General features: G+C 43.2%; 3 protein-coding genes and 1 pseudogene across 4 annotated transcripts; 3 read left to right on the top strand and 1 right to left on the bottom strand.

Annotated features, from left to right (window-relative positions):
* Nucleotides 1-1,111: 1,111 nt before the first annotated feature.
* LOC139373338 (CUB domain containing protein 1b) lies at nt 1,112-23,874 on the bottom strand. Of its 2 annotated transcripts, none has more exons than XM_071113744.1 (12): nt 23,814-23,829; nt 23,621-23,695; nt 15,079-15,312; nt 13,157-13,513; nt 11,168-11,377; nt 9,914-10,270; nt 9,403-9,762; nt 8,937-9,134; nt 6,530-6,892; nt 3,668-4,024; nt 2,697-2,784; nt 1,112-2,566 (listed from the first exon to the last, which is right to left on the bottom strand). In XM_071113744.1, the coding sequence occupies exons 2-12, from the start codon at nt 23,688-23,690 to the stop codon at nt 2,035-2,037; spliced, it is 3,126 nt and encodes a 1,041-aa protein (XP_070969845.1). In that variant the 5' UTR covers nt 23,691-23,695; nt 23,814-23,829; the 3' UTR covers nt 1,112-2,034. The 2 variants fall into 2 exon arrangements, with proteins under 2 accessions (XP_070969845.1, XP_070969844.1); XM_071113743.1 differs by lacking the exon at nt 23,814-23,829 and adding an exon at nt 23,838-23,874 and having other exon boundaries at nt 1,114-2,566.
* A 5,449-nt stretch (nt 23,875-29,323) lies between these two features.
* On the top strand, nt 29,324-33,238 carry LOC139372571 (nurim). The gene is made up of 4 exons (XM_071112315.1): nt 29,324-29,648; nt 31,651-31,844; nt 31,956-32,132; nt 32,532-33,238. Exons 1-4 carry the CDS (start codon nt 29,498-29,500, stop codon nt 32,835-32,837), a joined length of 828 nt encoding a protein of 275 aa, XP_070968416.1. The 5' UTR covers nt 29,324-29,497; the 3' UTR covers nt 32,838-33,238.
* Nucleotides 33,239-41,149: 7,911 nt separating this feature from the next.
* On the top strand, nt 41,150-58,409 carry LOC139373339 (uncharacterized). Its single transcript, XM_071113745.1, has 4 exons — nt 41,150-41,237; nt 41,662-46,101; nt 50,997-51,207; nt 55,953-58,409. Exons 2-4 carry the CDS (start codon nt 41,731-41,733, stop codon nt 55,970-55,972), a joined length of 4,602 nt encoding a protein of 1,533 aa, XP_070969846.1. The 5' UTR covers nt 41,150-41,237; nt 41,662-41,730; the 3' UTR covers nt 55,973-58,409.
* Nucleotides 58,410-65,085: 6,676 nt separating this feature from the next.
* Nucleotides 65,086-72,089, top strand: part of LOC139372297 (carnitine O-acetyltransferase-like) — a 9,366-nt pseudogene continuing 2,362 nt past the window's right edge.

Raw genomic sequence — 72,089 nt, forward strand, 5'->3', positions numbered from 1 at the left:
ACGTGGCGTTGGTGGAATGACGAGACATGATGTCCCAGATGTGCTCAATTAGATTCAGGTCTGGGGAACGGGCGGGCCAGTCCATAGCATCAATGCCTTCCTCTTGCAGGAACTGCTGACACACTCCAGCCACATTAGGTCTAGCATTGTCTTGCATTAGGAGGAACCCAGGGCCAACCGCACCAGCATATGGTCTCACAAGGGGTCTGAGGATCTCATCTCGGTACCTAATGGCAGTCAGGCTACCTCTGGCGAGCACATGGAGGACTGTGCGGCCCCCCAAAGAAATGCCACCCCACACCACCCACCGCCAAACCGGTCATGCTGGAGGATGTTGCAGGCAGCAGAACTTTCTCCACGCCGTCTCCAGACTCTGTCACATGTGCTCAGTGTGAACCTGCTTTCATCTGTGAAGAGCACAGGGCGCCAGTGGCGAATTTGCCAATCTTGGTGTTCTCTGGCAAATGCCAAACGTCCTGCACGGTGTTGGGCTGTAAGCACAACACCCACCTGTGGACGTCGGGCCCTCATACCACCCTCATGGAGTCTGTTTCTGACCATTTGAGCAGACACATGCACATTTGTGGACTGCTGGAGGTCATTTTGCAGGGCTCTGGCAGTGCTCCTCCTGCTCCTTCTTGCACAAAGGCGGAGGTAGCAGTCCTGCTGCTGGGTTGTTGCCCTCCTCCACATCTCCTGATGTACTGGCTTGTCTCCTGGTAGCGCCTCCATGCTCTGGACACTACGCTGACAGACACAGCAAACCTTCTTGCCACAGCTCACATTGATGTGCCATCCTGGATGAGCTGCACTACCTGAGCCACTTGTGTGGGTTGTAGACTCCGTCTCATGCTACCACTAGAGTGAAAGCACCGCCAGCATTCAAAAGTGACCAAAACATCAGCCAGGAAGCATAGGAATCGAGAAGTGGTCTGTGGTCACCACCTGCAGAACCACTCCTTTATTGGGGGTGTCTTGCTAATTGCCTATAATTTCCACCTGTTGTCTATTCCATTTGCACAACAGCATGTGAAATTTATTGTTAATCAGTGTTGCTTCCTAAGTGGACAGTTTGATTTCACAGAAGTGTGATTGACTTGGAGTTACATTGTGTTGTTTAAGTGTTCCCTTTATTTTTTTGAGCAGTGTATATTTAAAAAAAAGTGATTATAATATTTTCGTACTGAGGACAAGATTTTAAACCAAAGTTTATTGCCACAATCTGATGACCCTTGGCTTCTGGCTAAAGGTTTGGTTGTTTCCTGTAAAAGTCCCTCAACAAATACTCAATGGTAACCCCTCCAACCTTCCAAACAATCGGTCTTCCGTGGTTCAAGGTTATAACAAGCTACAAGATGGGATTTAAAAGGTCACAGGTTTTAGCCAAAGGATTAATAATGTCACTTTTCCCCATAACAACAAGGAAGCCTTTTGTCTTTTCTTTGTAAGTTTTAGTGTTTTGGATTGATTACCTTGTCTATCCTAAAAAAAACTGTATTACTAACAATATCACACTGTACACTTTCACAGACCACTCAAAATGTCTAATTAATTAATTAAAATAATTGTCAGAGAAAAAGTTTAGTAATGTCTAAAAATACATTTACAGAGAAAAACCTTTGGCAAACAGCATCAACAATGCAAAAAAGCTAAAAGTAACTCAAGGTTACTCATTAGATGCAACCCTGCTCCTAAATCCATGGCACACCAGTGGCCCAGGGCAACATTCGTTCTATTAAGTACATACTAGCATATAAAACAAAGATAAAATACAATCAAGAAATATACACAAAAACCAAGTCCACCAGTACTGTAAAATCAGAAGAGCAGCACCATGTGCTGTAAGGAAGCGTAGACTCAGAGGCTCGAATGAAATGTAGTACCAGTGTTGTCTGATGGTCTTATGCAGTAGACAACACACCACTAATACAGACGCCCTGATTGTTATGCAAAGGCACATTTCCGCTCCATTTCTACACTGCAGTGAACTTGCAACAATGTGAAATAATTAACAGTAGTCCATTTCACAGTACGCTAAATGGATTCCTCCCCATCCGAGCCGATGAAGATCTCCGGTTCTAGGATTTGGTCTGCACCCGACAGTCGAATCGTATTTATATCCCCAGTGCTCTTGAACGTGCACAGCTCATTGTCCACCATCCTGCGGTCCATGAAGCCCATGCTGTTGTGACGGTTTATGGGCGTGCGAGGTCTTGATGGCATGAAGGATTCCGACGGGTCCAGGAAAGGCCTGTGCATGTCTTTCTCAGGCACCAGTTCAGGCTCGTGGTCTGCAGCAGTCTCTGTGATCTCTGGCACTCCGTCCTGGAGCGGCATGAATGTCCGGTAGGTGTCGACCGGCTGTCCTTGGAAGTGGGCCTGGATGGTACCCACATAGCTGGGCTCGCGGAGCAGGTGGCCATACACCATGGTGTCTTCAATGGAGGCGTAGACATGAGACTCATTGTCCGACCGGGTTTTGGGGAACATGCCGTCGCCTGGGATGAAGATATTCCCTTTCCTTACAAAGATGGAAGCCTCATTGACCATCGTTCTTTTCTTCTTCCTGTAAAGCACAAAAGAGGAATACAAATGGTTTTGAGTCAGACAAACTACAGTGGGGGAAACAGCCAAGTCATGGATTGACCTTAACATCAAAGCTATACAGATTGTTTTGGTGAGGCAGGTGTTCTCACCTTATCACCAAGCAGACGACTGTCAGCACAAGGAGCATAAGGAGCAGCACTGCTCCCACAGCCCACAGAATGGAGCTCTGGAGCAGCACTATAGAGACACACACAAGAAGATAATCATGATTAGATATGGTAAGAATTAGACAAATATAGCAGCATGTACTGTAGAAATGAAATGGGGTGCTGGTTTATGAGAAGGCTGAAAGACAGTTGCATGGAAGCATTATACTGTACATCCTCCCTTGTAACAAATCTACTCCCATGTAACAATTCAAAAGACTATGGCAAGTTTCAAGTTGATTGAGCAAAGAGAAGTGAAGTTACAAGGGTTTCATTTAGGATGTAAATAATGTTTTACAAAAGGTTCCATTTTCTCATCTTTTGACGGATTGCTTAGATTTTCTCAAATCATACTAGAGACAGTAATACGCGCTAAGAGTTAAGGTTCACAACTGAATTGCATGCTGTTAATTTATACTTTATTTTTTTTATCAACACCTGCTTTGGCATACACCTTCCTACCCTCAAGAACATCAATCAGTTTCAAGTTGATAGAGCAAAGAAAAGTTGAATTTGGGTTTGAATGAGAGCGCAATTTTATTTTGTAGAAAGTTGCGGTTTTCTCTTCCATCTTTTGACATATCGCTGAGCTTTTTCATACTTAGTAGAGGGATGAACATATATTTTGAGTTGAGTCAAGCTTCACTGCCAGCACCCCTAAATACAGTGTTGATGATTATGAGACCACCATGTCTCCCTAATAAGTGCCCTACGTGTATTGATGTCATTTAAGAAATATACATTAAAATTGAAATATAAATTGTTTTCATTTTCCCTCAAATTTAAGATATCTTAAAGAGTTATTGAAATAACCAGAAAAGGTCTTGAGAGAAAAATTCTAGAATTATGCAGATATCTTATCACAACTATAATTCAGTCACAACTCCATAATAACATTACAAACAGGTCCTTACTGCTAGTATTCTGTAGGGTGACCTTGCTGAGCACACTGAAGTGTCTGTCCTCCGGCAAACAGTTGGACATGTTGAGGTAGAAGCTCTCAGGGACCATCAGCTTGTCCTCTGCCGCCTCATCCTCCCTTTGACTCAATAGCTCCTCTGGAGAGTCCAGGGTCTGCACCTTGATGCACGTGTGCCCCTGGCCACACTTGGGCTGGCTGATGTTAGTGAACAGCAGGTTGGCCTGGAGGTGGCCTGGCAGATTGACGATCCAGGACACGGTGGAGTACGGCTTCATACCGTTGGGCCAGTTTGGGGTGGCCAGGAGGGCAGGGGAACCCATTCTGGGCTGGACAGTATATATGATGCTCTCTGATAGAGAAAAAGTAAGTGATGAGGAACAATCATTTTCAATACAGTTTGAACACAGTGGTTGAGAGGGAGGGAGAATGGAATTTTCCACTGAATCCATTGTTAAAACAAATCCCCTTGCTATTGCTGTATTTCAGTGCTCTCTTGTGGATGTTACACAAGGAATCATAAAAAGGTACGTGAAGAGAGTATTAAAGTAACTGTCCAGTGTTTCCAGATTTCTATGAAATGTGACCTATAATTCATTAAAATACGAGTGAAATAATTACACTTTTTTGGAGTAGGACAAAAATAAGCTTTGTGTTAGAATGGTGTAGGCGTACCTAGGGCTGTGGTGGACAACATTTTGTCAGCCGATGATTGTCAAGCAAATAACGGTCAGTCTCACGGTAATTGACCGTTAATTAACAAAACACATGTAGCATCTCCTGGCTTCCACACACAGCCTACAAGCCACTGGTGCTGACCTTTGGAACATCTACATTTTAAATAGTCTAATAAATCCATGTAATATAGCCTACACCATCACAATAAATCCATTATTTATTTTAGACAGGTCTAAAGAAACATGATATGAAGAAAATGTGGTCTATTTCAGAAGAACAGAATAACATACTCTGAGTTGTCTTTATGTTAGGTCCTGATCTGGCTATGCCATATGGCAGTGGGCTACACTAGTTCATTAAGCAGACAAGATTTGCTTAGAATTTCGTAGCATCATTTTATATTATTTTATAGTATGAAGAATACAATTGAACAAAGCTGAATAAAACAAATAATATTTTCTCCAAACAATTTGAGGGAGTGCACATATGTGGCTGTGTTGAACAGTTAACAAAGAAATAGGTACTTCTATATGCTTCATTTAGAGTTATTCATGTAACTTCAGTTCTACCAACGTTGCTCTATATGTTTAGATTTTTTATACATTGTAAGGCTGCATGACGCGACTAATGATGATTTGAAAAAAGTCGCTTGAAATGCATGAGCTCTACTTTGTTTGTTGCGCAGGCTGTACACACTTCATCAGTCTCTCACTCACAATTTGACAAGCACTTGATAATGCCTCGATTTCCCGGCGGCATCCCCTTTGTGTGGCTGTAATGCTCCTTAAAAGAAATCCATGCCTTTTGCGGCCAGTGGCCGTTGAGCCCTTGGGCTAAATATTATAATTCTCCTCTCCCTGAGTGCTACGAAGCACCGCTCACTCAGATGGCTCTCCATCACGTGATCGGGTCTTTCTTACAGGCTACAAGTGAAGACTGACATTGGGGACGCAACTATGCGCACCCTTATCCAATTCCAAGGTGCATATTAAAGATATTGGAAGAACGGTCCACATTTACTTTTTGTCAGCCAACAAGATGAGTAGGCTAAATGAACAGCAAAAGCACTAGCCTATGTCAATCTACTATTCCTCATAGTACAAAAGTGTACATATTCTATTCTGTGTGAGAAATAAATATTCCAAACATAGTCTGGGACAGTTGTGGGATGCGATAGATCCCAAATTAATACAACCACTAGCAACAACAAAAAAACATTAACAAGTGGTAATAAGTGGTAATACATAATTCACAAGTGATAGGCTAATATTGTCACCCATCTGACTATTCTTGATTTAATGCTGTATTTACATATACTAAATAATGTGTGTGTGAAATTAGTTCTGATTTAGAACCGACCATTATCATGCACCTGTCTCAAACCAGGGGCAGGGGGAAAAATACACGTAATCTATGCACTTAAATAGCGAATGTAGGACGCTTTTCCTGTGGTTAATTTTCATGCCAGCCAGGTAGGCTATACTCCTGTTGTAAAGATAAACAATGTGCTTACTGTTAGGAAGGTTGATAAATAAATATAGTAGATCTAGCCTATAGAAAGCTGATGGGATCCTCATCTTTTTAATAAAGGCCATCACTCAGTTCTCGCACGCAATTGCATATCATATAGAACTGTTGCCCAACATGAGATCATGGGCTCTCATTAAGTGTTTGATTAGATTTTAGCTGACATTTGCATTGATGTCAGAGTGATTATATGGACAATAGAGTGCTGAGTACCAGGCAGTTAGCAAGTTTGGCAGGCAGCAGCATGAGCTTGGAGAAGCCTAATTACCATGACTAAACTGCCACGTGGAATTTGACTGCCTTCATGACTCGCGACCGCATGGTGGCAATATGGTCACTGTAACAGTTCTAGGCATACCCCAACAACAGAATGGTGAGAGTGTATACCGGTCATTAAAAATAGACTGCTGATTGGCCAGCTCCTCCTCCTCAGAAGTATGACATCATGCTCTATGAAGAAATAGTAAATATTTTTTAAACGGTCTGTTTGAGATACAAGTTTTTTGAAGTGAATTTATGCTTTGGCCACAAATGGGGATATAGGATGAGTCAATTTGGGTATGAGTTAAAATGAGATTTTCACTGGACAGTTACTTTAAAAGATTTTAAAAAACGTGAAAAAAAAGACTGCAAATCCGGTTAGTTAGCATACCTGAGATTTCATCACTGAAGGACACATTGAGGAAAGGCCCTTGATTCAGGCTAAGGTCCTTGGCTGTGGCAGTGACAGAGACGTTGGAGTGCACTTGGACTTTGCGAATGATGCCTTCGGAGCAGAAGTAGCCAATGGAGGACCCATCACCCTCAGCTATGTGAAGGGAGACACTCCCATTGCATTCCTGTCCTGGCAGGGACTGCCTGAGGTTTCCTGTGGGGGACAGTAGATCCACAGTGCCATATACTGGGATGTTGAGGTGCCAGGTGAAGCTTTGTAGTAGCGTAGGGAGGCACATCGGAATTTTGGGGACCGTGAGAAGAGTCCCGCTCACAGAGCATGAGTCCAAACTCTGGCATCCTGGAATAGATCCACAGAGGCTTGAGAGATTATAATGGTTTACACACAGTGCTTTCAGAGTATTCACACCCCTCTACTTTTTCCACATCTTGTCGTGTTACAAAGGGGGAATAAAATGGATTCTGCATTTTTTGTCAATGATCTACACAAAATACTCCAATGTCAAAGTGGGAAAAAAATTCTAACATGTCAAAACAATCAAGAAAAATAAAACACTAATATATGCAACCCCCGGAGTCAATACATGTTAGAATCACCTTCGGCAGCGATTACAGCTGTGAGTCTTTCTGGGTAAGTCTCTAAGAGCTTTCCACACCTGGACTGTGCAACATTTGCCCATTATTCTTTAAAAAATGTCAAGCTCTGTCAAATTCATTGTTGATCATTGCTAGAGAACCATTTTTCAGGTCGCCATTGATTTTCAAGCAGATTTAAGTCAAAACTCTCGACATTCACAGTGTTCTTGGTAAGCAACTCCAATGTAGATTTGGCTTTGTGTTTTAGGTTATCGTCCTGCTGAAAGGTGAATTAATCTCCCAGGGTCTGGTGGAAAGCAGACTGAACCAGGTTTTCCTCTAGGATTTTGCCAGTGATTAGCTCCATTCCATTTCTTTTTTATCCTGAAAAACTGCCCTTAACAATTACAAGAATGCCCATAACATGATACAGCCATCACTGTGTTTGAAAATATAGCGAGTGGTACTTGGTAATGTGTTGTATTTGCCCCAAACATAACAGGCTATTCAGGCCAAATTTTGTACAGTATTACTTTTGTGCCCTGTTGCAAACATGATGCAATTTAAAAAAATATTTTATGCTTCCTTCTTTTCACTCTGGCAATTAGGTTAGTAAAAGTCTAAAATGATTTGGTTTTAAATATACTTCAGTATGAAAAGAAAACATAATTGCTAAAATATACATGAGTATCAAAAGTAAAAGTATGAATAATTTCAAATTCCTTATATTAAGCAAACCAGACAGCAAAATGTTCTTATCTTTTTCATTTACGGAAAGCCAGGGGCACGCTTCAACACTCAGACATCATTTACAAATGAAGCATGTGTTTAGTGAGTTTGTCAGATCAGAGGCAGTAGCATTGACCAGGGATGTTCTCTTGATAAGTGTGTGAATTACACAATTTTCCTGTCCTGCTAAGTATTCAAAATGTTATTTTGGGTGTCAGGGACAGTGTATGGAGTAAAAAGTACATTTTTTTTTTGGAATGTAGTGAATTAAAAGTCAAACATATAAATGGTCAAGTAAAGTAGACACCCCCCCCAAAAAAAAATACTTTAGTACTTTCAAGTATTTTTTTAGTACTTTCAAGTAAGGACTTTACACCACTGGAAATTAATAACTTCACCATGCTCAAAGGGATATTCAGCTACATCTAACAACAGATGCCCTTCTTTTCATTGGAAAACCTCCTTTGTTGTTGAATCTGTGTTTGAAATTCACTGCTTGACTGAGGGACCTTACAATTATCTGCAAGTGTTGGGTACAGAGATGAGGCAATCATTCAAAAATCATGTTAAACACCATTGTTGCACACAGAGTGAGTTCATGGAACTTATTATGTGACCTGTTAAGCAAATCTTTACTCCTGAATTTATTTAGGCTTGCCATAACAAATGGGTTGAATACTTATTGTCTCATGACATTTCAACTAATTAAAAATTCACACATTTTTTTTAAATAATAATCATTCCACTTTGACATTATGGGTTATTGTGTGTAGGCCAGTGAAAATAAAATCTCAATTGAATCCATTTTAAATTCAGGCTGTAACAACATGTGAAAAAGTCTAGGGATGTGAATCATTTCAGGCACTGTACATGAATATTATTGGTGCACATCCTTAGATTGCACATCCTTAGATTTGAATAATACAAAGACCATCTGTTCTACCTTTGTCACGAAGATACTCTAACAAGCTTAAATGAGAATGGTATAGATACTGTTCATAGTACTATAGTTCCTATGTTCAAGTGTAGTTATTTTGGAGGCAATACATGCAATCCTACTGTATGTATTGTTACAGTACCTATGGTTTTCGTGGCTGTCAGACGTAGGTCTTCACTTGGACAGTCCAGGAAAGAAAGACTTGCTTTGGTCCCTGAGGGAACTGTGATCTTCTCCTGGACCACAGAGTCCTTCCTCATCTCACAGTGGGAGTCAGAGCCCATCTTCTCAATGTGGAGGAATGGCCCTTCCTCCTCTGACAGATTTACAGTGCAGAGAACTGACCAGGGAATACAAGACAAACAGGCACAATCATCCTGAGAAATAGGTCACTGATCACCACTCAATTCATTTGATTGAATGATCAGGCTAATTTTAGTTCACAAGTTTATAATGGAAATATTAGTGGTGTATTGGTTTTGAAAAGTCTAGTGTTGGTTTAACAGATTGCATGCACAGAATAAATAAGCATCTTTGGATCTTATTTGTGATTGCTTACAGCACAATCATGTCATATAACAATTTATGATCGTCAATAGTCTTTGTACCTGGGTGGCCGCTCCTCATTACCGAGAGCCTGAAATGTAGGGACAGGCCCTGTTTGGTCTTGTCAGTCTCACAGTTAAACATAGTCATGGTGAAGCTGCCCTGCCTGTGTGTTGGCTGGGGGTCCACCAGGGTCTTCTGGATGCCCACCTCTCCCTCCTTGTCGTAAATCACCATCACTTTCTTCTTCCGGCAGAGAGGCGCCGTGTAATTCAGGAAGTTAACTGTGTAGTTATGCATGCCGGGCACCATGAAGTCCCACCTCATCAGGTCATTGTCAGAGAAACCTCTAGGGTAGTTGGCTGAGAGAAAGTTTGTATCGGACACCCCACGAGGTAGGTTGACTTTTATCACAGCCAGCACTGGAAGGAAGAGGGTTAAATAAGGTATAATGACATGAGTAATTCTGTCATTAGAGGGATACCGAATATATATAGGCTAATAGGGATGACCTCAGTGACCTCAACAGGCATTGATTTCCTGTGGCTCCTCCAATAGCTGCCAGACACTCACTTTTAATCTCCGGCCCAACAGTGACCTTGAAGTCCAGCGGCTCCAGCTTCCTGTCCCCAGGGACCTGCAGGGACACTCGGCCCTTGTACAGCACCTGGACCGTGGTGATGGTGCCATCTGGGCAGAACATGCCGATGGTGGCGGGCCCGGTGCGCTGGTAAGTGATGATGGTGTAGGTATGCTCGTCAGGACAGGACTCAGAGGGTGGGATCTGTCTCATTCCCGGTGATGGGAAGTCCAGCTGGAAGGAAAGGCCAGGTGGAACTTTCAGGTCCCAGGTGAAGGTTCTGTTGAAGTCTGGGAAGAGGGAGGACTCCGCCTGGACAATGTTCCCGCTGCAGGCGATCTCTGTGCAATCTGGAGGAGGAAAAACATCTAATTGGCGACAGATTTTCATGCGAATATTCTAAAATCTGAAAATATGCGCATTTTCCCACCAGTGGTGTTTCCACCAAACTAACTTGTTTCAGTGCGTGATGACATAGTGCTCACAAAATGTACTTTTTCACCTACATTTTAATGTACTGAATAAAAATCTAAAAGCTCAATGTGTCTCCATCGCATTTTCAACTCTGCCAAAGGTGCCCACTCTGGTCTTGGCACATGTGCTCTAGCCTACCGCTCAGATACAATGTGGGTAGGCTGTGCGGGTAGGCTGTGCGGGTAGGCTACTCTACATGATTAGACTATTATGGATGAGAGAATATTTTTATCTGTCAAACAGCAGTCAAGCATCGACCACTATGTCCCCAGAATAAGACCCTCAATATTTATTGGAAAGGAGCATCAAGCTCATCACCGTGTATCATGCTGTGAAGTTCATCATCATTTATTTAATCTGTATCCTAATAACCTGCATGGTTTCCCAAGTCGTAGTGGGAGGACCACACACCATATCATAACCTGACTCCAAGTTTAATTCGATATGATGATTATTTTTTTAATATTTGCGCATAATTAATTTTACAGAAAAAAAGATCCCAACATGTCTTATGAACAAATGATCTGTGAGCATTTATAAAATTGTAACAAAGCCTCCTGTAGTTTCCATCCCAGCTTTAGAGATGTAGTTTTTATGGGGTATGACTATGTGGATGGAATCATGGTTAGTGAAGCTAACCGATGAGCAAGGGTTTACACTTTTAAGACTCCTATTGGGTCCCTTGTGCCAGGAAAGCTCACTCAAGTGCTACTAGAAATCAGGTTTGGTCAGTGCCCTGTTGAGGCGAGGAAAATGGGTCAGAGGCGTCTTACCAATATCCCTGTTGATCTGCACACTGAAGACATATTGTGGCTGTGGGCAGGTGAACGTCACAGAGATGTTGTGGGCGTCTTTCAGGACGAGTTCTTTGGAGTTACAGGTAGGCCCCTCCCCAACACACACACTGCACTCTTTGGCTTTGGCGTCTCTGCTGATGGTGACGATAGTGTCTGGCTCTGGGGTCACTGACATCATTCGGCTCTCTGAGGAAGATTCGAAACATAAGCACTCAAACTACACTGAACAAAAATATAAATGCAACAAGTGCTGGTCTCATGTTTCAGGAGATGAAATAAAAAGGTCCCAGAAATGTTCCATACGCACAAAAAGCTTATTTCTCTGAAATGTGTTTACATCCCTGTTAGTGAGCATTTCTTCTTTGTAAAGATAATCCATCCACCTGACAGGTACGGCATACCAAGAAGCTGATTAAACAGTATGATCATTACACAGGTGCACCTTGTGCTGGGGAAAATAAAAGGCCACTTAAAATGTGCAGTTTTGTCACACAACACAATGCCACAGATATCTCAAATTTTGAGGGAGTGTGCAATTGGCATGCTGACTGCAACAATGTCCACCAGAGCTGTTACCAGAGAATTGAATGTTAATTTCTCTACCATAAGCCACCTCCGAAGTCATTTTTGAGAATTTGGCAGTACGTCCAACCGACCTCACAACCGCAGACCCATTGTGAGGCCCATTTTTTTAAGGTACACTACATACACAAAAGTATGTGGACCCCCTTTCAAATTGGTGGATTCAGCCATTTCAGCCACACCCATTGCTGACGGGTGTATAAAATCAAGCACACAGCCATACAATCTCCAAAGACAAACAATGGCAGTAGAATGGCCTGTACTGAAGAACTCAGTGACTTTAAATTTAGGCACCGTCATAGGATGCCACCTTTCAAACAAGTCTGTTTGTCAAAGTTCTGACCTGTTAGAGCTGCCCCCGTCAACTGTGCTGTTATTGTGAAGTGGAAACGTCTAGGAGCAACAACAGCTCAGCCGAGAAGTAGTAGACCACACAAGCTCCAAGAATGGGACCGGCTAATGCTGAAGCGCGTAGCACGTAAAAATCGTCTGTCCCCGATTGCAACACTCACTACACTCACTTCTCTAGAGTGATGAATCACGCTTCACAATCTGGCGGTCCAACAGAAATCAGGGTTTGGCGGATGCCAGGAGAACGCTACCTACCCCAATGCATAGTGCCAACTGTAAACTTTGGTGGAGGAGGAATCATGGTCTGGGGCAGTTTTTCATGGTTCGGGCTAGGTCCTTTAGTTCCAGTGAAGGGAAATCTTAATGCTACAGCATACAATGACATTCTAGACGATTCTGTGCTTCCAACTTTGTGGCAACAGTTTGGGGAAGGCCTTTCCTGTTTCAGAATGACAATGCCCCAGGGCACAAAGCGAGGTCCATACAGAAACGGTTTGTCAAGATCAGTGTGGAAGAACTTGACTGGCCTGCACAGAGCCCTCACCTCAACCACATCGAAGACCTTTCGGATGAACTTGGAACGCTGACTGCAGGTGTCCACATACTTTGTAGTGCATATCTGCATTCCCAGTCATGTGAAATCCATAGATTAGGGCCTGATTTCCTTATATGAACTGTAACATCTTTGAAATTGTCTCATGTTGGGTTTATATTTTAATTCAGTATAATTCATTGTTCTGTCTTCAACAAAATATAATTTAGTGTACATAAACTACATTACCAAAAGTATGTGGACCGGTTGGAAAGGAGGCATAATATGACGGTGCCTCGTTGAAAGTCACTGAGCTCTTCAGTAAGGCCATTCTACTACCAATGTTTGTCTAAGGAGATTGAATATACACCTGTCAGCAACGGGTGTGGCTTAAATAGCCGAATCCACTAATATGAAGGGGTCTCCACATAGACACTATATAAACAAAACTATGGTTCACATTATTGTGAGGCATGAACAGAAGAGTTGAAAGAGCTTACGTTTCGTCATTGGTTTGGCAGTGGCCGTGAATATAGAGGAATTCACCTCCCCGCCGTTCTGAACTTGCAAAGACACCGTGGCGTTGCTCAGTATATCTAAGTGAGCCACAAGGCCATTCCTGCAGTATGTCTGAGTTTTGACCTCTCCTTCAGTGCTGGTCCTGGTTACAGCGAACTGGTAGCCATCTTGACAGATCTCTGCTTCAGTCATCTCCTTCAGCCTGTCACTAGGGAAGTCCAAACTCAAAACGGTCATCTCTGGCACATTTAGGTGCCAGACAAGGGTTCTAATGAACTCTGGGAAGAGGGAAGGCTGAGCTGCACCTGTGGCAGGGCTGCAAGAGTCCTTGGTGCAATCTAGGTAAAATAAAATTACATAACAGGGAAGAGGAGAAGAAACACAAACAAAACCTGCTTAAAACAGTTCACCCGTAGTGCTAGATTTGAAAGGTGGCCTAGCTGTTTTTATTAGAGGTCGACCGATTATGATTTTTCAATGCCGATACCGATTAATTGGCCGATTAAATAAAATGTATTTGTAATAATGACAATTACAACAATACTGAATTAACACTTATTTTAACTTAATATAATACATCAATAAAATCAATTTAGCCTCAAGTAGATAATGAAACATGTTCAATTTGGTTTAAATAATGCAAAAACAAAAAGTGTTGGAGAAGAACGTAAAAGTGCAATATGTGCTATGTAAGAAAGCTAACGTTGCAGTTCCTTGCTCAGAACATGAGAACATATGAAAGCTTGTGGTTCCTTTTAACATGAGTCTTCAATATTCCCAGGTAAGAAGTTTTAGGTTGCAGTTATTATAGGACTATTTCCCTCTATACCATTTGTATTTCATTAACCTTTGACTATTGGATGTTTTTATAGGCACTTTAGTATTGCCAGTGTAACAGTATAGCTTCTGTCCCTCTCCTCGCTCCTTCCCTGGGCTCGAACCAGCAACGCAACGACAACAGCCACCATCGAAGCAGCGTTACCCATGCAGAGCAAGGGAAACAACCACCCCAAGGCTCAGAGCGAGTGAAGTTTGAAACACTATTAGCGCTAACTAGCCAGCCATTTCACTTCGGTCACACCAGCCTCATCTCGGGAATTGATAGGTTTGAAGTCATAAACAGCGCAATGCTTGGACGCACAACGAAGTGCTGCTGGCAAAAAGCACGAAAGTGCTGTTTGAATGAATGTTTTTCACGCCTGCTACCGCTCAGTCAGATACTTAGATACTTGTATGTTTGTATGCTCAGTCAGATTATATGCAACGCAGGACACGCTAGATAATATCTAGTAATATCATCAACCATGTGTAGTTAACTAGTGATTATTAATGATTGTTTTTTTATAAGATAAGTTTAATGCTAGCTAGCAACTTTCCTTGGCTTACTGCATTTGCGTAACAGGCAGTCTCCTTGTGGAGTGCAACGAGAGAGAGGCAGGTCGTTATTGCGTTGGACTAGTTAACTGTAAAGTTGCAAGATTGGATCCCCCGAGCTGACAAGGTGAAAATCTGTCTTTCTGCCCCTGAACGAGGCAGTTAACCCACCGTTCCTAGGCCGTCATTGAAAATAAGAATGTGTTCTTAACTGACTTGCCTAGTTAAATAAAGATTAAATGTGTAAAAAAATAAAAAATAAATAAAACAGGCAAATGGGCGCCCAAAAATACCGATTTCCGATTGTTATGAAAACTTGAAAATCGGGCCTAATTAATCGGCCATTCCGATTAATCGGTCGACCTCTAGTTTTTATGCAGTATCCTTGTTGACACAACTACCACCCACAGCATGCATATCAAATTCTGAAGCAGCTGTCTGTGGGGTACGTCTTTTTGACTGGTTTGATCGAATTAAGGTGGCAGCCTAAAGGGAAACCCAATATACAACAACGTTTCTCTAGACTCACCGATTTTCCTGTGGATCTGGATGGCAAAGGCCCTCTGTGGCAGTTCAGTGCAGTTGAAGAGCAAGGTGATGTTTTCATCTGGGACCAGGGCCAGAGATGAGTGACAGGCCGTCTGGGTGTCATTCTCACCACCACGGACTGTGCACACGGAACACTGTTCCAATGGAAGGAACAGTGAGGACGACACAGTCACAGCGGCATCTTTGTCAGGGTGGACATTCATGTGCAGACATTCTGAGGGAACAGAACAAAGGTTATTTATCATATTTTGCAGTCCAAACAGAAAAGGCTAATCTACTACTATATCGTTGTATTGAGGGGTAAAACTGTTGTTTGAATCAATGAACAGGCTAAGATTTCTGAGGTGAAGGTAACAACAAATACATGAGAGAAAAAGATTATAAAACAGTGACATAGCATTTCAGTTTCACTGAAAATTGGGAGTAGGCTAGATAGGCTAACTATTTGCATGTCTGGACTCGAGGCTGCACTGGTTATTGCACAAATACACATCCTTCCAGAACACTCGGTTACATTTTCTCTAAGAGGAAAATATTAATTTAGGTTCTCTGTGACATTCAAATTGACAGAAAGTAGCCTGTATCAAGTCCAGTGTCAGATGACTGGTCTGTGTCTAAACCTACCACGGCGGAAGCTCTTTTGTCTTTGAATAGCATATCAACATATAAAAAAATTCTACTTTAATAACAATCAAAAAATGTGACTAGTGTTGATGCTTCTGCAAACAGCGTGGTACGAAGCACACCGGCCACTGTGTACTCGACTGTAAAGTAGCACCCACAATTAAGTCAGTACTCAGACTGAAGTCTTATCAAAGCCCTTGTTACAGTTATGTATGTGATCTAACAAGGGTGTTCAAAGAATAAGTACTGTACTCTCATATTGTTTGAGAAACTCATCCTTTATTTGAAAATCTAAATATTTTGAGTAAAGTCTAATGGTTACATGGTGTACATCTTATGGTGTTAAGATGGAAGTTTGGTATGGTTAACTCAATACTTTCCATAGGCTGTTCTCTGTGAGAAAAGTACTATTGTAGTGCACCTACAAGAACATGCAGGAAATGTTCATCACCTAAACTTGCAGAGACTTGAAGCAAGCCCAGAACAATGACAGAATTCACATCACACAGTATGGTAAAAAGTGTTGCCAAAGGGTGATTCCTCACAAAACTAGAATTTGGGGGGGATTTTTATGACATTTCATCTAAAAAAAAAGGGTCCTTTGGGGGAAGGGTTGTTGACATATATTTGACATGATTTTGCTAGCCCACCACCACCCCCAGCCTCCATCTCTTTGGCTGTGCTTCCGTTTCATTTCAGGGTGATTGATATAGCATATTGAGCACACTGTCTGTAGTTATTTTATTATCTTAAATGATAGAGGCTTGCCCTGGTAGTGAGATGCCCTGGAAGAGCAGAGCCTAAACCCAAGACCTAATGAAATGTATTTTCTATTAAATGGTTTTCTGTCTGAAATATACGGCATATCAAAGTTCCAAAGTAGGATCTCTGCTACTTTTAGAATTAGAATCCAATTTAAGCATTCCCAGAGTAGCCTATGCCAGGCTTTCACCTTAACTTCAGTATGAAAGCCTGTAGAAGACCTGGTCAGAAATATGCTTAAATGAGGTGGAATGTATACAGAGACTGAAGAGAAAGCGAGACCTCCGGCTCCCTCATTTTTTCCTGATAAGGGTAGGGCCGCTCTGGTTTGCTTATTGCCTCCACCCCGTGGAGGTGGTGTCCCAGAGCGAGATATCGCACTAGCTCAAGGCAAGCAGGCAGCGGACAATGGGCACGTTCCTCTGCTCACGTTGCTGACACATGCCAGATCTTACAACACCTGGATATGTAGTTTATGTATCAGCTAACCACATATTTATTAGCAATCTGTCAGTCAATGACGACGTCTGAGTAGGGGATTGCGACCAATAAGTAGGACAGAGCAAGCTGTTCCCTCTCTCACATGAGCATGCCAGATATTGATCACGTTTCCCTGCTCAGACGTTGCATGCATAAATACGCTGCACGCAATGTCGGAGCAGGGGAACGCGACCAACGTTAAACGGCTTCAGTCATTCATCTTAAATTTATCCACCATCTTTGGTGCATCTAAGACCTTTGTCCCTCCCAACAATTGGAATAGGCACATTCAAATAGAGGCAGAGAATCTAAACTGAAAGCAAATCATTTTCATAGATACCGACATGGAGTAGTGTCATTTCAACCAAATTATATACAAAATAAAAACAATTTCATAAATATCAATTTTCAAAAGTATAATATGCTAGCACTGTAAATGAGCATACGTAAATATATTTGATCCCCTGCTGATTTTGTACTTTTGCCCACTGACAAAGAAATGATCCGTCTATAATTGTATTGTTAGGTTTATTTGAACAGTGAGAGACAGAATAACAAACAAACAAATCCAGAAAAATACATTTCTAACATTTTTGACATGCATTTGCATTTTAATGAGGGAAATAAGTATTTGACCCCTCTGCAAAACATGACTTAGTACTTGGCAAAACCCTTGCTGGCAATCACAGAGGTCAGACGTTTCTTGTAGTTGACCACCAGGTTTGCACACATCTCAGGAGGGATTTTGTCCCACTCCTCTTTGCAGATCTTCTCCAAGTCAATTAAGGTTTCGAGGCTGACGTTTGGCAACTCGAACCTTCAGCTCCCTCCACAGATTTTCTATGGGATTAAGGTCTGGAGACTGGCTAGGCCACTCCAGGACCTTAATGTGCTTCTTCTTGAGCCACTCCTTTGTTGTCTTGGCCGTGTGTTTTGGGTCATTGTCATGCTGGAATACCCATCCACGACCCATTTTCAATGCCCTGGCTGAGGGAAGGAGGAGGTGTAAAAGATTTGACGGTACATGGCCCCGTCCATCGTCCCTTTGATGCGGTGAAGCTGTCCTGTCCCCTTAGCAGAAAAACACCCCCAAAGCATAATGTTTCCACCTCCATGTTTGACGGTGGGGATGGTGTTCTTGGGGTCATAGGCAGCATTCCTCCTCCTCAAAAGTTGAGTTGATGTCAAAGAGCTCCATTTTGGTCTCAACTGACCACAACACTTTCACCCAGTTGTCCGCTGAATCATTCAGATGTTCATTGGCAAACTTCAGACAGGCATGTATATGTGCTTTCTTGAGCAGGCGGACCTTGCGGGCGCTGCAGGATTTTAGTCATTCACTGCGTAGTGTGTTACCAATTGTTTTCTTGCTGACTATGGCCCCAGCTGCCTTGAGATCATTGACAAGATCCTCCAGTGTAGTTTTGGACTGATTCCTCACCGTTCTCATGATCATTGCAACTCCACAAGGTGAGATCTTGCATGGAGCCCCAGGCCGAGGGAGATTGACAGTTCTTTTGTGTTTCTTCCATTGACGAATAACTACGCCAACTGTTGTCACCTTCTCACCAAGCTGCTTGGCGATGGTCTTGTAGCCCATTCCAGCCTTGTGTAGGTCTACAATCTTGTCCCTGACATCCTTGGAGAGCTCTTTGGTCTTGGCCATGGTGGAGAGTTTGGAATCTATTTGATTGATTGCTTCTGTGGACACGTGTCTTTTATACAGGTAACAAACTGAGATTAGGAGCAGTCCCTTTAAGAGTGTGACAGCTGAAACAGAGCTGAAACTTTACAGCTTGACATATATGATGAAATTCTGGTTGAGAATGAAACGACTGAACAACGAAAGAGCATAGCAAGTAAGTGAAAGAAATAGGTTTTGATGATGTTTTACTGGTAATGGGGACATATGTAAATGCCAAGAAAATAACTTTTTGGTCAGTGTGTGTGTGTGGAATGCAGTCAGCATTCCAATTGCACGCTCCCTCTAAACTTGAGACATCTGTGGCATTGTGTTCTGTGACAAAACAGCACATTTTAGAGTAACCTTTTATTGTCCTGTATAATGATCATGCTGTTTAATCAGCTTCTTGATATGCCACACCTGCCAGGTGGATGGATTAACTTGGCAAAGGAGAAATGCTCACTAACATGGATCTAAACAAATTTGTGGACAACATTTTAGAGTAATACACTTTTTGTGGATATGGACATTTCTGGGATCTTATATTTCAGCTCATAAAACATGGGACCAACACTTTACGTTGCATTTATATTTTTGTGCAGTGTAGTTTCGGTATAGTTTAGGTTCAGTTGAGAGGCAATTATCAGGGTCACTATCAGATGGGCACTGCACTCTCAACTCTCTGAAGAAGGAGCGGAGCGGGCCCTACTTTTGGGAGAACGAGAGGCAACGGGGGAAAAACCCTTTAAAAAAATGACACGCCCTCCTAAAACTGGTTAAAACTCCAGTTCTGTTTGTGACATTAAGATTCTAACAACGGCAGTGTGTTATATAAACTTATTTAGGAAAAGTCAAGGACGGAGCGGTGCAAGACTTTAAAAAAATGGCAGAGTAATAAAAAATGTTTTTATCATGAACAGTCAGATAAGATGAGAAAAGAGGAACCCGCACACTGCTCTTGATAGAATCACTGATCTCTAATAAGCTTAACATATTGTCCTCACGGCCTTCGTCAGAGCTTTTGTGAGTTTTTTAAATTAGCACCCTTATGTAGACCTAGCCCCACCCATATCCGTTCCACGCATCGAATGGGGTCCAGACATTATTTCCTAAAGGTCTTAATGATGAAATGCCTATGCATGTTATGTGGTAAAATTGAACATGAATTATGCCCCTATTTCAGAGTACTCTGATGTTTTTATTACGCTGTACCCAATGATTTATGAAAACTTGCTTGGTAGGTCGATGTCCTCATTGTGGTTTTACAGAAATTTTTAATACATTTTATGTACACACTTTATTTGAATAATTATGAAATGCATATTGTTATATTTGGTAGCACTTACTTGTTTTTCCTTTGCCTCCAAACCCTTTTGATTTGTGGAGCGGATGTGGGTGGGGCTAGGTCTACATAAGGGTGCAATTTTTTTTTTAACTCACAAAAGCTCTGACGAAGGCCGTGAGGCCGATTCACCATGTGGCAGTCTGACAGAAGACTCTGGGTTTGACAGGTGCCAGGAGAATGCTACCTGCCCGGATGTATAGTGCCAACTGTAAACTTTGGTGGAGGAGGAATAATGTTCTGGGGCTGTTGTTCATGGTTCGGACTAGGCCCCTTAGTTCCAGTGAAGGGAAATCTTAATGCTACAGCATTCAATGACATTCAAGACGATTCTGTGCTTCCAACTTTGTGGCAACAGTTTGGGGAAGGCCATTCTTGTTTCAGCATGACAATGCACCTGGGCACAAAGCGAGGTCCATACAAAAATGGTTTGTCGAGATCGGTGTGGAAGAACTTGACTGGCCTGCACAGAGCCCTGACCTCAACCCCATCAAAGACCTTGGGGATGAATTGGAATGCCGACTGCACGCCAGGCCTAATCGCCCAACATCAGTGCTCGACCTAACTAATGCTCTAGTGGCTGAATGGAAGCAGGTTCCCACAGCAATGTTCCAACATCTAGTGGAAAGCCTTCCCAGAAGAGTGGAGGCTGTTATAGCAGCAAAGGGGGGACAAACTCCATATTAATGCCCATGATTTTGGAATAAGACGTTCGACAAGCAGTGTCCACATACTTTTTGCCATGTAGTGTACAGTGCATTCGTAAAGTATACTTTCCAAATGCACTGTATACAGTACCAGTCAAAAGTTGACACACCTACTCATTCCAGGGTTTCTTTATTTAGACTATTTTCTACATTGTAGAATAATACGGAAGACATCAAAACTATGAAATAACGCATATGAAATCAAGTAGAAACCCAAAAAGTTAACAAATATTAATTTTATATTTGAGATTCTTCAAAGTAGCGACTCTTTGCCTTGATGACAGCTTTTTTTTCTCGTAGTTAAGTGAGGAATCACCCATATGTCCTGTGGAGGCTCAGCTCACAATGACCTCAGACTGTGAGAACATGAATGTAAATAAGAGGTGTGTCAGGAACAAGATAGTAAATAGTAGTAAACAGTAAATCCATGTTCTGTATCAAGTGAGATATGCCTCTTACATGTGTGTAGATCTTTGTTTCGATCTTTGTCATCTACTTCTACACGTGGCCGTGCCCTGCATCTGGACACAGACATTTATAAGATAACGGTTTTCCAGAATCAAGAACGAAGAGAGTATCGCCAATACCGACTTAGTTGAAGAATCTATGGTGGCAGTCTGTATGGGCAAACCTGTAACGTCCACTAACAGACACCAACAAGCTTTGGTTATATCACATTATCTGGCGTAAAAACTGTAGCGACAACATAACCTCAGCTCAGTATAACCCTGGCCTGTCTGCTATATATTTTACCCTTTATCTTTAGGTCCCCTCAATATCAAATTATTCTACATCCTTTTGTTTATATGGATGGCTCTGACTTAGAATATGTGGACAACTACAAATACCTAGGTGTCTGGTTAGACTGTAAACTCTCCTTCCAGACTCACATTAACCATCTCCAATCGGCTTCCTATTCCACAACAAAGCCTCCTTGACATGCTGTCAAACATACACTCGTAAAACTGACCATTCTACCGATCCTTGACTTTGGCGATGTCATTTACAAAATAGCCTCCAACACGCTACTCAGCAAATTGGATGCAGTCTATCACAGTGACATCTGTTTTGTCACCAAAGCCCCATGTACTACCCACCACTGCGACCTGTATGCTCTCGTTGGCTGGCCCTCGTTACATATTTGTCACCAAACCCCACTGGCTACAGGTCATCTATAAGTCTTTGCTAGGTAAAGCCCCGCCTTTTCAGCTCCCTAGTCACCATAGCAACACCCACCCGTAGCACGCGCTCCAGCAGGTATATATCACTGGTCATCCCAAAAGCCAAGACTTACTTTGGCCGCCTTTCCTTCCAGTTCTCTGCTACCAATGACTGGAACGAATTGCAAAAATCACTGAAGCTGGAGACGCATATCTCCCTCACTAGCTTTAAGCATCAGCTGTCAGAGAAGCTTACCGATCACTGTACCTGTACACACCCAATCTGTAAATTGCACACCCAACTACCTCATCCCCATATTGTTATTTATCTTCTTGCTCTTTTGCACCCCAGTATCTCTACTTGCACATCATCATCTGCACATCTATCACTCCAGTGTTACTGATAAATTGTAATTATTTTGCCTCTATGGCCTATTTATTGCCTCTCTAATCTTCTACATTTTTCTATTGTGTTATTGACTATATGTTTGTTTATGTGTAACTGTTGTTGTTTTTGTCGCACTGCTTTGCTTTATCTTGGCCAGGTCGCCGTTGTAAATGAGAACTTGTTCTCAACTGGCCTACCTGGTTAAATAAAGCAATACAATACAATAAACACACACACACACTTTACACATCTGGGAAATGCCATCGACTTCACGATTCGATATTATCATGATATTTAGGTGCCGATACAATATGTATAAACAATTCTCACGATTCTATATGTATTGTGATTCGATACTGTGATTTTATTGGGATTTCATGATCCAAACATATTGCTCACCATATGCCTGCTGCAGAGGGACAAGAGAGAGCCATGAGAGGACTAGTTTTGATCAGCCATGGAAAGAAGTGCTGAAAACAAATTGGCTCCCTATTTAAAAAAGTAGATATAGAAGAAGCTATGAATGAAAAATACTGGAGTTTTGGTGCAGGTACAATCAACTATCGCAACGATTATATTGCGATATTGTTAAAACAATACAAAACTATGTATCATCCAAAATAATATACCGATATGTAACTGTATCAATCCCCCCATCACTAATTTATAAGATTTCCTGAATTGAGAACAAAGAGAGTATCGCCAATCCCAGGCTAGTTGAAAAATCTATGCCGTTTTGTATAGGCGAACATGTAACGTCCATTAATGGACAACACAAACCTTTGGTTATTCACATTACATTATCTGGTGTTGAAACTGTAGCAAGGTATGTTGCTTGCATGTTATGTGTTAGGCCGCTCATTTCACAGTGTCAACTCAATCAACATGATAGATCTGACACAAATTGGAGAAAGGTGTCGGACTATTTTAGTACAAATTGTGCCTAAGTGCAGTTTAAATTCAACCTTGTGTGTTCTATTGAAATTAACTTCCGTATAAAGACGTCGTTTTCAGCTTTTCACTTCTCAGTCTGTCCTACCTGTCTAACGTTAAAATGTCATGTGGGCAAAATGTCATACCCATTTGGAAACTATTTCCAATTGCAGTGGATCAAGAATATGCAGAACGCTGTTACAGATTAACGTTACATGATTGCGAAACTATTTAATGTATAATATATATTTTTTTAAATGCTCGCAAATATACAAAACTAAAAACTTGTAACACTGAAGTACAACACAATGCTTACGTTTATCGACAACATCATATTCTGCAACATTGAGAATATGTAAAGGCCACACTCAGTACATGATTTATAACTTATTGTTAACGTCTGCTTGCTTTGTTTGAAAGGTTGTTTTGAATGTACTCTCACCTGACAGGTCGAGGCGTAACAAAATCACAATTCCCAGGAGCACTCCAGCGCAAATTGTAGTGAGCCGCATGTCCCCTGATAAAACGACAAAAATATGTGCCTTAAATATTTCTGGATAAATGTTGTTACCAAAACCACGATATTTGCCTTTTTTAAATCCCAGGTTAAAATATTTTTAATGGCGGTGACCAACCAGTAGCTTCCTGATTTACATTACCTGTTTCACTCAGGGCGACGTGTAGGCTAACGTAAATTGGTCTGTCGAAACTTGACGGAAGAATTTTAGCCGTTGACAGGCTGGTCTCTTGGACAAAACGTAACATAGTAAACGAAAATCCGGGCCACTCAAATTAGTATGTTATGTTTGCTATGGTTACATAAGACAGAAATTTAATAAAGGCCATCATTTAAGGAAGGTGGTTGGTCATGTGTAACCCAAAAGTTGCTAGTTTGAAACTCAACACGGACAACATTAGCATTTTAGCTAATTAGCAACTTTGCAACTAACTTGTTACTTACTACATTTTAGCTACTTTGCAACTATTTAGCATGTTAGTGTAGCCGATGCGAAATGACTAGCTAGTTAGCGGTGGTGCGCGCTGGTAGCGTTTCAATCGTTGACGTCACTCGCTCTGAGACCTTGAAGTAGTGATTCCCCTTGCTCTGTGGCTTTTGTGGAGCGATGGGTAACGATGCTTCGAGGGTGACTGTTGACGTGTGCAGAGCGTACCTGGTTCGTGCCCAGGTCGGGGCGAGGGGACGGACGTAAAGTCTATACTGTTACATTGGTGCCGTGACCCGGATCACTGGTTGCTGCGGAAAAGGAGGAGGTCAAAAGATGGGTGAGTGTAGCCGATGTGAAATGGCTAGGTGGTGCGCGCTGGTAGTGTTTCAATTGGTGACGTCACTCGCTCTGAGACCTTGAAGTAGAGGATCCCCTTGCTCTGCAAGGGTCGCGGCTTTTGTGGAAAGATGGGTAACGATGCTTCGAGGGTGACTGTTGACGTGTGCAGAGCGTCCCTGGTTCGCGCCCAGGTCGGGGCGAGGGGACGGATGTAAAGTCTAAACTGTTGCATTAGCTAACCCTTCCCTTTAACCTAACTCCTAACCTTAACCCATAGCCTAGCTAACATTATCCACCTAGTTAACTTTAGCATTAGCCACCTAGCTAACATTAGCCACACCAAATTGGAATTTGTAACGTATCATATGCACTGCAAATTCGTAACATTGTACAAATTGCAGTTTGTAATGTATCATATTAATTGTAATTGTTAACATATCATACAAATTGTAATTCGTGACATATACGAAATGGATGACGGACATCCACAAATGAATACATACCACACCATGTTACATATCATATCATACCAATTTTAGTGTTCCCGGACTTTTGTCTACTATAGATGTGGTAAAGAGGTCAATTGAACTGGACCAAAACAATGGAACTGCCATGGAAATGCATGGAGGGAAGGGCGTGAGGGAAAGATCCCGAGTCTCTCCCAGCAAGATTAGCCCACATTTAGGCTATTGTTTATATGTGTATATGTGTTTTTCAACAGAATCCACCCCGATCGCACATAAACACAGTTCTCTTTCAGAGCAGCCACTATGTATTCCTTCTCGCATCTCCTCTCCTCTCACATCTTCCCTTCGCCTGTCGACTTCAATGCACAACACTTCAGCTGAATGTGACCAGGCGAAAAAACCTTTCCAAGCCAAACCACTACACACACCCTACATCGTTGTCACCACATTAGCTAAAGTAACATGATAGTCAACATAGCTAATAGAACTAATTCGTTAGTAAACCCGCTAAAATCATGCAATAACGTTACAGTGTACAGTAAGCAAATACACCGGCGGGCCCCGGTGGCAATAAATTAGTCAAATCAAAAGCTTACCTTGGCTTGGAAGAGTTCCAGTGTTGTGTTGGAATGTCATAGCCAGCTAGCTAACATAGCATTTGTCTGTTTGAGCAGGGTGTTTCAGAAGGCTAAACTAGCTAGCTGCATTTGCAAGCTAAGTAAGTTAAAGTGATTTTTCTTTAACGAAATCTTATCTCTATTTCTTTCTTGCTTCTCCTTCATTTTTGAACTACTCACCACATGTTATACACTGCAGTGCTAGCTAGCTGTAGCTTATGCTTTCAGTACTAGATTCATTCTCTGATCCTTTGATTGGGTGGACAACATGTCAGTTCATGCTGCAAGAGGTCTGATACATTGAAGAACGTCCTTCAGAAGGTGTCATAATTACTGTGTAAGTCTATGGAAGAGGGTTAGAACCATGAGCCTCCTAGGTTTTGTATTGAAGTCAATGTATCCAGAGGAGGACAGAAGCTAGCTGTTCTCCAGCTACACCATGGTGCTACCCTACAGAGTGCTGTTGAGGCTACTGCAGACCTTCTTTGCAAAATAGTGTGTTTTAATAAATTATTTGATGACATGATTATATTCAGTATAGTTTTATCGAAAAAGGATAACTTTTTTAATGTTTTACTATTTTTATTTGTATGAAATTCACTGAGAAAGATGATCCTTCCCTTCCTCCTCTGAGGAACCTCCACTGATGTCAACCCCAACACATATTCATGTCATCGTTACCAATCAACTGCATTACAGTTAGAAATGAATTTGACTACCACCACCGATTTCTGTATGCTAGCCATGCTAACCAGTTTATACAAACGGGAGTTAGTATTTAGAAAGTACTTCTTCTAAACCTGAAAAGGGACAACTTATTCAGTGAAAACAGCCAAATATATCCAAATCAGTAACCACATTGTGGGCCAGTTACAATACAAAAATCATGACAGATTTGCCAAATATTTACTTTGTTTGATCAGATTTGTTGGAGGAGTGCTAATCTGGTCAATGGAACGTCTATGTTCCATTGACTCCTTTACCGCATCTATGTTACGTCTACCCCTGAGTCCAGGTTGCCGTTGAAGCCTTGACACCCTCCCTCTCTGTTTTAGCTTTATTGATGCCCTACAATGAATAACAATATTTCATTAATTGTTAGAAGACTACGTTTTATAAGTGTGCAGCATTCTTTGGGTCCCTAATTGTGTGTTGTGTTGATTATATTGCAGAGGACAGGTCCAATTCTAGGGTTATGTATTATTTATTTTCTGTAACATCAATATTTTAGTACACTAGGAAAGGGAGGTTTGTGTTTTCCAAAGACAATTAAGAAGGTGTAGTTTAGGCTATAGTTTTTTATTTGACAGAATGCTTATGACATATTTCAATATAGGCTAACCTGTGTTATTTGTTTATGAAAGACTTCATAAACAACCGTATCTGCCACAGTGTCATCATGTATCAGTTTTTTTTTGTGTGGACCCATGCAGATGTCAACTTTTGGGCTTTTCTCTCACTGCAGTATTGAGTCATCCTCCTGCCTCCACATGCCTAATGCCATATGGCTAGCATTCCTGAGATGGAGCCCGGGGCACAAGATTGGAACCCTAGGAAGACCACGTGAGGGCAGCAACACAGAACTAATGGTCACTGATTAAAGTAACTGCCCAGTGTTTCCGGGTTTCTATTAAATATTACCTATAATTACTTTTTGGGTATGAGTTAACAAAATATGAACTTTTAAAGGTGAGATTTTTACTGGACAGTTACTTTTAAACTGACTTGCACAGTTAAATCATGGTTAAATCAACACGTGGGAGCTCAGGATGATAGACGAGATTCCCACTAGTAAACACCAGTTGGAGGGCCGTTCAAGTGGATTTTCCCCAGTTGTGCATGGTTCATTTCCACTTCCCACTAGGTCATGAACACAGCATCATTTATATCCTAAAATTAGAAGCTCACATAGAGAGGCTTCTGGAAGTGGAGATGGACTCCCAGACCAGTACTGACATCTACTTTGGTAAGGCAGATATCAAAACCACAGCTTTGGTCGAACGTTAGGTTCTCTTCTATACTGTAGCAAGACAGCAGCACACCTGTTTTATGTTGGGGTGCTCTACTCTGGTATTTAACAGATCTAAATAGCTCTGCAGTGTGTGATTGTGTGCTAGGCTGCTTGCATTTGTGATTGGGGAAAGGATCAGATGTCAGAGTATTTCAGTTGACCGTGCCGCTCTTGCTGGATGATCGAGGGATACTGAAAGAAACGTAGTTACAGTGTGTAGTTTGTGTGTATTGTGTGTGTGTGGTCTGACAATTTCAGACAGCTGTGTAAGATGCAGTGAAGCAGTATACGGTATTGGCCGGGCTTGCCAGGCAATGGGAAAGCTATACCATGACACCTGTTTCACCTGCAGTGCTTGCAGTACATGTCATGCATCTATTCTACACACAAACATGCACACAAAAAACAAATGTAATTTCATTAACAGCCTTCCCTGTTTTAACTCAGCTGTGTTTTGGTTATAGTTGTGACTATTCCGACTGGAATAGTTTTTATCCCACCCCACACTCTCTCACTATCCCTCATTTGAACTCTCTTTCATGTTTAGGTCAAACGCTAAAAGGCAGGCCATTTTACTACATGTCAAAAATAATATTTTGTGAAGATGACTTCCTGGTAAGCATCTCAGTGTCTTTAAATCAGATATCAGTTAAGGGTGTGGTTCTGCTTCTTAATTTTTATGCAAAAACATTCAGTATATTCAAATGTATTCAATTAGTTAATCAAGTACTGTCTCTTGTTATGAGAATTGTATTAAATATACGCTATTTTTCAATTACTTTGAAAGTACTCCAGAATTCTGTAATGCCTGTGTATATTTAATAAAAGAAAAGGTTTACTGTGTCAGAGACTACCACAGGTGAGTTTGACTGCATTACTACTCCAACACAATGAGCAAGACCATCACACACCCTTAAATCAACATCAACACCCTGTTACAGACACACCTTTATACAGCATAGCAATAATGATTAAACTATTACCACAATTGAGTCAATCACATTTCTCTATTTCATTTACATCTTGTCCTTTTATTCTCAGACTTGTGGCACCTTGCTGTGCGACTTGTGGCCAGACAATTCTGCCATCTGAGGTTAGCTATGATATCTTGCTTTTGAATGTTTGAGCAGGTTCTAACTAAAAGCATGGCATAATAGCCTGGGTGCCAGTTGTTTCTGAGCAGATCTAAACAGACTGGGACACAGGCTATGATATAAGGCTATTTTGCTAAATGGTGCATGTGTTAATAATGAGTTGTCTGTCCAGAGAAGGATCTGGACCTCTGTTTGTATATCTGTCTTCCCTTAGGGCTCAAGAGAATCCATTTAGGTAGTGGCCTTGGACAGACGTTACCATGTGGAGTGCTATCACTGTGATGTTGATTTGAGGTTTGATGGGGAGATTAACCTACACATGATAATCAGAGTGGTGTACAACGAGATGCTGAGCTGGGCTTCCTTTTATATACATTTGATATTGTGATGTGCAAAATGAATCATGTGTTGATTTTTCTGTCCAATTTGTGAGGCTTTTATGTGTATAATAATATATATATAAAAAAGCTCAAAGTAAGAAGGCGTCTCATTTCTTGGACAGTTAGGTACTACATCAGCACTGAGTAAGTCAAATTAAAGTTCTTTACATCCTCGTGGGATTCCGAACCCAGTTCTCTACTCTTCAAGTCTCACTCAGGTTAACAGCGACATCGAGCGTTAATATTTGTCCCCACCGCTCACCTCCCGGAAGAAACTACCGACAGTAGCGAACATTTTTGCTAAAGCAGCAGGGTCAGTGCTATCTGGGATCCTTGGAACGGATAGGTAAACGCTATGGCTACGGTTAAACTACGTCCCAAGGATCCCACATAGCACTGATCAGAGAGGAAGAGGCGACGCCTCTCGTTCTTTCTGCCTAAATCAGGAAAAAGTCCATATTGAAATGGCGTCAGTCACTGCTCGTGGTATGACCCTTTGCATCTTGGCGCTGTTAAACTTTGTCTTCGTTTTTATAACCGGTGCAGACTTTGTTCGTTTCATCTCATTTCGAGCGATATATCATAACATCACTGGAGAGTCGCCACTGTGTCAAGGTATGTTTCCTGGCTCTTTGGCAAAGTGTTGTGTGTTCATCAGGAAAAGTAGCACATTCTAGTCTCAAACTATACAAACGGTTCACAGCTGTTGCAACTTCCAAATGTATTGTTTCAGTAGCAAGTTAGAATGTTTTTATTTGAATGGTTCATTCATCTCAATAAATAGTGTAACGAACCTGGGTTTATAAGCGCAACGAGCATGCTTTTGCGGCACAGTCGATAGCGCGCCGGACCTCGGGGTCGAGAGTTCGAGACCTGCTCCCTGCTGTTTCATTACATTGGTGTCAGAAGTGATCGGACCTTGCATCCACGACAGTGCGTGTGCTTGGACGGTGCGCGTTCCTGTAAGACGTAGAGTCGCAAGCTAGCGCGAGGACGCGCTCTTTGAAGGAGGGAGTAGTGTAACGATCTTGCGTTTATAAGCGCGGAAATCGACCCTGCTGCACGAGCATGCTTTTGCGGCACAGTCGATAGCGCGCCGGACCTCGGGCTAGAAGGCCTGCTCCCTGCCTGCTTCATGACAATACTTTTGGACCTGGAACCGAGACCGTAGAAACAAGTACTGCAGTCGAAATCGAACGCTGTGATGTAACGTTAATGTGCCTGTGCAAAACAATGTTAGCTGAACATGGCCCGGTTTCCCAAAAGCATCTTAACTTAAGGATCAGACTTTTTCTTTTGTCTTCAATTTTCACCTAAAATGACATACCCAAATCTAACTGGCTGTAGCTCAGGACCTGAAGCATGGATATGCATATTCTTGATCCCATTTGAAAGGAAACACTTAGAAGTTTTTAGAAATGTGAAATGAATGTAGGATAATATAAAACATTTAGATCTGGTAAAAGATAATGCAAACAATTAAACATGCTGATAATATAATATTGGAGTCTAGGCACAATTTAGATTGTGGCCACTAGATGGCAGCAGTGTGTGTGCAAAGGTTCAGATTGATTCAGTGAAGCATTGCAATACTGCACAATATTTTCTATGAAGTCTACCCGACTGTGCCTAATTGGTCAATTGATACATTTTCAAGTACATAACTATAGAGAACATACATTTTGTATTACCATATCATTTTTGTAAGTTTACACACTACCAGGAATGTGGATCATTAGCTGGATCATTAGCTCATACACTAACTTTCACACATCTAGATGGCCGGGCGGGGTGGGTGTGGAGCAAGAGACAACAGGGGTTCAAACTGTAGAACCCAGTTCCTACATTTGACAATAACAATAGATTTTATCAAACAAAACTATGCTACATTTCATCCCTGGGACCCTCGGGATGACAAATCGGAGCAAGATTACTGAATGTAAGTACATAATTTACCTTCGGAGGTGAATGTATCAAACCAGTTGCCGTGATAAACTTTTTTTTTGTTTTTGTGAACTCTCCTTTTAACAATAGCATGGTATTTTTTCACTGTAATAGATACTTGGATAGTGCAGTTAGCTTAAATTCTTGTTAATCTTTCTGCCCATATAAGATATGTCTATGTCCTGGGAAGTTTGCTGTTACTTACAACGTCATTCTAGTCACATTAGCGCACGTTAGCAAAAAAGCGTCCCGGTATCTCAATAAATAAATGGGGCGGCAGGGTAGCCTAGTGGTTAGTGTTGGACTAGTAACCGAAAGGTGACAAGGTACAAATCTGTCGTTCTGCCCATGAACAAGGCAGTTAACCCACTGTTCCTAGGCCGTCATTGAAAATAAGAATTTGTTCTTAACTGACTTGCCTAGTTAAATAAAATAAAAATATAAGGACACTGATCTCTTAGAGGTTAAGGCTATGATCATCGTTAGAACCAATGCTTTTGGGAAATAGGGCCAAGACTGGTACCCTCTGACTAACAAGATCACTTCAACAATGGGAATTCATCATTATACTTTGCTCCAAGACTTTGTTGTTGTCTTGTACTGATAATCACCAACACCTAACCTACCACACACTTATCGTATCCCTCTGTCCATATTTCTATACTTTATATAGACTCTGTACCATGGTCTGTAGCTTTGCGGGACAGCTCTGTTCTCAAGTCTGTGGTTGTGGATCTGGGGCTTCTGGCTCTTTTTATTGTCCAGCACAGCCTATTGGCCTGGGCTCCAGTCAAGCAGGCCTGTCAGTCTGTCCTGGGGGTACTGAACCGGGCCATGTACTGCTCCACCACTGCTCTGGCTCTCCAGGTAACACACACACTTTCATTTATAAAATCTTATGGTCTTAAAAAAATTAGACAATTCAACATTTAAATACCCCTTTTGCTGTCCTAATTCACTGTCTTGTCCCTGTTCTAGTTATTGATGCATTACTGGCAGCCTGTGACGGAGGCTCCCTGTCTGTGGTCAGTACGTAATGCCCCATGGAATACCTGGTTCCCCCTGCTCTGTTTCACCCTGCACTTCCTCTGCTGGTCCATCATCTGCAGTATACTGCTGATCTTTGACTATCCTGAACTACTGGGCATCAAGCAGGTGAAGTAAACCCATGCTGCTGTAATAGAGTAAGATTGCAGTCACGTGATTGCGATCAGAGGACCACTAGTTTGAGGCCAGTAAGGGGACAGGGACAGTGGAGGAAGTGATACTGTTCACTTTCACACTGATTACACCAAAGCATTTTCATGCATCACATTTGATCATTGTCCCTCTCCCACGCACTTGTAAATGTACAAATACTACTGTAATAGGCCTACAATTTTAATAACCTGCATAAATTCTGTCTGATGTGATGCCAAAGCTGTAATTAGTCAGCAATAGAATGATTAAGAATATCCTTCTGATGAAATGTAAATAACTGGTATAATATCTGCAATAAGTAATGTATCCCTTTCTCCCGGTCTCTCTCCATCCTCCCTCTTCCATCCCTCTCAGGTTTATTATGAGTGCCTTGGTTTGGGAGATCCTCTGGCTCTCAAGTCCCCCCGGGCTCAGCGTCTCTTCGCCCACCTGCGTCACCCTGTGTGTGTGGAGCTGGCTGTGGTGCTGTGGCTCCTCCCTGCCCTGCCCCTGGACAGGCTGCTGCTGGCGGGGAGTCTGTCGGCCTACCTGGCCCTGGCTCACTCCCTGGATACACAGGACTGTGCCTACCTCAGTGTCCAGCTGCATAGCAAACTGCGGCTCTTCTCTTTGCCACAGGATGGCACTGCTCAGAACAATGACAACCACAAGCAAGAGTGAATTGAAGTCATGGGTGTTGTAAGCTAGGTTTCCATCCAATTGCCAAAACATAAGAATATTCTAATATGCACATTTTCCCGCCAAAGATGTTTCCGTCAAATTGACTTGTTGGGGATTAAATGACTTTTACGGTTAAATTCCGATGTACAGAATATTTGTAATTTTAAAAAAGAAAGTTAAATGGGTTTCCATCGCATTTTAAACTCTACTGATGGTATTCTCACACACAAAAATTGCGTTATATGGCGTGTTCTTTACTCGCATGAAAAGGTTGGATGGAAACCTGGTTACTATTGAGAGCATTAGTAATGGCATCTTTTTGACATCACTAACTCCGCCATAGCTCGTTGGTCAAAGCCTATGGGGAAATTAATGTTTTTTTTTTGTCTCAACCCCGAAAATAAGGTCTGTGGTAAACATTGTACTTTTTGAGTTGACTGGAATTGAAATGGAATTGACCCCAACTCTGGTTATCTCATAGAACAAAATGTGTAAGATCTTCTAAGCCTGTGTTAACCTCATACTTTATTTCTGGTGTTTATCCCAAAACCCCATTCTTTCCCCATTAATTTCCCTTATAGGAATGGCTGAATGAACTAAAGATAACTAATTTCTGTTTTTTGGGGACTACAAGCTGGTGAGCTTTATTACTACACATGAATGGGATCAGATGGGATGTTTGTGTGGCTGCACACAGCAATTGACAAAAGTACACACTGCAGTTGTTTGTTAACATCACTTGGTAGGGGTAACACTGTTGATTTTAGAAAATGATAAGATTCAGAACGTCTGTAAATATGCCACCAAGCATTTAGGCATAGCTTTTAACATCAATGTATTTGTAAGTAATTACTCAGAATATATATATATATATATATATATATATATATATATATATATATATATATATATATATATATATATATATATATATATATATTTTTTTTTTTTTTTCTAAGTGTATATTTTTATATAGCCTATGAACATAACATTACATTTTACATTCCACCACCAAGTGCTAACTCATAGCCCTTCTAGTAATTTAATAGGATCTCTATGTCATAAACTGTCAAGCTTCCAGAAATGGCAGCCATATTGGTCAGGGAGAAATCCAACCCAGTCTAACTGGAATGAATGGCAGTAGAGGTACAATCCTAAAAGTAAGGCATATGACATAAGAAATTGTGTGATAGAATTATTGTCAACCTAAAATATTGTCATAATTATAAATTCTGTTTTATACAAGTTTCCTACACATTTTCTGTATAAATAGCCTCTAAAATATATGTAATCAGACGATAAATGTCTCCTTGGGAAGCTGTGAGTTCTATTATATGATACAATATCAGTAGGCTACTTGTTGCATTTTCAACTTGTCTAAGTCCTATCATCAACTGATTTCAGCCAGTGTATGGCTGTGGGATGTTGGCATATTGGCAGTTAATTTGAGGGGGGAAATCATTCTGCTAAAACTGGCTGGCTAGCTAGCTAACAAACACAGTGCAGATAAATTCTTCAATTTTTTATTTATTTTTTACACTGTCTTATCACTTCACTGGCAAACCATGGTTGACCAACTTCCTGACAAAAATGGCTGACCTATATCCCATCATAAGGTTCATGGCCATTCTAGTATTCTAATTATATGTGCCAACTGCTGTTCCACACTGTATTATTTTCAAAATTGGATTATGTCAGTGCTACTTTTTGCTGTTGTCTTTCATTTTGTTGTATTTGTCCTGTTCTTTTCCTATATCCCCACACACATTCTGTCACATTTTGAGGGTGTCTTTGTCTTATCCTTTTCTCTCCATCATCATTGTTTTTATATCCTTTGTGTTGCAGTAAATCAATGTATAATTACTTGAATAGCTGAATTCCTTCTAATTCCAACTGTGAGCATGGATTATAGGAGAGGAGAAGGTATTCATTGTTTAATTATTTTATATAGGTCTAATTACAGTATTTTTAACTACATTAATTATTTTAATAAGATAATATATAGGTGAAACTACCTTACAACTGTTCATGTGATGCCATATTTTCATCAGTTTTGTACCAACACAAGTTCTTTGTTACACTGGAACAAATTATAAGCAACTAAAACAAAATGTCTCAATAAATACAAGTCATAATGCATTTTTTTCTATTGTAATTTTTTCTCATTATTTTTTAGAGTTAATTTAAGTTTGATTTAGGCTCTTACCATTGATGTTGGCCAGGACTATTCAACTCTTACCCTACGAAGTTCAGAGCCTGCTGGTTGTCCTACCTGATAGTGAATTACACCCATCTAGTGTCCCAGGTCTCAATCAGTCCCTGATTAGAGGGGAACAATTAAAAAAAGCAGTGGAACTGACTTCAAGGTTAAGAGTTGAGTTTGCAAGATGTAGGCTATTCTCTCATGCATGATTCCTCCACTGTCTAAACTGGGAAAGTTTTTAAAAAATCCAAGAGAAAATACTATCAGATTTTGGAACCTATCGTATAGGATTTTATCCTATAGGATTCCAATACAAGAATCCAGTAGAAAAACCATATCAGATTTTGGACACGGTTCTATTGGACTGTTATTCCCAGATTCCGTGTGGTTAGTTTGAACAGGACGTGTAATCCGACTCTCCCGTCTCATTCTACTGATTTCAACCAGCTACATTTTGGAGTGATGCATTTTGATTTGGTGGTCGCTGAAACGGAAAGAAAAATGCAACACTTACAGTACCAGTCAAAAGTTTGGACACACCTACTTATTCAAGGGTTTTTATTTATTTTACAATTTTTGACATTGAAGAATAATAATAGTGAAGACATCAAATCTATGAAACAACACTGTCTTGACTTGACATCATTAATCTGGTGACTTGTTTATTTTATCAACTATGTTTAATTGTTACTCAATTAAATGAATCATATAACAATTAACTCATTAGGAATTTGGGGCACCACGGGAAAATGTTTTTAATGAGTTATTATCTCCCGACTTAAACTGTAAAGATATATAGATATCTCTTACATCAGTAACAGTCACTTATTAAATCATTACTTCATATCAGTCTCATTCTGAACGTCACATACTCCTTGATATCTGCAAGAACCCTAACCTTATTGATGAATCAGCAATACACCAATTGGCTTAATTATTTATATACTAACTACCTAAATAATAACACAGAATACACACACACAAACACTTACATGCGATAAAAGTCCCTAGTGGACTGACAAGATATGATGGCTTGTTACAAAAGGGAGGGGTCAATAGAACCTTTGAGGAGGGGGGTACAGTCACGTCCTGACCATAGAGAGCCCTTGGGGTTCTCTATGATGCAATAGGTCAGAGCGTGACTAGGGGGTGTTCTAGTCTTGAATTTCTATATTGGTGTGAGTATGGTTCCCAATTGGAGGCAGCTGATGATCGCTGCCTCTAATTGGGGATCATACTTAGTGTGGTCCTTTTCCCACCTACGTTTGTGGGATATTGTTTTGTTTTGGCTCAGTGTCATGTGCGCTACGAACTGCACGTTTGTTTATTCTTTGTTGTTTTTAAGGTTCACTTTAATAAATATGTGTAACTCTACTCACGCTGCGCCTTGGTCTGCTCATTATGTATACGACGAACGTGACAGAATATCCTACCACTACAGGACCAAGCAGCATACCATGGAGGTAAAAAAGAGCTGGACATGGGAGGAAATAATGGGTGGATGCGAGACCCTTCCTTGGCAGGAGTCGCCAATGAGTATAGGAGGACAGCGACGACGCCGGGGTCCGTGGCCACAGAAACCCCAATAATTTTTGGGGGTGGGGTACAAGGGGCTGCGGGTCGAGCCGAGGAGAGAGCCAGAGACCGTCGGGGAGTCGATGGAGATCGGAGAGAGATGTTGGTTAGGTGCATTCTGCATGGCATTCGCCCTGAAGACCGTGTAATCAGTCCGGTGCCACCTGTGCCGGCTCCACGCACCAGGCCTCCAGTGCGCCTCCCCAGCCCGGTACGTCCTGTGCCGGCTCCCCGCACTCGTCCACCAGTGCGTGTGTACAGTCCGGAACTTCCAGCAACGGTCAACGGTCCGGAGCTTCCCGCGCCGATGCCATGGCCGGAGCCTTCCTCTGCGCCGGTGTCCAGGCACGGCGTCGAGTCCCACTCCATGGCCGGAGCCTTCCTCTGCGCCGGTGCCCAGTCCAGGCACGGCGTCCAGTCCCGCTCCATGGCCCAGAGCCTTCCTCTGTGCCGGTGCCCAGTCCGGGCACGGCGTTCAGCCAGGCTTCAGGGTCAGATCTGCGGTCTGGACGAGGGCTATGTCCCGCACCGGAGCCACCACCGACGCTAGTTGCCCACCCTAACCCTCCCCATCCAGGTTCAGGTTTTGCGGTCAGAGTCTGCACCTTTAGGGGGGGGGGTCACACCCTGACCATATGGTGCCCTATGGTGCAATAGGTCAGAGCGTGACTAGGGGTGTTCTAGTCTTGAATTTCTATATTGGTGTGAGTATTGTTCCCAATTAGAGGCAGCTGATGATCGCTGCCTCTAATTGTGGATCATTCTTAGTGTGGTCCTTTTCCCACCTCCATTTGTGGGGTTTTTGTTTTGGTTTAGTGCTATGTGCACTACGAACTGCACGTTCGTTTATTCTTTGTTGTTTTTTGAAGGTTCACTTTAATAATTATGTGGAACTCTACTCACGCTGCGCCTTGGTCCGCTCATTATGTATACGACGAAAGTGACACAGTTGTGTTGTGACAATGAAGGGGTGGTATACAGAAGATAGCCCTATTTGGTAAAATACCAAGTCCATAGTATGGCCAGAACAGCTCAAATAAGCAAAGAGAAACAATAGTCCATCATTACTTTAAGACATGAAGGTCAGTCAATCCGGAAAATTTCAAGAACTTTGAAAGTTTCTTCAAGTGCAGTCGCAAAAACCATCAAGCGCTATGATGAAACTGGCTCTCATGAGGAAAGGAAGACCCAGAGTTACCTCTGCTGCAGAGGATAAGTTCATTAGAGTTAACTGCACCTCAGATTGCAGCTCAAATAAATGCTTCACAGAGTTCAAGTAACAGACACATCTCAACATCAACTGTTCAAAGGAGACTGCGTGAATCAGGCCTTCATGGTCAAATTGCTACAAAGAAACCACAACTAAAGGACACCAATAATAAGAAGAGACTTGCTTGGGCCAAAAACACGAGCAATTGACATTAGACCGGTGGAAATCTGTCCTTTGGTCTGATGAGTCCAAATTTGAGATTTTTGGTATCAACCGCCATGTCTTTGTGAGACGCAGAGTAGATGAATGGATGTTATCTGCATGTGTGGTTCCCACCGCGAAGCATGGAGGAGGAGGTGTGGGGGTGATTTGATGGTGACACTGTCAGTGATTTATTTAGAATTCAAAGCACACTTAACCAGCATGGCTACCACAGCATTCTGCAGCGATACTCCATCCCATCTGGTTTGAGCTTAGTTGGACAATAATTTGTTTTTCAACAGGACAATGACCCAAAACACACCTCCAGGCTGTGTAAGGGCTATTTGACAAAGGAGAGTGATGGAGTGTTGCATCAGATGGCCTGGCCTCCACAATCACCCAACCTCAACTCAATTGAGATGGTTGAGTGAAAGAATAGCAGCCAACAAGTGTTCAGCATATATGGGAACACCTTCAAGACTGTTGAAAAAGCATTCCTCGTGAATCTGGTTGAGAGAATGCCAAGAGTGTGTAAAGCTGTCATCAAGGCAAAGGGTGGCTACTTTGGAGAATCTCAAAAAGAAAATATATTTTGATATGTTTAACACTTTTCTTGGTTTCTACATGATTCCATATGTGTTATTTCATAGATTTGATGTCTTCACTGTTATTCTTCAATGTAGAAAATAGTAAAATAAATAAAAATAAGTAGGTGTGTCCAAACTTTTGACTGGTACTGTAAGTGTTGCATTTTTCTTTCCGTTTTGGCGACCACCAAATCAAAATGCAACACTCCAAAATGTAGCTGGTTGTCTTCAGTAGGTTGTCCTCTAACACGTGATGCAAATAATATTTCCAGTTTCCATGTGGGTTTTGAGTTGTGTTAGTTTCAACAGCTTGATCAATATGAGTGATTCAATGCCACTTGTCAACAGGGTTTTGGTGCATATGCAGGTGCTCGTTTAAAAAAAGACTCAATTGTGGCACATGTACAGTATGTGTAAGTAGTCCATTTCAATATATCATAAACTGTTTTGATTTGGACATTTCAAAATGGTGTTTTGATATTGGGCTATTTATCAAAGGTTATTGTAAACAGGAAGCAGCAGCAGCATCATTTTCAACTTATGTTTTAGAAATGTTATTAGAACTTTCAACATTCATTTCCAATAGTATAGTACTTATTAGGTAAAAACTGCTGAATGAGTCCAAAAACTTGATGTGATGTGACTTATTTTGATGACCTGAAATCATGAAAATGGGGTTGACTTGCCTGTAATAAGACACATATTGTATATTTATCAATAACAAACAAGAAAAATTATAACTGCTATAAAACATATAACTGCTATAACAATACAGTGACTCAAAAACAACAAACAAATGGCTATAACTTAGCTAGCTAGTCAGCTGACAGGCAAAATATGGCAAATAGTCGTTTTTTAGCTAGCATAAAAAAGCATAATATGATGTACAATGACGAAAATATGACTAAAACATTGACAATTTTGTCAGGAACATAAGGAAACAAATACTGTACTCATGGTTCTTGCATTTATGCACAGCACAGTGAAGGATAAATAGAACGATAATGTTACAGCCACAGCTAGCAAGCTGAATTTGGGAGTTAGGCTAACACTTACGAGCTCGTGCTTGCTGTGACATCATCAGTCACTCTTAAAGGTACCTGGCATAGGCCCATCCACTTGGGAGCCAGGCCGGCCCACAGGGGAGCCAGGCCCAGCCAATCAGAATGTGTTTTCAACACAAAAGGGCTTAATTACAGACAAAAATTCTCCTCCATATCCCCGCAGTTGAAGAAGCCGGATGTGGAGGTCTTGGGCTGGCATGGTTACATGTGGTCTGCGGTTGTGAGGCAGGTTGGACATACTGACAAATTCTCTAAAATAACGTTGGATGCGGCTTATGGTAGAGAAATTAACATTTCATTATCTGGCAAAAGCTCTGGTGGACATTCCTGCAGTCAGAATGCCAATTGTTACTTTTGTGCATATGGAAGATTTCTGGGATCTTTTACTTCAATCCATGAAACATGGGACCAGTACTTTTACTGTTGCATTTATATTTTTGTTCAGTGTATAATTTTATGGGTTTGTTTAAGAAAAATATGTTCTAATAGGATTCTGATTGGGGTGACAAAATCCTACAAGATTTATCAAAAACCTATTGGATCCAATCAGATTACTTTTGATTTTCAATAGGATTCCAATATGATTCTGATAGAGGTAATACAAAATCCTATAGGATTGCCAGAATTATATAGGGTCCTATAGGATTACTTTTGATTCCCAATAGGAAAACACATAATCCAATAGAATTCCAATAGGATTCTATAAGAAATCGAGAACCCTGTAGGACCCAATATGATTACTTTCCATTTCAAATCGGAAAAAAGTTGTCCAATAGGATTCTGATAGAGGTGACACAAAATCCTATAAGATTGTGAGAATCTAATGGGATTCTATAGGATAAATCACAATTTTTGACTTGGGAATCCACCAGGGAAGACCGGTTAAAGCTTTTCACATCACCTAGGATAATTTACATTATCTCAACCCTCATGTTCTGGCTGAGGTGACCCCTTCTCTCCTTTCCTTCTTTCTTTCTTTCTTTCTTTCTTTCTTTCTTTCTTTCTTTCTTTCTTTCTCTCTCTCTCTCTCTCTCTCTCTCTCTCTCTCTCTCTCTCTCTCTCTCTCTCTCTCTCTCTCTCTCTCTCCCTCCCTCCCTCCCTCCCTCCCTCCCTCCCTCCCTCCCAATTAGAGGGACGAGGGGGTGACCGGCAGACGGGAGTCTTCTTTAAACGCCCTTTCTTGGGTCGGCCATTATGGTGTGTGCCACTAACTCCCCTGATGGAATTAAATGGAATTAGTGGATTACAGTAGTCGGACAGCACTGCAGTTGGGGAATATTTACTACCAATGGAGGTGTTTCAAATTGACATGCTCTAATTCACAGTGTAGTCGTCATTAAGATAATCGAGCTATGTAGACATTATTAATCCTGACTTTTTGACAGCATCGATTAATCAACTCTATCGGAAAGCTTTAGATAGAGACCAATCTTCCAGTTGGTGCTTTGAACGCATTAAGAACAACGGGTGGCGCACAGTCGCCCGTCATTCAGAAGCTGACTCCTCTCAAACCAACACAGAGGGGGATATAAAGCATTACTGCGGAATACCCAGGATTTGGTGAGTTTGGAAAATGATTTTTGAACATTTTTTGCGTGCATGCTTAAAACGAGGAGTGCTTAATTGTGGTGAACGCTTGGCTTGCAAATGTATAGCTACATGCAGACCAGAGGCATAGTTGGTATGTATGTTCACTTTTTATGATTAGAGAAAGTAACCATCATGGGAGGAAGAACCTGTGTAAAATGTCACCCAGTAAATAGGCTACGTAGGTGAGTTACATAGCCTCTACACATGATATAAAGTACAAAGTAGGCCTATTAATAGGCAACATTTCAATATAAAGTCTATTTTGATTTGAAAGCAAAGTGACGCACTCATTTTTCTCCAGTTTTCTATGATCAGTTTGAAAGGGAATATGCTATACAATTTAAATCACAACATATGTTTATTATAATTATTACATATGTGTCCTTTTTGACAGACCTGTTGCCAGAGCGTTAAAAGAAAGGAAGATTAGGCAACTTGCCAAAAGCAAGACCTCTTCTCTGTTATGTCTGTCTCCTCTTTACCGGAATGGAAACAACTCCTGCTAGAGCGAAAGAGGAGGGAGGAGGAGGAGCGAGAGAAGAGAGAAAAAGAGGAGGAGGACAAACTCGCCAGCATGCCTGCCTGGAAGCGAGGGATCATCCAGAGGAGGAGAATGAAACAGGAGAGTTTCGGGGACAAGGAGAGGGAGGGCCCCCTCCAAGTCAAGGAGGGCAGGTCCCCCTCTGATCCTGCGAGTGACCTGGACAGCTCTACACTAGTGCAGCTGGGAAGTGAACCACCACTCAGCCCAGACATCACGGGGCCTTGGCTGGATGAAGAGGCTAAACCGCAGTGTCTGGTGTTAAAGGAGACCATCATCCCTGTCGGACAAAACTCATTCATTCGCACACATGGCGGATGGAGGAGGGGAAGAGAAGCAGAGAGGGCTGGGGAGATGGGCCACGAGAAAGGGAATGAGCAGGAAATAGAAGTAGGGAGAGAGAGGCAAAAGGAGAAAGAAAGAGGCCACGTCAAAGGTCATGATGGAGAGTCTGGGAAGGGAAGAGATATAGAAATACAAATAGAGCGATACAGGGACAGGAGTGGGGGCAGAGAAAGGGACAGGAGTGCCGGGAGAGAGACGAGCCGGGATACTGTGAGAGACAGGGAAAGGGATTGCCCGAGAGGGAGAAAAGAGGAGGAGAGGGAGGAGGGAGACTCAAATTCTCCAACCCCGAAGTACTCCTATCCACTAGTCCCAGGCCTTCATACTATCAGAGCAGACAACATCATCATTATTGAACAGGACAGAAAGGGAAGTGATGAATGGAGGGGTAGAAGGAGAGAGTCAGAGAGGGATAGGGAGGTGATGGAAGAGGAGCAGGAAAATAGAGATGTAAAGATGGACCTCAAGGAGTTTCTGGCTGGTGGAGGGAGTGTCACAGAGATCCGAGCATCAGAAATATTGATCATTAAACCCTTAGCTGGCACTGAGGACTCAAGAAGTGGAGGTCTCAAAGGGACAGGCAGGGAAGGAGATGGAGAAAGAGGGAGAGATGCAAAGTGCAATAAAGATGGAGGGAAAGACTGTGAGAGGCAGCTGGAGAGAGAGGTGGCATGGCTGATGATGAAAGATAAAGAGAGGGAAAACTTGAGGGAGAAAGACCGACCACGGACACAAGTAGCTTCTTCAGAAAAAGAGGATAGGAGATATGGTGACACAGATGACAGTATCCACAACGAGAGAGGAGTTAGGGTGAGTGAGCTGCTGAGTAAATTTGGGGAGCACACAAAAAAATTCAGGGAACATCCAAAACCCCCATCCCGGTCTAAAAGCTCAGAGTGTTTCATCCGGCCTGGCAGGGGCAGAGAACCGTTTTGTCTGGATGATGGAGACAGGAGAGGGGAGGAGGAACATGCAGGATTCAGGGGTGTGCCCAAGCGGTCATTCAGCTTCTCTGACCGTGTGATATGCACAAAGGAGAATGGCATGCAGGACGAGGGGAACCATGATAGGAAGGTGGTGGAGAGGACATGTTCAGACAGGAGGGTGGCAGCAAAGGGAGATGTAGTGGAGGGGGAATGGTCAGAGAGGGGAGGCAAGCAGGAGTGCTGGACCTGGCTTTCAGATAAAGTGCCTGTGGGGAAGCATAGAGAGGGATGCATAAAAGCAGACAGGGCGGTAGGGGGACAGCACGAGAGACGGCCTGCTTTGGAAAGTAACGCCGGAAAAGAGATTGACCGTTGGGTCGAGAGAGTAACAGGAGTGGAGTTAGATTTGAGCAACAAGGGGACAGAGGAACTCACAGAGAATATGTATGGGGAGGCAGGGTTTACAATGGCCTCACTTAGAAACACCGAGGCCTCGTTTGCGCGAAGAGTGCCCATCAGACAGGATGGTCGAGAGAGAGCAGTGGAAAGAGAGGTGGAGCAAACGAGAGAAGAAAGCGAGAGAGGGTTGGACAAGGCGAGGAGCAAAGGGAGAGAGGGGGTGGGTGGAAGAGAGGCAGAACCTCAAGTGCGGGAGAGAAGGGAGTCAGACTTTAGGCGAGGATCAGAGGTAAGGGACATGAAGAGGGTATCAGAGGTAAAGGACATGAAGAGGGTATCAGAGGTAAGGGACATGAAGAGGGTATCAGAGGTAAGGGACTGCACAATTTCAGTTGAAACAACTCAGCAAAACTGTGTGATCACCCTCTCCATAGACAGAGCCAGTCCTCCTCAGTCTGTCGATAGTCATTACAACCGCGTGTCAGCGTTTACAGAGTGCTCATCAACCTTGCTCAGTAGTGTGGCACATAAAGGAACAGATTGGCATAGTAGTCAAGGAGCCCCGGGACACCATTCAACCCAGTCACCACTGTCACAGCACACAGAGGATCTTATCAACAAGATAGAGAGAGTGGGGGGGGCAGTGAATGAACGTGACAATCACAAAGGGACCCAAACATTGATGCTGGATGGCAAAGGCGTGGTGAGGGAGGACACAGAGACTGAGAGAGGGAGCAAAGCTTATAGGGAGCCAGGTGAGGTAAGCAAGGACACTATACTTTCACCTGGCGCACACGTGCACAGTCATGTTTACCCCAAAAAGTCAGTTCTTGAAGTGACCCCTAAGTGTCCTAAGTCTCCAAAGTGCTTTGCCTCAGTTGGAATCCCTCCAATGCCACTTGAGATACACATACCCAGGACCGTGTTCTATGGTGTGGGGGAGGCAAGCCTCCAAAGCGAATACGACCGGAGCTGCGAAGGAGAGGGAGGAAAAGGTGTGGAGAGGAAGGACAGTTGCAGGATCGGCAAGCCCTTGTCTCACATCGAATCCTTGCGAGAGAAAATCCAACAGAGAGAGAAGGAGAGGCTGAGGAACAAGGAGGGAGTGGCAACGACGGGGGATGATGGAGATGCGACTGAGGGGACAGAAAAGGCTGGGACTAGAAGGACTAGAAAAGCTTCATGTTCAGACTGGTGTGAGGAAGGAGAGATGGGGAACGAAATAGAGCGAGAGAGACAGAGACAGGAAGGCTCCCCACCGCAGACAACATCCACTCAGTTTGACGTCACACAGGAAGTGAGCGTGTCGAAAGCCGTCTCCCAGCTTCCTGTTCCTCTCTCGTTCTCGCAAGCTGTCAAAGGAGAGAAAGAAACCAGAGGGATCTCCATTGCAGCCTGTGAAGTAGCCTTGTTCAGCTCTCACACGACTGAGAGAGGGGAAGATCCAACCAAACATGTACTAGCAGAGTTACGGTGCGACAGGGGTCGGCAGAGGAAACAGAACACCGGAGGCAGAGGAGAAGAAGGAGAGGATAAACTCTCAGAGGAAGAGTACAGGCTGCATTATCTGCCTCCTTCACACTCTCCCGCGCCCTTAGACTCTCTCTCCCCCTCTCTGCTTCACCCTCCCTCTCTTGCTGAAATGAGCCGGATCTATAACTTGAAAACGGTGGGGTCCAGGGCGGCGGTGTGCATGAGTGACAGGACCGTGGATAGGCCTATCCCATCACACACTCCTAAGGTACAGTCCGACATATCTGCAGAACAACAGGAGCCATGCAGTCCAGAGAGATCAGTTGGGAGGCTGACACAGAAGCAGCTGTGGGGTGGTGGTGGGGCTCCTGGGAATAAAGCCTCTTCCAGCGATGAGAAGTCCGGACTTCAGACTGTACAGCGGCAGGTGGATCAGCTTCAGTTGCGAGAACAACAGGAAGTACAGAGACTATCACATGATGACAATGCAGCACAGTCGTCTTTTGGACAAAATATGAATTTGAAAGATAAAGAGTCTAAAGCTCAGCAAAGCCCTAGGATATCACACAACCAGCCTAATAAGGAACCTCAGCAGAAGCATCCGAGGCAAATGGACCAGCAAACAATCCTAAATCCCAGAAAATCTCAGTCCAATCTGCAACTGCACTCTGAAAGGCCTCCTCAACCCAAGCAGGCCCAGTCCAACCAACCCAAACAGGCCCGATCCATTACCATCAACTCCAGATCTGTCCTGACCCCCTCTCCTGAGAACTTATTACACCCAGACCAGGGAGTACCAACCACCCCATCAGCTTCCCCATCCCAGTCCCCCTCCGTCTCTCCCTCCCCTTCCCCTTCTCCGGCCCATTTCACCATCAGAAGCTTCTCTGGGGGCCAGCAGGTCAAGAGGGGCACCACCATCACCATCACCCCCAGGAAGCCTGTTGGAGGGGCAGCCGTGGAAGCTGTTTCTGTATCCTCTAGACCCCTGGCCAATACGTCTGCCCAGTCCCAGATGCCTGTCCTAACCGAGGAAGGAGAGAGAGGCAAGAAGAGGTACCCCACTGCGGAGGAGATCGAAGTGATCGGCGGGTATCAGAACCTGGACAAGTCCTGCCTGGTCAAGACTTCCAAAGCATCTCCCAAAGGGGTGAGTGTAGACTGCCGTTTGGCATATTGCAGACTATGCACTATAAATTGTATTGATGAAGTATCACATCTTGTAGTGATGATCATGGGATCCCATCATCTAAGGTTGTGTTTAATGAAGACCCAATTGGTAAAACAAAACGAAAATAGCAGAAAATGGCTTGAATAGATTATCAGTGTGTTATGGGATAAGATCGATGATAGTGTTTTGAGTTGTCACACATACTGTGACTGTCAGAAAACATCACCTCTTTCCTACTTGCTTCCATTTGAACCTTTTTATCACCCCCCCCCCCCCCCCCCCCCCCGCCCCCCCACACACTATCATGTAGAATCCCCTTTCACTCGCATTAGAACATCCTGTTTGATTGAACTGAGGAGTTAGAACACGTCAACTGAGCTAAGCCTGTTAAAGCCTTATCAAGCACGACATCATGATTCTCAGCTGTAAAGTAGCCTAAAATTACTAGCAGTGGCTGTGTGGTATCATTTAATAATAAACTAATTATAAACCCGTTATAAATCATTTGTTAGGGTGACCGTAATGTATAGAATTACCAGTCACGTTCAAATGAGCCTTCATGTAACACTTGAGGAAATCACACCGACAACTAGAGCCACCCTTCCTCCTCCCCCCTATCTAATTCTGTCTGTCTGACCGGAGGTTTTGCAGAGACGAGGTATGTGGGTTGTGAATCAGTCATCACTTTTTTCTGTTTCATATAGAAAGACAAGTTATCGCACAAAAGTTCAAAATGCTTTTAACATTGCGTCCCCTTTTCGTGAAAACAATTGGAGCCATAGCCTGTTAGAGACAGGATGCTTCCGGGTACCATTTCAGACACAGAAGAGTCTTTTAGAGTACTGTAATTAGGACGCCTACATAACAAAGTGGCTCATCAGGGCAGAACTAAAGACAAGGCTGGCAGTCTCCCCACACAAATAGAGCAAGAGGTTTAGAATGGGATGAGTCAGGTACAGTCTGTTTATATAGTAAGTTAGACCAGAATGTGCATATTTAGAGCAATTACTGTATACAGTATACCTATTGTTATATACTTAAACATGTATGGTTCATGTACTGTACTTTACTCAGGCAGCATGACCTTTAGTATAACGCACGTTGCTATTGTACTTTGCCTATCAGCATCTTGTTTCCTTTCGTTTTCTGTAAGATGCTACACAGTTCACGGACTGCGTCACACCATTATGTTGCAGGTTACTTCCTCTGCCAGATCCTGTCTTTCAATGAGTCTGCCGTTGTTGCCTTCCCGACAAGTCTTCCTTTGTATTTTCCTGTTTCTGCTGAGTTTGTTCTGCTGCATTGGAATTTTGGCAAGCGTTGACCTATTGGCATATAACAACAGAGTAGGAAAGAAATTAATAGTCTCGCGATGCCAATGACATCCTTTCAAGACTTGTTCAAATATGGGAATGAATGATAACACCTAAAAAAAAATTACTAACTTGTTAATTTAGCAATGGCACTTGAGGAAGCTCTCGCCATGTTTATTGTATAGTTTTTGCAACATTTGACTAATGATGCTATCCTACTGTAACCTAATTTCCAATTTATACTTCTTCAAATGGGGTCATCAGGCCCAATTTTGGTGCGACTGAGGAGAAACAGCCTCTCATTTGTCAGTGAAAGAGGAGGGTGGGGTTAAACAGAAGTGTAGTGAGGGGAAGCTCAACAACCTTGTGATACCCTAGCTGACACTGCCTGTCTGAGTCCCTGGTCAAAACTAGTGCACTTTACAGAGAAAAGGGTGACATTTTGGATGCATTCACTGGGTATTTGCTCTCATTTCCTCTTTCAGGCCTGCTCACTTCCTCTGAATGATAGAGACAGAGAAATAGCAAATATAGGGTGAGTGGGGTAAATTGAGCCAAAAAATTAGTTGAGCCACCCCTCGTTTCTAAGAAACCGTACACAAGATTAATCATGTGACCAAATGTTTAGGAAGAGGTCATCATTTCATGTAGTCTATGAAGGAAGAAACCACATGGAAAATGTGGTAAGCAAGTTAGTTAAAAAAAATTAAGATTTTCACAAACTCAAATGAACATATTGTGTTGTAGGTTTCATGATGCTTGCATCTAAACCAAATGTTAGAGTTTTAAGATTGTTTTATACATCAGTTGGGGTCTCTATAAGCTACAATATGAGGTCCTAAACCTAGCATGAAAGTGCCTACTAGCTGTGTGGGCTAATATATAGTAGTTTGCCTTGGGATAAGTTGAGCCCATGTCCATGGGTTAAGTCAGGGTTTCCTAAACTCAGTCCTCTGGATCCAAAGGGGTTCATGTTTTGTTTTTACCCCTAGCACTACAAATCTGATTCAATTCATCAAAGCTTGATGATGAGTTCATTATTTGAATCAGAACCGAGTTTGGGAAACGCTGGGGTAAGTTGAGCCAACGGCCACCAAACCCCATTCAAATTATGATTACATTTAGTCAGTTTTATGCATTATATGCATAGTATTTTTGCCACCTGTCATGCATATGAACTAAAGATCGTGCATTTTTATTATGACAGAGCAGACATCATCATGCGGCAGGGTAGCCTAGTGGTTAGAGCGTTGGACTAGTAACCGGAAGGTTGCAAGTTCAAATCCCCGAGCTGACAAGGTACAGATCTGTCATTCTGCCCCTGAACAGGCAGTTAACCCAGGCCGTCATTGAAAATAAGAATTTGTTCTTAACTGACTTGCCTAGTTAAATAAAGGTTAAAAAAAATATTTAAAAAAAGAAATGCCCCGTGTTTACAAACGTAAACAAGCAGGGGTGTAGCCCCCCTCGAGGTTCTTAAGAGTTCAGACATGGAAGTGAGAGAAGGGAAAAAGTCCATTTGAGCAGCAGTAAGGGATGTTTTTTTTGTTTGACTGAATGACACTGAAGAGGTACATTGACAAAAAAGAACTGTACCTGTTCGAAAGAGAGGCTATGATAGAGTAACAGAGGCACACAAGGTCTTATCTGATGACATGGAGTCTGAGATGATAAACATATCAAGACTCTTGCGGACCAATTTCATTGGGCTTAGTAGCCTCAAATGCAGAGAATTTGCCTACAAATTGGCACATGGAAACAACATCCCTGTCCCAGACAAGTGGTCAAGAAATGGGAGGATAAGTGATATTGAACAGAGAGATCTATATCTGAATGTAGGTATACATTTAGGATATACAATATACCACTCCCCCATTTCATTAATTCAACTTTGACCTACCAGCACCATCACCCATTGTCACAGGACTCCATCACCCACTTACCCTAAGGCTGCTCAACTTACCCGTCACTATGCTTAAGAGACCACTTTATTTGGACAAGCTATGTTTTCAAAACTGTTATGTTTACATTAATTCTGATTATTTCCAGGGATACACAACATCCTTTGTTAGAAAGAATACTATATTTCCCTTGACGTGGTGACGCTGAATGTAAAAAAAGGCTCAACATACCCCGATCTCCCCTACAGACTGGTTTTCAGTGAATAAATGATGCAGGGTTGTTTATTAATCAACTATGATACAGGATGTGGAGAATGACAAAGTATCATCCTCTGTAACTGAATGGACATACTCTGACTGAAATCATCCAAATATATCCAAACCTAATTGGATGCATTATTCACCTGAATGAATCTCACCCACTCTGTCCACACTGAGTAATGAGAAAACCCCCAAGAATTGTTTGTTTGGTATCTGTTCGGCACCAAATCCTGTAATGTACTCCTAGCTGTTAAGCACAGCTCTCCTTTACTATAGTCATCCTGCTGTAACTCTTCCGTAGCCTATTGGTGGCCACCTGTTGCTCACGTTGCTGTCCTAGAGACTGTTTGCCGTCAGCTCCTCTGAGCAGCAGCATCATCTCACAGAGGGGGGTGACTTCCTCCTCATCCTCGGTCAGATCTTTTGTCTCGCCCTTCCTCAATCCCTAGGTTCCCTTGGCACATCTATTTCTCTCAAACTAGACCAAGGCACCATTCTCGTCAACAGTGGCTGCCCCACATCCTGTGTAAGAATTTTTTTTGAGTATTCGTAAAGGTTCCCGATGTGACTATTTTATTTTATTTAACCTTATTTTACCAGGCAAGTTAGTTTAGAACAAATTCTTATTTACAATGACGGCCTACCCCGGCCAAACCCAGACGACGCTGGGACAATTGTGCACCGCCCTATGGGACTCCCAATCATGGCCGGATGTGATACAGCCTGGATTCGAACCAGGGACTGTAGTGACACCTCTTGCACTGAGATGCAGTGCCTTAGACCACTGTGCCACTCGGGTGCAGCGATTGACACAGTGCGCCTCCTTTCTTCCTCATTCTCTCTCTCTGGTTCTCTGTCTGTCCTCCATCTTCTCCCCTGCTGTGTTAGCCTGGGTTAATCTGTTCAGTCAGGGATTAGCCTCCTGGGCCTGAGCTTGATTCGTCTAACTTCTCTCACACCAGTTTATTATCAGGAGTGTGTGGACAGTCAGTCTGTTGTGAATATAAATGTACTACACCGACCTATAATATAATGTACTATAACGACCTACATATACCTCCCAGGGGCCAGGTTTGACTTCCTTTTGGGTCCAGGCAGCAACTTTGTTTACACCAAAGTGAACGCAGTGTCCGTGCTAAGTAAACAAACTGTAGGTTACACACATTTTTGTCAGGGAGGGTCCGACTAATTATGTCGTTTTTATGGGTGCCTTCACTATCTCCCTTTCATACGAAATAAGGGCAACACTGCAAGTACAGGTTATTTTTTGTTATTGTTCTTGAAGCATGTCCATCCTTATTATGTAACACTGCAATGTGGTCAGGCTGTCTATAAGGGTGTGGCTCATTTGTGTGAACTGTACTAAGCCTCTCTCCTGTGTCTTGTTTGCCCCCTCCAGGTGAAGGTGTGCTTCGACGAGAACCAGCTGGAGCAGGTGTGTGAGTACCCATCAGAGACCTCCATGTTTGACTCCACCCACTACCCCTTACTTGGTCAGGTGAAAGGGAGGGAGGAGGAGGTGGAGGAAGACGAGGAGGAGAGAGGAGTGCTTGTGTCCAGGAGCAGCAGGAATGTGGGGGCAGCGGTTGGCCTGAGAGTGCTGAGAGTGGGTCAGTATATGTCACTTCCTTACAAATACACTACATGACCAAAATTATGGGCATTAATATGGAGTTGGTCCCCCCTTTGTTATTATAACAGCCTTCACTCTTCTGGGTAGGCTTTCCACTAGATGTTGGAACAGTGCTCCAGGGACTTGCTTCCATTTAGCCATAAGAGCATTAATGCAGTCGGGCACTGATGTTGAATGATTAGGCCTGGCTCGCAGACGGCATTCCAATTCATTCCAAAGGTTTTCGATGGGGTTGAGGTCAGGGCTCTGTGCAGGCCAGTCAAGTTCTGCCACACCGATCTCAGCATTTCTGTATGAACCTTGCTTTATGCACAGGGGCATTGTCATGTTGAAACAGGAAAGGGCCTTCCCCAAACTGTTGCCACAAAGTTGGAAGCAAAGAATCGTCTAGAATGTCATTGTATGCTGTAGCGTTAAAATGACCATTCACTGGAACTAAGGGGCCTAGCACGAACCATGAAAAACGGCCCCAAACCATTATTTTTCCTCCACTAAACTTTACAGTTGGCTCTATGCATTGGGTCAGGTAGCGTTCTTCTGGCATCTGCCAAGCCCAGATTCATCCATCGGACTGCCAGATGGTGAAGCATGATCATTCCAGAGAGCGCGTTTCCCATGCTCCAGTCTAATGGCTGCAAGCTCTACACCACTCCAGCCAACGCTTGGCATTGCACATGGTGATCTTAGGCTTGTGTGTGGCTGCTCAGCCATTGATACCCATTTCATGAAGCTCCTGACGAAAAGACGTTGCTTCCAGTATCAGGAATCAAGGTAAGATGCAGACACGTCAAATTGACAATGGTTTAATATTCCAACAGGGGCAGGCAATAGTCAGGTCAAGGCAGGGGTCAGTAAACCAGAGGTGGGGCAACAGTACCGGACGGCAGGCAGGGTCAGGGTAGGCAGAGGTCAACAATCCAGAGGTGGGGCAAAGGTACAGGTCAGCAGGCAGGCTCAGCGTCAGGGACAGGCAGAGTGGTCAGGCAGGCGGGCTCAGAGTCAGGACAGGCAAGGGTCAAAACCAGGAGGGTGAGAAAAAGGAGAGACTGGAAAAAACAGGAGCTGAGAAAAAACGCTGGTTGACTTGACAAACAAGACGAACTGGCAACGGACAAACAGAGAACACAGGAGACAAAGGGCTGTGAGACATACGTAGGTTTGACTCTGGACACATGAAAGGTGGGATGTATACGAAGAGTACTTGGCAACAGAAGACTAACAGCAGAGGGGCTAATAATCTTGGAAATGGGAAATGGACCGATAAACCGGGGAGTTTGCCGGATTCCACCCGGAGGGACAGATCCCGGGTGGATAACCATACCTCCTGCCCGAGACGATACCGGGGAGCCGGGGTCCGATGGCGATCCGCCTGTCGTTGATACCTGGAGGTGGTCTTGAGGAGGGTCGACCGGGATTTCCTCCAGGTACGACGACAGCGACGGACAAACATCTGGGCAGAAGGAACACGGCCCTCTTCCTCCTGCTCGGGGAAGAGCGGGGGCTGATATCCCAGGGAACACTCAATCAGAGATAGGCCTGTGGCAGAGCAGGGAAGGCTGTTGTGGGCGTACTCAACCCACACCAGCTGCTGCCTCCAGGAGGTGGGATTGGCGGAGACCAGGCAGCGCAGAGTAGTCTCAAGATCCTGCTTGGCTCTCTCTGACTGGCCATTGGACTGGGGATGGAACCCAGAAGACAGGCTGGTCAACAACCCAATGAGGGCACAGAATACCTTCCAGAACCGGGACAAGAACTGAGGCCCCCAGTCGGAGACCATGTCCGCGGGCAGTCCATGGATCCGGAAGAGGTGCTGCACCAGGAACTGGGCCATCTCCTTGGCCGAGGGTAGTTTAGGGAGAGTTATGTAGTGAGCGGCCTTGGAAAAATGGTCAACCACAGTCAGGATGGCGTTGTTGCCCTCAGACAGGGGAAGACTCATGACGAAATCCAGGGAAATATGGGACCAGGATCGGTGAGGGGCAGGCAGTGGTTGCAGAAGACCAGCCGGCGCTTGCCGAGGAGTCTTATGTTGGGCACAGACCGTGCATGCGTATACAAACGCGGCAACATCCGGAACCATCATAGGCCACCAAAAGCATTGTCGCACGAAGGCCAGGGTCCGACGGGACCCCGGGTGGCCGGCAAGCCTGGAGGAATGGGCCCACTCCAGGACCGCGGAGAGGACAGCGTTAGGCACAAACATCCGATTATCAGGGCCCCCCCAGGGTTCGGCTGGGACCACTGCGCCTCCCGGACCTGGTTCCCTATACCCCAGTTGAGTGCCGTCACCAAGCACGAGGTGGGAAGGATGGTCTCGGGCTCCGGGGTGGTACCCATGGGGCTATAACAGCAGGACAGTGCATTCGGCTTGACATTCTTGGATACCGGCATTACGAGAGGGAGAAGTTGAACCGTATGAATAGCATGGCCCATCTGGCTTGCCTGGAGTTGAGGCTCTTGGCGGTGTGGAGACACTCCAGGTTCTTGTGGTCGATCCACATGATGAATGTGTGTTCCGCCCCCTCCAGCCAGTTGTTCCATTCCTCCAACGTAATCTTCACCGCGAGAAGCTCACGATTCCCCACATCGTAGTTCTTTTCAGTGGCGTTGATGCGGTGGGAAAAGTAGGTGCAGGGATGTAGCTTGAGGTCCAGGGCAGAATGCTGGGACAGGATCACCCCCACTCCAACATCAGAAGCATCGGCCTCCACCACAAACTGGTGGGAAGTGTCCGGATGAACCAAGATGGGAGCTGTGGCGAAGCGATGTTTGAGGTCCCAGAATGCCCGGTCAGCAGCTGGAGACTAAATTAACAGAACCGTGGGCAAGATGAGTGCAGGGGTAAGCCAGGGTGCCGTATCCCCAGGGTAAAGCGGCGATAGAAGTTGGTGAACCTCAGGAACCCCAAGCGTTGCAGCTGCACCCTGGAAGTAGGCTGGGGCCAATCCACCATCACTCTCCCCTTCCCGGGATCCATTTTCACACTCCCTGCAACGAAGATGAAACCCAGAAAAGATATGGTGGAACGTTTGAACTCGCACTTCTCTGCTTTTACAAACAGCTGGTTCTCCAGGAGGCGTTGGAGAACCTGTCAGACGTGGAGCACATATTCTTGGGTGGAATGGGAGAAGATGAGGACAAAGACAAACCGGTTCAACATGTCCCGGAGAACGTCATTGACCAGACACTGGAACACAACAGGGGCATTGGTAAGGCCAAATGGCATGAACCGATACTCATAATGACCACAGGCCGTGTTGAAGGTGATCTTCCATTTGCAAGGTGGGATCCCTGGGCGTGCGAGCAAAATCCAATTTCCTCTCCCTCCGTTGTTCCTGTAATCACCCATCGATACGGATGGTCAAGCTCTGTAGGTAACTACCGGGCTGCAAGCTTGTCCTTGACCTCCTCAGAGACGCCGTGCAGGAACATATCGAACATTGCCTCTTGATTCCAAGCACTCTCCGCTTGTTCCCACACAGCAGTAGCCCAGGTGAGAGCCCTCCCGGTCATCAGCGTGATGAGGTAGGCTATCTTGGAGCGATCTGAGGGGAAGGAGGAGGGCTGAAGCTTGAAGACGAGGATACATTGAGCTAGGAACGCCCAACAGGTGCTTGGCTCTCCATTGAAGCATTCCGGAGGAGGTAAGTAGGGCTCTCAAGAAGGTGGAGTGATCAATGAGACGGCGCTGCTTGTACTTCGCGGCTGAGCCGTTGTTGCTCCTAGACATTTCCACTTCACAATAAAAGCATTCACAGTTGACCAGGGCAGCTGTAGCAGGGCAGAAATATGAAGAACTGACTTGTTGGAAAACATGACTGTACCATGTTGAAAGTCACTGAGCGCTTCAGTAAGGCCATTCTACTGCCAATATTTGGCTATGGAGATTGCATGGCTGTGTGCTCGATTGTATACACCTGTCAGCAACGGGTGTTGCTATAATAGCCCGAATCCACTCATTTGAAGGTGTGTCCACATACTTTTGTATTTATAGTGCAGCTGAATACCTGTGCAAACCATTGCAAAACATTCTGCAACTTAACCAAGTGTTTCTTATTGGACAAGTCCAGGTTAGTCCCTCTCAGTTTTCGCCCGTCTGCATCCGTTTGGTTTCTAGTGAATACACCCCTCAGTCATGAAATGTGGTTGTCCAGTCTGAAATGTGGTTGTCCAGTCATGAAATGTGGTTGTCCAGTCTGAAATGTGGTTGTCCAGTCATGAAATGTGGTTGTCCAGTCTGAAATGTGGTTGTCCAGTCTGAATTGTGGTTTTCCAGTTTGAAATGTGGTTGTCCAGTCTGAAATGTGGTTGTCCAGTCGGAATGTGGTTGTCCAGTCGGAAATGTGGTTGTCCAGTCTGAAATGTGTTTGTCCAGTCTTAATTGTGGTTGTCCAGTCTGAAATGTGGTTGTCCAGTCTGAAATGTGGTTGTCCAGTCATGACATGTGGTTGTCCAGTCTGAAATGTGGTTGTCCAGTCTGAAATGTGGTTGTCCAGTCATGAAATGTGGTTGTCCAGTCTGAATGTGGTTGTCCAGTCTGAAATGTGGTTGTCCAGTCATGAAATGTGTTTGTCCAGTCTGAAATGTGGTTGTCCAGTCTGAAATGTGGTTGTCCAGTCTGAAATGTGGTTGTCCAGTCTGAAATGTGGTTGTCCAGTCTGAAATGTGGTTGTCCAGTCTGAATTGTGTCTCATAACTCCTCTTTATCTCTCTACTTTACAGATGAGTCTTGCCATCGGTAGACATCAGTCGGCTCGCCAAATTGCTCAAGTTATGTGGTTAAGATTAGATTTTATCTTGCAATATGACTTTTGTTTTCCTGTATTTTGTTTCTTTGAAACTATTCATTTAATGTTTGTAATCTTTTTTGATTTACAATATTTTATTTTACATAGGATCAGGGACTATTGGTTTTGAATAAAAGAAAACAACAGTTTTATGTAGTTTGTGAGATGAATGTGTAACGATGTGCGCTGAGAGTCGGGAAGCAAATTCAGGGAGTGAGTGTTTTAATAATTAAACGCAACATAATACAAACCACAAACAACGCATAGACAGGGAACTGGAACAGAAACAATGACACCTGGAAAAGGAACCAAAGGGAGTGACATATATAGGGAAGGTAATCAGGGAAGTGATGGAGTCCAGGTGTGTCTGATGATGCGCAGGTGCGCGTAACGATGGTGACACGTGTGCCCCATAACGAGCACCTTGGTGACCAAGAAGCTGGAGAGGTAGCACACGTGACAGAATGGTGGATGGAGCCTCAACTCCTCTATTTCAGTGTAAAAGTGTAAAGACAATATGAAAACATGGTACATATTGTAGCCTATAAGTTTTACTATGTACACTTGTTGTATTTTTACTATCAGGTGTGTACTTTTGGGTGATGATCACGTCTATGCAAGTTAGTGGATTACAAATGTATGGTAAAAAGGGTCCGGTCAGTTTAGTTTTAGTTAGCTTAGATCAACAACACAACGTCTCTACTGTATATAAACTCTGCATCAGCACTGTAACGATTCCCGGTGCATTCCAAATGACACCCTATTTCCGACAGGGCTCTGGACAAAAGTACTGCACTATAAAGGGATTAGAATGTCATTTTGGACACATCCTCAATGATGCTTACCGTATATCATCTGGTCCCTGTGCCTGCTGGATTTGCTCATACCGATGACATAAAGAACAGGTCATCTACAAGTCCAAGGTGAATTTTGAGCCTTGTGAACACCCCTCATGTGTAGTTTCTGGTAAACCATGGCTATATGTAACGTCATGACAATTCTCTTTTGTTCAATTACTTTTTCTGTTTGAACCACAACATGGATATCAGCTAGCCTTAATGCACATGATTTAAAACACTGATGATACATTATGGAATAATCACCAATACACATTATTATAATCTTTTTTTTTTTTAGGTTTCACTGTTTGCCCTTTAGTGGAATTAATGTGGTAGAATGAAAAAGAGTAGTATATCTACTGTATCTATGCTAATTTGACTGCATAGTTTTGAATGGAAAAGGTATTATGTTTGTGTCTCTGGTGTTATCATGTGAGACATGGGGGATGTGGGTGAAAACATGATTTAAGGGATGTTTACAACATTTAATCCATAGAATGGTCCTTTGGAGGAAGGATTGGTGACATATATTTAGCATTTGTATCTAAAAGCATAATTGAGAAATAATTCATCAAAGTTGGCATATTTATGAAATGTTGATCTTACACAGGTCTCTTTTTTAAGACTCCATTATGTTTATCTGTAGGTGCTACAAAGCAAACATTGGTGGCATATGAAGCTTTACTGCTTGCTCTGAAATATGAGTAGTGTTTTGTTTTCAATTTTCAAATTTTCTTGCATTAATTTATGAATACTGAAGAATAAGTACATTTTTTGATTTAGCAATTTTTTCTATATATTGTTGAACGTAATATACTCTATGGACATATCAAAGTTCTCTGTTACTTTTAGTTATTATCCAATTTGTAAGCATTAAGAACAGAGTGAATGTGAAAATTGATTCAAAATGGTTGCCCTCTGCTGGTGATTTGCAGGTTGTACAATATGTTGAAAGATTTGCCAAATATTTTTTTATATATTCTATATTCTTGTTTATATTATATTCATTAATTCATGTAAGAAAATTGTTATTGAAATCAAAATACCACTCATGTTTCAAAGTAAGTGGAAAAGATTTACAAGACACAGGTTTTTGTAGCACCTACATATGAAACATGACGTCTTAAAGGAGGCCTGGGTAAGGCCAAAATGTAATAACTATGACAACTTCAATTAATTATTTCTCAATTCTGCTTTTAAATACAAATGTAAAATATATTTCAATTATTCTTCCTCCAAAGAAGCATTCTATGGATTAAATGTTGTGAAATCTCCAAACTCATGGTATTTTGTCATCCTGGTTTTGTGAGGAATCACCGATATCCCAAATAAGGGCACAAACGTTATAATGGCTCCATGGGATGCTGTAATCTCAATTTTAGGTGCTCTTTTTTGATGAAAAATAATCTAAATGAAGAATATCAGATTGATGGTATATCTGATTTATGCTCCCACGTGTGCAATTTTAATACTTGGTTTTATTCTGTTTTCTATTGTGGTCGAAGAAGCTGGCTTCATGAGAGAAAAACATCAAATAAATTATTTGAAACAAATTGAAGTGTCATGATGGGTTGTGTAGATGTGACTATAGAAACATTTATGTTTCAAGGATATTTAGAGAGTATGTGATATTATCATGTCATGGTGGGACTTCTTGTGCACAAACGTGTCTGCATTGATGCAATCATTTACAATTACAAATCAAATCAAATTTTATTTGTCACATACACATGGTTAGCAGATGTTAATGCGAGTGTAGCGAAATGCTTGTGCTTCTAGTTCCGACAATGCAGTAATAACCAAAAAGTAATCTAACTAACAATTCCAAAACTACTGTCTTATACACAGTGTAAGGGGATAAAGAATATGTACATAAGGATATATGAATGAGTGATGGTACAGAGCAGCATAGGCAAGATACAGTAGATGATATCGAGTACAGTATATACATATGAGATGAGTATGTAAACAAAGTGGCATAGTTAAAGTGGCTAGTGATACATGTATTACATAAGGATGCAGGATGATATAGAGTACAGTATATACGTATGCATATGAGATGAATAATGTAGGGTAAGTAACATTATATAAGGTAGCGTTGTTTAAAGTGGCTAGTGATATATTTACATCATTTCCTATCAATTCCCATTATTAAAGTGGCTGGAGTGAGTCAGTGTCATTGTCAGTGTGTTGGCAGCAGCCACTCAATGTTAGTGGTGGCTGTTTAACAGTCTGATGGCCTTGAGATAGAAGCTGTTTTTCAGTCTCTCGGTCCCAGCTTTGATGCACCTGTACTGACCTCGCCTTCTGGATGATAGCGGGGTGAACAGGCACTGGCTCGGGTGGTTGATGTCCTTGATGATCTTTATGGCCTTCCTGTAACATCGGGTGGTGTAGGTGTCCTGGAGGGCAGGTAGTTTGCCCCCGGTGATGCGTTGTGCAGACCTCACTACCCTCTGGAGAGCCTTACGGTTGAGGGCGGAGTAGTTGCCGTACCAGGCGGTGATACAACCCGACAGGATGCTCTCGATTGTGCATCTGTAGAAGTTTGTGAGTGCTTTTGGTGACAAGCCGAATTTCTTCAGCCTCCTGAGGTTGAAGAGGCGCTGCTGCGCCTTCTTCACGATGCTGTCTGTGTGAGTGGACCAATTCAGTTTGTCTGTGATGTGTATGCCGAGGAACTTAAAACTTGCTACCCTCTCCACTACTGTTCCATCGATGTGGATCGGGGGGTGTTCCCTCTGCTGTTTCCTGAAGTCCACAATCATCTCCTTAGTTTTGTTGACGTTGAGTGTGAGGTTATTTTCCTGACACCACACTCCGAGGGCCCTCACCTCCTCCCTGTAGGCCGTCTCGTCGTTGTTGGTAATCAAGCCTACCACTGTTGTGTCGTCCGCAAACTTGATGATTGAGTTGGAGGCGTGCGTGGCCACGCAGTCGTGGGTGAACAGGGAGTACAGGAGAGGGCTCAGAACGCACCCTTGTGGGGACCCAGTGTTGAGGATCAGCGGGGAGGAGATGTTGTTGCCTACCCTCACCACCCGGGGGCGGCCCGTCAGGAAGTCCAGTACCCAGTTGCACAGGGCGGGGTCGAGACCCAGGGTCTCGAGCTTGATGACGAGCTTGGAGGGTACTATGGTGTTGAATGCCGTGCTGTAGTCGATGAACAGCATTCTCACATAGGTATTCCTCTTGTCCAGATGGGTTAGGGCAGTGTGCAGTGTGGTTGAGATTGCATCGTCTGTGGACCTATTTGGGCGGTAAGCAAATTGGAGTGGGTCTAGGGTGTCAGGTAGGGTGGAGGTGATATGGTCCTTGACTAGTCTCTCAAAGCACTTCATGATGACGGATGTGAGTGCTACGGGGCGGTAGTCGTTTAGCTCAGTTACCTTAGCTTTCTTGGGAACAGGAACAATGGTGGCCCTCTTGAAGCATGTGGGAACAGCAGACTGGTATAGGGATTGATTGAATATGTCCGTAAACACACCGGCCAGCTGGTCTGCGCATGCTCTGAGGGCGCGGCTGGGGATGCCGTCTGGGCCTGCAGCCTTGCGAGGGTTAACACGTTTAAATGTTTTACTCACCTCGGCTGCAGTGAAGGAGAGACCGCATGTTTTCGTTGCAGGCCGTGTCAGTGGCACTGTATTGTCCTCAAAGCGGGCAAAAAAGTTATTTAGTCTGCCTGGGAGCAAGACATCCTGGTCCGTGACTGGGCTAGATTTCTTCCTGTAGTCCGAGATTGACTGTAGACCCTGCCACATGCCTCTTGTGTCTGAGCCGTTGAATTCAGATTCTACTTTGTCTCTGTACTGACGCTTAGCTTGTTTGATAGCCTTGCGGAGGGAATAGCTGCACTGTTTGTATTCGGTCATGTCACCAGACACCTTGCCCTGATTAAAAGCAGTGGTTCGCGCTTTCAGTTCCACACGAATGCTGCCATCAATCCACGGTTTCTGGTTAGGGAATGTTTTAATCGTTGCTATGGGAACGACATCTTCAACGCACGTTCTAATGAACTTGCACACCGAATCAGCATATTCGTCAATATTGTTATCTGACGCAATACGAAACAAGTCCCAGTCCACGTGATGGAAGCAGTCTTGGAGTGTGGAATCAGCTTGGTCGGACCAGCGTTGGACAGATCTCAGCATGGGAGCCTCTTGTTTTAGTTTCTGTCTGTAGGCAGGGATCAACAAAATGGAGTCGTGGTCAGCTTTTCCGAAAGGGGGGCGAGGCAGGGCCTTATATGCGTCGCGGAAGTTAGAGTAACAATGATCCAAGGTCTTTCCACCCTTGGTTGCGCAATCGATATGCTGATAAAATTTAGGGAGTCTTGTTTTCAGATTAGCCTTGTTAAAATCCCCAGCTACAATGAATGCAGCCTCCGGATAAATCGTTTCCAGTTTGCAGAGAGTTAAATAAAGTTAGTTCAGAGCCATCGATGTGTCTGCTTGGGGGGGATATATACGGCTGTGATTATAATCGAAGAGAATTCTCTTGGTAGATAATGCGGTCTACATTTGATTGTGAGGAATTCTAAATCAGGTGAACAGAAGGATTTGAGTTCCTGTATGTTTCTTTCATCACACCATGTCACGTTAGCCATAAGGCATACGCCCCGCCCCTCTTCTTACCAGAAAGATGTTTGTTTCTGTCTGCGCGATGCGTGGAGAAACCCGTTGGCTGCACCGCCTCGGATAGCGTCTCTCCAGTGAGCCATGTTTCCGTGAAGCAAAGAACGTTGCAGTCTCTGATGTCCCTCTGGAATGCTACCCTTGCTCGGATTTCATCAACCTTGTTGTCAAGAGACTGGGCATTGGCAAGAAGTATGCTAGGGAGTGGTGCACGGTGTGCCCGTCTCCGGAGTCTGACCAGAAGACCGCCTTTTTTTGGGTCGCTGCATGGAATCCACTCCGTTGTCCTGTTTGTAAGGCAGAACACAGGATCCGCGTCACGAAAAACATATTCTTGGTCGTACTGATGGTGAGTTGACGCTGATCTTATATTCAGTAGTTCTTCTCGACTGTATGTAATGAAACCTAAGATGACCTGGGGTACTAATGTAAGAAATAACACGTAAAAAAACAAAAAACTGCATAGTTTCCTAGGAACGCGAAGCGAGGCGGCCATCTCTGTCGGCACCGGAACTACCGCACGGCAAGCGGTACCGGAGCAGCAAGTCTAGGGCCTTCAGCTTTTTACAGCACAGAGGTTACAGTCTGGCTGTCCAAACCAATGATGTATATAAACTCTGGTTTACTGTTGCTATGTATTGAACAGAATCAATTTTGGATCAACAATTTGTATTATTTTCTTATCATAAAAAACAACTACTGAAGATCCTGTTGTTTTTTATTTATTTTTACAAATGATGTCAGAGGTGCAAGTGTGAAACTCAGAGCACGGAGATAAACGACCAGTTTCCCTAAAGTAATTACCAGTTGGAGGGGTGTTCAAGTGGATTTTTCTCAGTCTTATGCTGGTATTTTAAATTATGAGATGTTGTAAACGCAGCAATAGTCGAGAAACCTGCCTATTTTCCTTTAAAGTTCATAATGCCAAGGTTTTTAAAGATATACGATATCACAGAGAAGTTTATTATCTCACATCTCGGGAAAAGATTTGTAATGTTGTGTTTCTTGTTCAAGTAATTCATGCAAACGTTGGGTTTTTAAGCTCGCATTCAATTGACTCCTTGAAGGAGTGTACCCAGAATGCACCAAGCGGCCCATTGAAAAGGTACGGGTATCGTACAGAGTGGACATTAATACGAATCAAATGGAGTTTCCCCATTTATTAAAGTATTAGCCCTAGGTGACCCCAAATAACATAAATATTCAAACCACATATCAACTCGTCTTATTACTCATCCGACTACACTCAACTTTGTTTATCTGGACATGCATGTAGGTTGTGTCTGGATCCAGCCAGGAGTGATGCTTTCACTCCTCAGTGCCCGTCCAATCGGTGCCCCCCGCTGGCCCAGACTCTGCAGGGGTACCTACGAGCCCTGGAGCCCCTGATACCTAAAGAAGAGCTGGTCCACACCCGCAAGAAGATCCAAATGTTTTGTGGAGAGGGGGGACTCGGTCCGCAACTTCAAGAGGGACTGGAGAGACGAGCTAGACACTTAAACAATTGGATATGCAAACAATGTGGGAAATTGTGCACAATTTGTAACCAACTGATTTTCACGTAACTAGACTGAGATAAGAAAATATCAGTTTTGGATGACACCTTATAGTACACACAATGCATGGTGCTAATTTCAAGTTCACTCTATGGCTCAAATTGCCTTTCCACAGCTGCCGTCCTTTATGGACTGTCCTGCATGACTGATAGTTGTTTTGCTGTTGTTCTCTTCTCTGTCGTCTATTATAGATATCTGACTGGTGGGTGCAGTGGGTATACCTGGAGAGCAGACAGCCCCTGCCCATGCATTCTAACCCAGCCATCTCCCTGACTAAGTGGGACTTCTCAGACTGGAGGGGCCAGCGTGTGTGAGTGCCAGCTGGCAGCATACTGCCATAGCTGTAGGCACAATGTCCTTGTGAGATACGAGAGGAGCAGGCCGGTTTACTGACTGTACACAGACAGTCACAGACAGTGTTGGCATGGTTCTAGATTGATGATGTACACACACTCAGCATTTGCACCTGTGGATTTGCTGAGTAGAGAGTGAGCACATCCTACTCCGGTACAACTACTGACAGATTGTCACATGAAAGTGGTGATGGCTGCCTTCTAAGTTGAGGCTCCTCTGGTTTAGAGATGTTATTTCATAGATCTGTATCCTACACTGAGTGTATAGAACATTAAGATGCCTCCCTGCTATTGAGTTGCACCCCCTTTTGGCCCTCAGAACAGCCCCAATTTGTCAGAGCATGGACTCTACAAAGTGTCGAAAGCGTTCCACAGGGATTCTGGCCAATGTTGACTCCAATGCATCCCACAGTTGTATCAGGTTGGCTGGATGTCCTTTGGGTGGTGGACCATTCTTGATACACGCAGGAAACTGTTGAGTGTGAAAAACCCAGCAGTGTTACAGTGCCTGGCACCTACTACCATACCCCGTTCAAAGGCCATTACATCTTTTGTCTAGCCCATTCACCCTCTGAGTGGCACACATATACAATCCATGTCTCAATTGTCTCATGGCTAAAAAAATCCTTCTTTACTGTATAATGGCGCTGGAAAGGATGGCTGCCATTTTATTGACTTTTAATGAACTGTGCTTTTTTGTTTGTTTTTTTGCATTGTTTGTAACTTATTTTGTACATAATCTTGTTGCTACTGTCTCTTATCACCGAAAATAGCTTCTGAACATCAGAACAGCGATTACTCACCTTAAATTGGACAAATAATGTTTATTTAATGAGTCGGATGGGAGAGATTTACTGCAGACACCCGAACAGGCCCTCATCCCCGTCGCTCGCAGGAGAAAGAGACAGAGCTTGTGCGGAAGGAGATTGGGGTGCCTTGTGAGGATCAGGCTAATCTGCCTTTGCCACCCATACTGGTAGCCAACGTACAATCGCTGGAAAATAAATGGAATGAACTAAAAGTACATATATCTTATCAACGGGACATTAAAAACTGTAATATCTTATGTTTCACCGAGTCGTGGCTGAACGACGACATTAATAACATACAGCTGGCAGGTTATACTCTCTATCAGCAGGATAGAACAGCAGCGTCTAGTAAGACAAGGTGTGGCGGGCTATGTATATTTGTAAACAATAGCTGGTGCACGATATCTAAGGAAGTCTCAAGGTTTTGCTCGCCTGAGGTAGAGTATCTCATGATAAGACCACACTATCTACCTAGAGAGTTTTCATCTGTATTTTTCCTTAGCCTTCTACATACCACCACAGACTGATGCTGGCACTAAAACCACACTCAATGAGCTGTATACCGCCATAAGCAAACATGGAAACGCTCATCCAGAGGCTATGATCCTAGTGGCCGGAAACTTAAATCAGTTTTACCTCATTTCTATCAGCATGTTAAATGTGCAACCAGATGGAACAAAAAACTCTAGACCACCTTTACTCCACACACAGAAACGCGTACAAAGCTCTCCCTCACCCTCCATTTGGCAAATCTGACCATAATTATATCCTCCTGATTCCTGCTTAAAAGCAAAAATTCAAGCAGGAAGCACCAGTGACTCGGTCAGATGAAGCAGATGCTAAACTACAGGACTGTTTTGCTAGCACAGACTGGAATATGTTCTGGGATTCTTCCGATGGCATTGAGGAGTACACCACATCAGTCACTGGCTTCATCAATAAGGGCATCGATGGCGTCGTTCCCACAGTGACTGTACGTACATACCCCAACCAGAAGCCATGGATTACAAGCAACATCCCACTGAGCTAAAGGGTAGAGCTGCTGCTTTCAAGGAGCGGGACTCACCCGGAAGCTTACAAGAAATCCCGCTATGTCCTCTGACGAACCATCAAACAGGAAAATAATCAATACAGGACTAAGAGCTAAATATCTTCTATGCTCTCTTCGAGGCAAGTAACACTGAAACATGCATGAGAACATCAGCTGTTCCGGACGACTGTGTGATAGCGCTCTCCACAGCCGATGTGAGACCTTTAAACAGGTCAACATTCACAAGGCTGCAGGGCCAGACAGATTACCAGGATGTGTACTCCGAGCATGCGCTGACCAACTGGCAAGTGTCTTCACTGACATTTTCAACCTCTCCCTGTCTGAGTCTGTAATACCAACATGTTTCAAGCAGACCACCATAGTCCCTGTGCCCAAGAACACGAAGGTAACCTGCCTAAATGACTACTGACCCGTAGCACTTGCGTCTATAGCCATGAAGTGCTTTGAAAGGCTGGTCATGGCTCACATCAACACCATTATCCCAGAAACCCTAGACCCACTCCAATTTGCATACCGCCCCAACAGATCCACAGATGATGCAATCTCTATTGCACTCCACACTGCTCTTTCACACCTGGACAAAAGGAACACCTATGTGTGTCACGCCCTGATCTGTTTCACCTGTCCTAGTGATTGTCTCCACCCCTTCCAAGTGTCGCTTATTTTCCCCAGTGTATTTATCCCTGTGTTACCTGTCTCTCTGTACCAGTTCGTCTTGTATGTTTCCAAGTCAACCAGCGTTTTTCCCGGTCTCCTGCTTTTTGCATTCTCCTTTTTCTAGTCCTCACGGTTTTGTTCCTTGCCTGTTTCAGGACTATGTACACACCTGCCTGACTATTCTGCCTGCCTTGACCATGAGTCTGTCTGCCATTCTGTACCTCCTGGACTCTGATCTGGTTTTGACCTTTTTGCCTGTCCACGACCATTCTCTTGCCTACCCCTTTGGATTAATAAACATTGTAAGACTCCAACCATCTACCTCCTGTGTCTGCATTTGGGTCTTGCCTTGTGCCTTGATATTGTGAGAATGCTATTCATTGACTACAGCTCAGCGTTCAACACCATAGTGCTTTCAAAGCTCATCACTAAGGTCCCTGGGACTAAACACCTCCCTCTGCAACTGGATCCTGGACTTCCTGACGTGCCGCCCCCAGGTGGTAAGGGTAGGTAACAACACAGTGATCCTCAACACGGGGGCCCCTCAGGGCTGTGTGCTCAGTCCCCTCCTGTACTCCCTGTTCACTCATGACTGCACGGCCAGGCACGACTCCAACACCATCATTAAGTTTGCCGATGACACAACAGTGGTGGGCCTGATCACCGGCAATGACGAGGCAGCCTATAGGGAGGAGGTCAGAGACCTGACCATGTGGTGCAAGGACAACATCCTCTTCCTCAATGTGATCAAGACAAAGGAGATGATTGTGGACTACAGGAAAAGGAGGACTGAGCACGTCCCCATTCTCATCGACAGGGCTGTAGTGGAGCAGGTTGAGAGCTTCAAGTTCCTTGGCGTCCACATCACCAACCAACTAACATAGTCGTAGCACACCAGGACAATCGTGAAGAGGGCATGACAAAACCTATTCCCCCTCAGGAGACTGAAAATATTTGGCATGGGTCCTCAGATCCTCGAAAGGTTCTATAGCTGCACCACTGACAGCATCCTGACGGGTTGCATCACTGCCTGGTATGGTAACGGCTCGGCCTCCAACCGCAAGGCACTATAGAGGGTAAAGAGTTCGGCCCAGTACATCACCGGAGCCAAGCTTCCTGCCATCCAGGACCTCTCTACCAGGCGGTGTCAGAGGAAGGCCCTAAAAATTGTCAAAGACTCCTGCCACCCCAGTCATAGACTATTCTCTCAGCTACCGCATGGCAAGCGGTACCGGAGCACCAAGTCTAGGTCTAAGATGCTTCTAAACAACTTCTACCCCTAAGCCATAAGACTCCTGAACATCTAATCAAATGGCTACCCAGACTATTTGCACCCCCCCCCCCCTTCTACACTGTTGCTACTGTCTGCTATTATCTATGCACAATCACTTTAGTAGCTCTACCTACATGTACATATTACCTCAACTAACCGGTGCCCCTGCACATTGACTCTGTACCGGACCCCCTGTATATAGCCTCACTATTGTTATTTTACTGCTGCTCTTTAATTATTCCTTACTTTTATTTCTTACTTTTTTCTGTATTTTCTGTTGGTTAAAACTTCTTCAGGATCGGCGGGTCCCCTGCAGGACATTGAGCTAACTTAAACGAATGTGATTAGCATGAGGTTGTAAGTAACAAGAAAATTTCTCAGGACATATACATATCTGATATTTGCAGAAAGCTTAAATTCTTGTTAATCTAACTGTACTGTCCAAGTTGCAATAGCTATTACAGTTCAATAATACCATGCTATTGTTTAAGGAGAGTGCACAGTTTTGAACATGAAAAGTTATTAATAAACCAACTAGGCACATTTGGGCATTCTTGATACAACATTTTGAACAGAAATGTAATGGTTCATTGGATCAGTCTAAAACATTGCACATACACTGCTGCCAGCTAGTAGCCAACATCTAAATTGCAGCTGGGCTGGAATAACACATGATGGCCTTTCTCTTGCATTTCAAAGATGATGGTACAAAAAAATACAACAGAACGGTTGTTTTGTTCTTGGTATTATCTTTTACCAGATCTATTGTGTTATATTCTCCTACAATCCTTTCACATTTCCACAAAATTCAAAGTGTTTCCTTTTCAAATGGTACCAAGAATATGCATATGCTTTATAGGTTAAAAGTAAAACCTTGAAATCAGCCCTAGCCTTTACAGGAAGCCAGAGGCTAGCACTTGACAATGTACTGGAATTTTTGGGTTCTCGTCAAGATTCTTGCAGCTGTAATCTGCACTAACTGAAGTTTATTAAGGCCTCGTGCCATATTTGGGTAGGCGGAAAGTAGGTCATTGCTGTAATCTAATCTTGAAGTGACAAAAGCATGGATTGGCTTTTCCGTATCACAATTCAATTATTTATTCTGCTCCCCAAGCTCTTTCAGCTGGATGTGTACAACAGTGACGGCTCCCGGATGACAGAGAGCCAGATCCATGCCGAGCTCCTGTGAATCAGGGCTGAGTCCTGGAAGCCGGACAATGAGCCCATGAGCATCCTGACCAGTGAGCATCACCAGACCTGGGGCCATTGTACTATACATACCCATAACAATACCTAAAGTATGGGACGTCCAGGGTGTGGAATGCAGAGGCACGACACTGTTTTCATATGCTAGGTCTCTGAAGTTCGACATTTTTCATTTTTTATTACCTTCAGTAAGGACTTAGGGGGATTGTTCGCTCAGTGCTTCACCTTTCTTTCATGTTCTCCCTTTTTTCTTACACATATAAATTGAACAAGGAGTCAGTTCGAGCGATTGAGAAGGGACTTTTTAACCTTGTGTCTGGACTCTCCAGTCATGAGGGTCTCAGATGACAGGTATGAGCCATGTTCTTCTCTCTTTCTCCTCCACCCGCACTCTATTGGTTAAGAGTGTTGGGCCAGTAATCGTATAGGTTGCTGGATCAAATCCCAGAGCAGACAAGGTCAAAATCTGTCGTTCTGCCCCTAAGCAAGGCAGTTAACCCACTGTTCCCCATCCAATGAAGACGTGGATGATTATGGCAGCCCCCCGCACCTCTCTGATTCAGAGGGGTTGGGTTAAATGCGGAAGACACATTTCAGTTGAATGCATTCAGTTGTACAACTAGCTAGGTATCCTCCTTTCCCTTTTCCCCAATTTCGCCAGGGCCGCCGCCAATAATGGCTGATCCCTGGCTCTGACTCCACTTTCCGAGGGTGTCTCTGAGGGAGTGGGATATGCCAAACAATCATTTCCAATTCACATGTATAATACACACTTGTACATGTATGAAATAGGACACATGTAAGCACCCTCCTAATTATTATTGTTATGTATTCTCTCTCCATTTCCTCTTCTCAATCATTTATGCAACCAAATTATTATTATTTCACCCATCCTTTGTTACTATTTTTGTAATTGCTGTACAGTATGCATTATTTTTGCTCATTTACATTTGACACATCAAGGGACTTGTTGAGCACTTAATTGGTTACATCTGACTGATGTGTTTTGGATTATGAGATAAATTAGTCAGGCAGTTCTATGTTACTTTGACCTTGACTGACAGGCACTCCAGTCGCATGGCAGCTCAAATCCTGCATGGGGGCGGGACACACTTGAACAGCGGCAATCATTGGTTTGACAAAACACTGCAGGTGAGTGGAGCAGTACAATTAACATTTATCCTTGGTCTTCTCTCTTCAATTAGAAACCTGACCCAAAGAAAACCCCTTTGATCCCACTTCAGATGCCCAAGAAGCTTTACTTCAACATTGGCTGTGAGATTAAGAGAGATACCGAGCATGCCAAGCAAAACCTTGATATGTGAGTTTGCATACCCTATGCAATTATTATCATGCATTATTTCCTCACTCCTGTGTTGTTACATATCATATAGGCTTTATTGAATCTAAATATGCGGTTGTTTATTTATATGGTGGTTCGACACAGACTACAGTACTAACGCTGTCGAGTGCATTGGTGTACTAGGCGATACTACAATGACAATGATAAGGAAACACTCAGCCTCTGTGCAGTCGATGTTTGCTTTGCTATGAAATTCAACACGGCTCTGAGCTGAAATGAAAGTGACACGGACCAAAGCAAATGGAGGCGTGTAAACACGATTATCTGCCCTCAGTGTTGGTTTAACCTTTACAAAACACGGTCAGAAGCGTAAGGCGGCTCTGGTTGGCTTTAGTGCCCCCTAACCTCCGTATTCTATTTTAAGAAATAGTTTGTGATCCTGAGCTGCCTGTATTATCCTGGGTTCAGACCATGTGCTGCCATCCTGTGGCCAAACTGACAACTGTCGATACATTTGTATCCCATTAGAGTGAAGATTCATCTTTATAATTTGAATTGAACAGCTAACCTGGGCCCGTGTACATGAAGTGTCTCAGAGCAAGAAAGCCAATCTTGGATCAGGGCCATTCATTATAATCTACAAGGCAAAAACTGATCCTAGATCAGCACTCCCACTTGATGCTTTATTCATGGATTTTGAATTTGTCATTTTAATTTTGCCATGCTTTTGCCCCCAGACTGATCAACGACCTGGATATCCGCTGCTTCAACTTCCAGAGGTTTGGGAAGGAGTTGCCCAAACGGCACAACCTGAGTCCCAACTCCTTCATCCAGGTGGCACTGCAGCTGGGCTACTACAAGTGAGCTCGTAGGAATCACTTACAAAGGGCATTCAGCCTCAAACCAGGATACTGTATGCAATAATAAGGATAATATGTGTGCAGTTGATGTTGTTTTCACACTTTGTGGTACTGATTTTCATAGATGTGCTAGTAAATGTTCATGCAAGAAGCATTATATTGTCATTGTAAATAAATGAGACAACATATGTTCTTGGCAGCCAACTTTCTGAAAATGTGGAATATCTGCATTTTCAAATATAAACTTTTCTGTAAATGAATTGTGATTAGCAGCAATTATTGTGTCCATATCCAATATCTGAATTGCGTTCAGTACGACAGAACGTTGTGCAACATTGAATTCAACTGAAACGGTACTGTACTGAACATCCGGTTTAAAAACGTTGTGATTATGGTGGCCCAAAGGGAAGTAACTATATGGTGTGCTGGACAAGTTTTGCGATTTCAGATGGTCACAACCATATTGATAAGGCCATTCCTCAGCACACTCACCAAATGGGAGCAAGCATACCTCAAAGCCTGTCAAAGATGGTTGTGCACTGTTTTCGGGAAATGGGTCATTCGGTTCAAAGCGTCACGGAACGTAGCAAACGTTGAAGCAAACTGAACGCACCCCTGCTCTATCTTTCTCCGTCAGAGTTCACAATGAGGTCTGTGCCTCCTGTGACATCGCCTCCCAAAGGATGTTTTGAGGGGGCCGCACAGACGACATCCGCTCTCCCACCAATCAAATGCTCAAGTTTGTGCTTGCCTTTGACGACCCCACTATCTCGGTGAGAATCATACTCAGGGCTTGACTTGTCCTTTGGACAAGTGGGAGTGAAAGCTCCGGTCAGTTAAAAAGTGGTCTATAACACTATTTTTACATCATTGCATGATGCAAGGAATCACTTTACAAAATAAAATGCATTATTATTACCATAGATAATCAGACAAAAGTGTGCCAATTGGTTTCTTTGCATATTCAAGCCTACAACACTGCTCCTTTAAGGCGCTCCTGAAGGGTGGTTGGGCCCCCTTACTACCTATAAAATATTGCAAAATTACAATTACAACCAAATACTTTTTTATGTCTTTATAAAAAAATGACTACTTCAAAGCAAGGTAACTATCTAAGGCATGTTTATCTATAACCTAAAATATTCAGATCTATTAACAGCATGTGAGGTATTTGTCAATTAGGCTAGAATATTTGTCAAAATGTTGAATAGAGTGGAATCACACCTTTCCAATGGTGTCAGATTTATTTCTCAAGTCCCATTATTGAGCGCTTGAGAGAGTTTTACAATAGGAGTATGTAGCATTGGTTTACAGTGCCTTTGGAAAGTATTCAGACCCCTTGACTTTTTCCACATTTTGTTACGTTACAGCCTTGTTCTAAAATGGTTTAAATGAAACAATTTCCTCAACAATCTACACACAATACCCCATTATGACAAAACAACATTTTTGCAAATGTATTACAAACAAAAAACAGATACTTTATTTACATAATCATTCAGATCCTTTGCTATGAGACTCGAAATTTAGC

The sequence above is a fragment of the Oncorhynchus clarkii genome, chromosome 18, assembly GCF_045791955.1.
Source record: "Oncorhynchus clarkii lewisi isolate Uvic-CL-2024 chromosome 18, UVic_Ocla_1.0, whole genome shotgun sequence".
Taxonomy (NCBI): domain Eukaryota; kingdom Metazoa; phylum Chordata; class Actinopteri; order Salmoniformes; family Salmonidae; genus Oncorhynchus; species Oncorhynchus clarkii.

Coding starts and splice junctions, on each gene's coding strand:
- LOC139373338 (XM_071113744.1), bottom strand. CDS start 23,690: ATGCGGCTCACTACAATTTGCGCTGGAGTGCTCCTGGGAATTGTGATT. Junction 9,763..9,913: donor TGTTGGGCCGGAGATTAAAA/GTGAGTGTCTGG, acceptor TCTTCCTTCCAG/TGCTGGCTGTGATAAAAGTC. Junction 2,567..2,696: donor GTCGTCTGCTTGGTGATAAG/GTGAGAACACCT, acceptor TGTGCTTTACAG/GAAGAAGAAAAGAACGATGG.
- LOC139372571 (XM_071112315.1), top strand. CDS start 29,498: ATGGCGTCAGTCACTGCTCGTGGTATGACCCTTTGCATCTTGGCGCTG. Junction 31,845..31,955: donor CCACTGCTCTGGCTCTCCAG/GTAACACACACA, acceptor TCCCTGTTCTAG/TTATTGATGCATTACTGGCA. Junction 32,133..32,531: donor AACTACTGGGCATCAAGCAG/GTGAAGTAAACC, acceptor CATCCCTCTCAG/GTTTATTATGAGTGCCTTGG.
- LOC139373339 (XM_071113745.1), top strand. CDS start 41,731: ATGTCTGTCTCCTCTTTACCGGAATGGAAACAACTCCTGCTAGAGCGA. Junction 46,102..50,996: donor CCAAAGCATCTCCCAAAGGG/GTGAGTGTAGAC, acceptor TGCCCCCTCCAG/GTGAAGGTGTGCTTCGACGA. Junction 51,208..55,952: donor CCTGAGAGTGCTGAGAGTGG/GTCAGTATATGT, acceptor TCTACTTTACAG/ATGAGTCTTGCCATCGGTAG.